Source organism: Equus asinus, chromosome 2 (genome assembly GCF_041296235.1).
Source record: "Equus asinus isolate D_3611 breed Donkey chromosome 2, EquAss-T2T_v2, whole genome shotgun sequence".
Taxonomy (NCBI): domain Eukaryota; kingdom Metazoa; phylum Chordata; class Mammalia; order Perissodactyla; family Equidae; genus Equus; species Equus asinus.
This window is the reverse complement of record NC_091791.1, coordinates 129,746,355-129,818,123: the sequence shown is the minus strand read 5'-3', so window position 1 is coordinate 129,818,123 and position 71,769 is coordinate 129,746,355. Positions and strand designations below refer to the sequence as shown.

General features: G+C 48.5%; 2 long non-coding RNA genes across 2 annotated transcripts; both read right to left on the bottom strand.

The window, feature by feature from the left end:
- Positions 1-4,801: 4,801 nt before the first annotated feature.
- Positions 4,802-14,358, bottom strand: LOC139042178 (uncharacterized). The gene is made up of 3 exons (XR_011498559.1): positions 14,284-14,358; positions 6,373-6,556; positions 4,802-5,067 (listed from the first exon to the last, which is right to left on the bottom strand). It is a non-coding gene; the product is annotated as an uncharacterized lncRNA (long non-coding RNA).
- A 14,812-nt stretch (positions 14,359-29,170) lies between these two features.
- Positions 29,171-47,612, bottom strand: LOC139042177 (uncharacterized). Its single transcript, XR_011498557.1, has 3 exons — positions 46,479-47,612; positions 42,143-42,397; positions 29,171-36,661 (listed from the first exon to the last, which is right to left on the bottom strand). It is a non-coding gene; the product is annotated as an uncharacterized lncRNA (long non-coding RNA).
- Positions 47,613-71,769: the final 24,157 nt, after the last annotated feature.

Genomic DNA, 71,769 nt, shown 5'->3' with positions numbered 1-71,769 from the left:
TAACCTACAAACTGCTCCACAGATGGGACCAACGTCACATTCGGCCCATTCATTCATTCAGGGAATATTTATTGAGCATCTACTAGGGGTCAGACACCATACCTGGAACCAGGGAGAGAGCCACAAGCGAGTTAGACCTGATTCTTGCTCTCTTCCTCATTTCCGTGATTATATATCAAGGCACAAGATACAGAGTCTGTGAAAGCCCAAGTAGCTTTAAATCTGACTGGTGACACAAGGGATAAGCATACCAGAGTTTAATAAAACAACTTCCAAGCAAAGTATGCTGAAATAACATTTTTTACTGATCAGATTGGAAAAGATTAAAATATGCACTGAACGTGGTGGTGCACAAAAGTGAGCACACTTCTACTTACTGGTGGGAGTGTGAATTGATACAAACTTTAAGTGGAGCTGTTTGAAAAGATCCTTAAAATGACATACGCACACCTCCTGGGAAGCCGCACTTCCATGTGTAGGCACTATTCGCTGTAGTCCTCCCGGTTTCCAGACGATTGGAAACAGGCTGAAGGTCCATCAATAGGAGGATAGTTAACTAGATTACAACACGTCCACTAAATGGACGCCTCGCCAGTCGTGAACTACCATGAGGAACCTCTTTATGTGTTCCTGTGTGAAGACGGCTGGAATGTACTGTTGAGTGAAACAAGTAAGGGACACAACTGTAAACCACCAACTGTGTTCAAAAATGATGGTGGTGGGTGGACCCGGCCCAGTGGCATAGTGGTTAAGTTTGCATGCTCCACTTTGGTGGCCTGGGGATTGTCAGTTTAGATCCCAGGCACAGACCTGCATACCACCCATCAAGCCATGCTGTGGCAGCATCCCACATACAAAGTAGAGGAAGATTCTCACAGATGTTAGCTCAGTGACAATCTTGCTCAAGCAAAAAAAGATGAAGATTAGCAACAGACATTAGCTCAGGGCCAATCTTCCCCACCCAAAAAAAAAAAAAAAGTGGTGATGGGAAGTTACATACACACACACACTTATATTTGCTTATATAGGCATAAATGTCTCTAGAAGAATTCACAAGAAACTAAACACAGTGGTTTTCTGCTGGAAAGGAAATTAGTGGTAGAAGAGAGGCTGTTTACTGCACATCTTTTTATACCTTTTTTTAATATTTTTATTTTTTGAACTATTTTAATGCTTTATTTATTCAAAAAATTGAATTTTAAAAAGTGACAAAAATAAAATTTAATATCCTACTAGATCTTCTAAGTTGCACATAGTTAAAGCAAAGTGACTTTCTGAGATCAAGAGAGGGCTCTGCAGCACATCTAGGCTGTGGTTTGAGCTGGCTGTCACTGGGTCCATCTGACCCAAAGGTCCCACGGTGCTAGAGGTCTCCACGGCAGACAAGGTTGCCAGGTGGAGTCTCTGGCAAGCCCTTGTAGAACTGCAGGCAGACACCCCCCGGTTCCAGAGCAAGGCCATTATTCTCATGGCGGAGAACCCCTGCTCTGGGTACCACTTGAAATTGGCATGGGACACCAAGTGACTATGGGACTAGACCTGCCCACCAGGAGCTGGGTGTTATCAGATGCACCAAGTCATAAGGTTGGGTAGTTTATTTATGGTGGAAAGGGGATCAAGTCCAATCATGCCCAGAAGGCATGAGGTGACCCAGACCGTCGCACTGATTCCTCTTGATGAACAACTAAGACTTCATGGTTAGGGATTGTCTACGATCACCTGACAGAGAAGAAGAAAGTTTGCGCCTCGTTCATACATGGGTCAACATGACATATCATCAGTGGTTGAAAACAGACTGTGCTGTGTTACAGTCCCAATCTGGACGGCCCGAAGGGACAGCAGTGAAAGGACATCCCCTGGGTGGGCAGAGCTCAAGGAAAAGTGATCTGAGGAAAGTATATACAAAGATGCAGTGGGAAATGGCTTGGCTGGTTGGTCAAGGGCCTGGAAGGAAGAAAAGTGAGAGATCAGGGCAAAAGCATCTGAGAGGACCTATGAGAACAGGCACACAACATCAGGTGTTGGGTGTCATATTAGTGCCTGCTGCCGGAGAGGCATTTGACAATAGGAGGGCAGGACCCATCCTGTGTGTGTCAGCCAGCCTCTCTCCCTGCCTCATCGACCATAGTGGCAAGGGTGTGAGCCATGAATAGCCCCAACAGCAGGGGGGTCCCTCTCATCAAGGCTCATCTCATTCCCTCCACTGTGCCCAATACGTCAACGGTAAATGTTGTCCCTGAGCCCTCCGTGTGAGACCATCCCTACAGAAGACTAGCCCACCAGTCGCTGATGGCTTGATCACGCTGGAGCCTTCCTCTCCCTGGGAGAATGGTGACTGGTCCTTACCGAGTAGAGGTTTCTTCTCCCTCCGCTCAGCGCCTCCAGGAGCACCAGCATGTGAAGGCTGCGGATGCCTTATCTACCTGCATAGTTCCCCATGTCACTGACTCCCATCAAGCGACCATTGTATGGCAAAAGAGCTATGATGATGGACACATGGCCCTGGGATCAGGTACCCAGCACCCAGAAGCAGGGGTCTGTTACAGTGGTGAAATGGCCCATCAAGGGCTGAGCTAAGTTGCCAGCTTGGGGACAGCCCTCTGCAGGGTTAAAGTACTGTCCTTTAGGATGTGTCTCAGCACCTAACCAACAAGCAGTAAATGGTGCTGTCCCCACTACTGGAATACATGGATCTGCGAGTCGAGGGCTGAAAGCTCATCTGCTGTTGCCATCACTCCCGGTGACCCTCTGCTTCCTGTCCCAACAAAACTTAGGCTCTGCAAGGTTAGGGGGACCTGCTCCCCAGGCAGCTGTCACTTCTATTGTGAGGCTGATGCTTCTTGCAGGTGACACTGTAAGGATCCCACTGGACTTAAAGCTGTGATTACCACCCGTGACTTTAGGTCCTCACGTCAGTGGACTAGTGAGCAGAGAAAGGAGTCACCACACGGGCGGGGTAATTTACCATGGTTACTGTGAGGGGCAAGGGATTTTACTGCCGGTGGGGACAGGGATTCTCTGGGGTGTCTTGTGCCCCTTTGCCTGATACAAAGGATTTGTGACTGAGCAATTGCAGCAATAACAGCTCCATGAGGACTGGGCAAACTAAGAGCTCAGACCCCTTTCCGATGATGCTCTGGCTCACCTCGCCTGGTAAGCAACGCAGATCAGCGAAATTGCTGGTTGAGGATGAGGGACATGAAGATTGAGCGGTGGAGTGGAGATGTGATAGACGTCCATTAGGGCCTCAGGAGCAGCTGAGGCAGCACGGACAGTGGCTTGTTTCACCAACCCTTTTGCCTTAAGTCTTCCTGGAGATTGGACGGAGACTCCATGACTAATTGGACTTGAGCCCTCCTCTTGGAGCAAAAGAGAGAACATCCTGTTTTCACAGAAAACTGAGGCCCTGGATTACAGCGTGGGAGCAGGACACAGTGGGAGGGCAGAGCAGATCTGGGTGGACAAGGGGTAGACGGATGGGCACTTCTTATGCACGAGTTCAGATCCTCTTGACCTCAGCTGTTTATAGGGGCTTAAACATTTGTTCCCACCACATTCCACTGCAGTGGCCAACTCTGTGTGACTCTGATCAATTAATGTAGGCACATCTCCTGTCTGTGCCACACAATTATCACCCTTGCTCTGGGGCTCTCCTATTGATATTGAGTCCTGAAATCAACAAGATCCATGCAGTACCCATACCTGTGCCACCAGGAAGCATAGAGGAATAAAGACCCCATGGGGCAGTCCTTTCAGCAATGGGATGTAGGAACCTATGGATACGTTCTTCTCCCTTACTCCGCCTGGATGGACCATCCTAAGTTACAGTTCCCATGTAGTCTTCTGAAAGACATTTTCATGAGATCAATCAGTCCATCATGCTTGATGCCATTGGGTAGCCAACATTCTCTTGTCTTCTTTTATTCTCTTAGTTTTTCCTGTCTCCAGCTCTGCTTAAACCTCTCCCTCACTCCTGCGTCCCAGGAGTTGCACTCCTTAAAAAGGCAGGAGCACACTAGCCTTTGCCTCAGGCTTTGTTTTCCAGGGAACTTAAGCCAAGCAAAATGTCAGGCCCTTTTCATCTTTACCCTAAGTCTAGTCAGTGAGGACCACGATCATTGCTCAGTCTGTATTAGGAAAGTTCAGCCGCTGGCTGAGAACCACATAACAAGGAAGTCGCAAAGACAGAATTTGAATCTGGCTCTGATTCCAAGACTGGGCTCCTTCCAGGGCACTGAGACTGCTGCCTCTGAGCAAGGCTTTGTGGGGGTAAGCCTGGGAATAATGCACTGGGAAGGATAAAGAAATGGGCTCACCTGGGAGGAGCCTGTTGGGCTGAAGGGAGCAAGGGCTGGCCGGGGCAGCGAGGCAGGGCGTGGTGAGTTTTGGTGTGGTCGGCGCAAGCTTCCTGGCCGAGTGGCAAAATCAGACCCCAAGATGGACACTGGGTCCGGTCTGAGGGAGCCCCTGAACATGAGCATGGGGACATTTTGGGGAAGTGAGTGGTCTAAGTCTTATGGCTAAGAGGATGTCTCAAGAGCTGTCTCCTTTATTCCTTGTGTCTTAGAGTCCCAGAAGTCCCAGAGAGTGAGGGCAGAAGAGACCTGGGACCCATCCTCCTCGGTTTCCCATTCCAAGCTCCTGGGAAGCCCTGTGCTCCAAAAGACATTGACAAATGTGCCATGAAAAGCTAGCCTCCTCTTTGAGGGCCACAGGGCACTGTGTTGTAATAGTGATGACACATAGCACATGTTGGCAAACAAACAACACTTAACTTGAATCCAGCATTGCCCAAACTTATTAGGCCATGTAACCTTTCAAAAGAAATTTTTTTTTCTGAATAATAATTATTTACATCTTGTGGCATGCTCTGTTTTACAGACTAGTGTTTGGAAAAACACTGAGATAACTCAAACCCCTCATTTGACTGTGGAGGGAAACCACAGACCAGAGAGGTGACTCAGCTTGTCCAGAGACACACGGCAGGAGCTAGCAGACACCCTAATTTCCTGGCTGAGGCTCCTTCTTCGACCTGGGAGAAATTTCCACTGCATGATTGTTGCCAAGCTGTTAATGAAAATGAGACCTAAATTAGCTTCAGAAAATGAGGTTTTAGCATTGGAAAGTTTTTAACTATTGAAATTAGGAATGCAAATGAGTATATGAAATCAATTAGCAAGTAAGAAAGAAGCCCCACAAATTCTAGTCATTGCAACTCATGGCACATTTAGGGACCTCAGTTTCCCATTTTGTGAGGTGAGGGGGGAAGGGGCTAGGCTAGCCAATTGCTGAGGTTTCTCCAAGATGTGATACGATTCTGTGATTTCAGAAACAAGTGTCAATGGCAGAGAGGACTGGGGACTGGACATGGGGGAATCTCTCAAAGGCGGGAGACCAGCTGGCCCAGCGCAGCCCCTGGCAGGCTTCTCAGCTGCCCACAGAGAAGGGCCCTTGTCCCCAGATGCAAAGTGTGCATCTCACATTAGCTTGCAAGGCAGCACTGATTAGTAATTAAATGGCTTTAAAGAAAAAAAAGCCGTTAAAGCTAATGCCATCAAAATCAGAACCTCAGATGCTGGGTTATAATTATGAGTGTACCTCAAGACCCACAAGAGAGGACATTTGCATCTTAACTCGCACGCTGCACAAGCCTTACTATCTCCCCCACCTGTCCCTGCTCCCACCATTTGGGGACCTGCTGCTGAATTCATTTGTCTTCCAGTTTTACTCTAATCCTGGAAAAAGCAGTTCACCCTGCAAGAAGGCAACGGAAAGGGGTGAAAAGAGGTTTTGCGTTAGGCTGGTGTTAGCCCCGCCATGCCTGACACTGTCACTTTGAGCAACTTAATCACCTCGGCAAACCTCCTTTTACTCCTCTTTAAGATGAGGATAACAGTGTGGTGTTGTGCTAAGGACTAAAGGAGTCAACGCATTTCTGAATGCAACACCATCAATGCTCAATAACTGATAGTCATTACTAGACCTGGTACCTGGCACTAACGTGCTTATTTACTGTGTCCCGAATTGAAACCTACAGTGTGACCGGCCTTACGCTGGACACTGCTGGGGACCAGGGAGGAGAATGTAGGGTTCTGGAGAAGATTTATCCTCCCTGAGAGATGAGATGAATCAACACGAAATCACTGGACTACGCCAATCCAGGGCTCTCGGGCTGGTCTGCAGTGAGAGATGGTCACAGCTCCAGGGCTGTGGCCTAGGGAAGAAGAGCTTGCAGCCCTGGAAGGATGGATGGGATTCATAGCACCTGGGTCCTGCCTGACCTCATCCTAGGCACTTTTCACACATTATTTCATTTAGTTCTGATAAACATCCCCATACCCATTTGACAGATGAGGAGATCAAGTTACCAACCAGCATGTTCGGCATCACAAAGCCAGGAAGTGGAGAGGCCAGTGGTCTGCTGGGATCTGTGGGGCCTCACAGCCCACTGTCTTTTCATGACTCCAGGCTGCACGCCAGGCAGGAGTGACACGTAACCACACTGATCCTTGGGTATTGGGGCCGCAGAAGCAGAAAGGACGGGCGTCAGAGGCTCCTGAACACCAGGATGAGATGCAGATTTGACCAGAAGATCTAAGTGAGAAAAGTCAGCCCCCAGTGCTCACTGGACCTCTCAGTCTTGCCTCTGAGCCCAGACAACTCCCCTCATCCAGAGCTTGGGCCGCCGCTAGAGGCGAACTTCCTTGTCAAGCATCCTGGTGAGGTTTTGTGGACTCCAGAATCAGGGAGCCCCAGGCTCTCCAGCTTTTTAGAAGAGAGAGCCAGCCAACAGCCTCGTGAATCTGACAGGCTTGCATCCTAGACTTCTGGAATGTACTTCATTGCTGTGTGACTTTGGACCCATCTTTGCCTACCTGGGCCTCCACTTCCTGTTCTGTGAAATGAGGGGGTGGGACCAGCCAAGCTATGCCGCCGCCCCCAGCCTTCACTCTAGGATTCTGCCTGAGCCTTTGCATTCTCTGGAATTTCAGGAAAAAGTACTTCCCCTTGGCGTATGGATTCACTGTGACTTTCAACTCTTATTATTTTCCCCAGAGACTTAACTCTCCAAGGGCTAAGAAACAAAAGTTTGAAGGCCTTTTTTGAAAAACATAAAATATCAGGACCAGACAGGCCATTTTCAGACAGTCCCTGGGGCCTAGTCAGCTATTAAAGGTGGAAATTATATATTCATAACACAGGATATTGCTGCTTGCTTATTTATAACTCGCTCCATTTCAAGAATATTTATTCTAGATGAGGAGGCTTGATAAGTTTCATCCAATCGCTCAGGGCAAAAGAGGGGACCGGCTCAGCTGAAGGAGCAACTTTCTGTTATCAGCAGGTAGGGAAGGAACACTGCTCCCGCTCCTGCAGGCCAGGAACACGCCCAGATGTGTGCTGGCAGCCAGCCCCTCATCTGCACCAGCCTCCCAGGGCACCCACGCCAGGACCTCAGCGCCATAGGTGGAACCATCTCAAACAAGACAGAATGTAACAGGGAAGGCGCAAAGCGGCTGTGGCTCAGCCTCCTCTTTCATCCCGGGAAAAGGCTGAGGCTCAGAAAGAGGGAGTGTGCCTGCTCAAGTCACACACACACACACACACACACACACACCCCACTGGGCTGTGATCCGAGTCCCTAAGTCTCAGGCCAGCACTGTCTCAAGGAGTGAACGGGAACTACTGAGTACCTACTATGTGCCAGTCTCCAAACAAGGTGCTAAATCAAGCTAACAAGATTTTATTAAGTACCAACTGTATGTCTTGCTCTGTGCCGGGCACTGGTGGAGGATCAAGAGGAGGAGACAGGTGTTTGGAGAAAGATTCCCTTTGAGAAGGTGAGAACAATGCTCACTGCATCACCAGCCAGTCCCACCGATCAGAACATTCCCAGCTGGGTGGGCCATTGGCATTATTCCCACTGGGCCCAGGAGCACAATGAGGAAGCAGCCCAAGGTCACAAAGCTGGCGAGGAAAGGGCAAGGCCTGGATTTGAAACCACCCCGGTCAGACTCCAGAGCCATGCTCTTTCGACTACCCTAAAGTGGTCAAACCACAGACAACTGGGGAACCCTCTCTCCCCTTTCCTGTGGGCACTGAGGCTCTGTGTGCGGCTGCGCACTGCAGACACCTGGAGGACGGCCCTATTCCAGGGAGAAAAACCAGACTCCCAGGAGCCATTGTGTGATTGTTAGAAAAAGGCCCTGGGCCAAGCTGCCTGAGTTCAACCCAAATGCAGCCTCTAACTACCAGGCACCACAGGCACACGCATACACATGCATGCACACACATAGGCCCGTGCCTGCCCACACACATGCACACACATGCAAGGTGTGGTGGCATTCTGCACTTTCTGAACATCCTCAATTTCACATTCCCCTGCCTGCTCACTCAGTGAGGTTGGGAAGCCTCTTCAGAGTGAGCAACAAAGAGACTCAAGAAGTGTGCGTTTGTATTGTGTCATTTATTCATTCTGCAAATATTTATTGAGCACCCATTACATGGGAGGCCCTAGGCAGACATGTGGGTTACCAGGAATAGTGGTGAGCAAAACTGACTCAGGTCCTGCCCTCCTGAAGGGTATGGTTTGGTGGAGGCCCCAGGATTCATCCTGGGGCTCTGGGAGCCGTAGGACAGAGAAACTGGTGACCTGGGCCCACCTGGGGTCAGGGGACCCCTGAGAGACGAGCAGGAGTTTTAGCCCAGCCAAGTGGGGAGATGGGCAGGAGCAAGCCGGGCAGCGAGCTGTACACACAGAGGCCCTCCGGCCATCGGAGATGGCTCAAGAGGGTCCCAGGCAGGGCCAGACCCCACAGGTCTTCATAGGCTGCCTTAGAGATTAGGGTCTGGTCATCAGAGCCCTGAAAAAGGAAGGAACAGGAGCAGACTGGTTTTTAAAGGATGTATGAGAGTTGAGGAGGGGGTCAGTTAGGGGAAGTTAGGGTTTCCTGTCACTGATGATGTTTATTCTAAAGCAGCCTGTGGCATGCGCACCACACTGTAGGTGGCTGAGCCACTGAAGCCTCCTGCCACTGGGTCCCAGAAGGACCTGCGCGTCCCAGAGGCCTAGGAGCTGATGTAAATGCAGATTTCCAGGTCCAGGCCAGAGCACTGGAGTGAGAAACTGTGGAGTGGTCCTGAAATCTGTATTTTATGAGCTCGGCAGGAAACCCGGAAGCAGAGTGCTGGCTGCAGACCTGTGATTCGGTCTCCATGAGACAGAGTCTGTGGACAGTGCCTGGAGATGCCGTGGTCACCCCGACAGCGGTTCTCCATTCTCCCCATGTGTTAGAGTGATCTGGGGAATAATGAGAATGCAGATGGCTGGACCTCAAACCCAGAAATGCTGACTCACTTGGTCTGGGGGGCCTGGGCACCACTACTTGTAAACACTCCCCAGGTGATCCTGGTGCAGTCGAGGTGAAAGAGAGTGAGTGAGAGCTCTGAGGGCTGCATCTGGGGCTGGGGCGCCGGGGAGGAGGCTCCAGGAGCACTGGCTCCACTGAGTCAGCCTGCCCTCCTCCTGTACGTGCTTCCACAGCCCCGCTCAGTGCCAGGCCCTCTGCTGGTGCTGGGACACTGAAGTGCTCGTCCCTGCCCTGAAGGAGTGTCTAGTCTGGAAGGGAGTGTGGTGTGTGTGATGGTTCCTGGACGAGGTCCCAGATCCCACCCGCTCACCAGGGGCAGGAAGCTTCCATGTGGACAACGTCAAAGCCAGAGGAGCCTGTCACCACCTCGCTTTCCTGCCTGAGGTCCAGGGAGGAGAAGAGGCTGTCCAAGGTCACGGGGTGTAAGGGCAAGAGATGGCTGAGCTTGTAACAGGCAAAGGGCTAGGCCTCCTGCCAGTGCCTGGAGCAGCACTTGGGCAGCAGGAAGGCCTGCACAAACATGTGAGGGGCAGGGAGGGTGAAAGGTCAGCGGGCAAACTTCCAGGGGAAGGGGAGGAAGACTGAACCCATCAGAGGCCCAATGGGATAGCTGAGCACGCCAGTGCCCCCCGGATACCAGTTTATTCAGTCCCCAGTGCTCGTTGTGTAATCGTGGAACAGGTACAGTGGGTCACTTCCAAGTCATACACACACACACTCACTCAGATACACACACTCACTCACAAACACAGACACGTGAGCAGACACACGCATGCTAAACACACAGACACACAGAGACACGTATACAACATATGCACTCACATACACAAGACACACAAACACACACTGTCATACACACTGACACAATACAACATGCACAAGGACACACAAACATCTAACATACACATGTAGACACACACTCACACACACACACACACACCTCCATAGACGTCTCTGACTTCCAGAGCTCCTTCCACATACTGCTTTATGTCTCAACTTGAGTGTAGTTTATTGATTCTTTGGTACTGAAAAATTTATTTCTGCATTTTTGAAGCCCCAGCTCTTGTTCGGGATATCCTAAACCTTTACATCAGATAAATCATAGTGACGTGAGGTTTGGTGGTGATTTTCTTTTCTATTCCTTTTAATCAATAAATAATTTGTAAATGCCTTTAATAGAGAAAAATGAAAACCAGCCTCTACCTTATTAAGAAATTCGTGTTTTCAACCTATAAATGTGGGATTTGTCAGCCCAGGAGTCTATAGATTCTATACAAACGGGAAGCTCCCCTTCCAGGAATTTACGATGGCTGTAGCCTCCTCATTCCCCCGCCGGGCGATGGGCACCCCTTTGCTGCATCAAGCAGTGTCAGCTCCGCTTTGCCCCTCACCTGGCAGGTCGCTCCACCCCAGAGCCACTAGGGAGCCACGCTTGTTCTCCTTTACGTCTGGAAGAAAACATACTCATCTCTGTCACCCTCCTGGTGCAGAACCCCAAAGAATATCTGAGCCAACAGCAGCCCCTCTCCTGGCATGGCCAGCAGCCGTGGTGTTGAGATAGGCCCTGGACCAGCGCATCTGAGTCACTGTGCATCCTTGGCTGCACTTAGTGATCTGGGCCTCAGCGCCTTCCTTTATGACGGGGCCAGGGTGGGGGTGGCTAAGACATAGGCACACGTGAGGCTCTGGGGTTCCCAAGTGGTGCTTGCTGGACAAGTCTAAAGCACATGACAAATGAGCTTTCAAAGGTTATTTTTATCTGAGACTTGCTGGTCACTAAAAAGAGAAGCCCATTTCCTCAAACGTGGGTGAATAGATTTACTGCTTGATATTCGCCTAAGACATTGGAGTTCGCAAAGCTCTTTAAGAGAAGAATTTCCTTTCATGTTCTCAACACCCCTGCAAAGAGCACACAAGACATTTTTATCCCAGTTCTACAGATGAGAAAACCAAGGCCCTGGAGAGAGAGTGCCTTGCTCAAGGTCACACCGAGCTTGTAAGTACACAAGGCCAAGACAAGCCCAACGCAGGGACTGTGATCTCCTGGCTCAGAACATTCCAAAGGGGATCAGCAATGAGAAAGTATCTCCGCAAATCCTGCCTGGGTGATGTGAGAAGACTGGCCCATAGCCTGAGTGTGGTCATCAGCCCTTAGTCAAGGGTGCCACTGCCCACTCAGGGCGCTGAGAAGGCAGGGTCTGTGGCTGTCATCACTCTATTCCTGGCACCTGGCACAGTGCCTGGCACGTGATCAGATAATATTTGTAGAACGAACAGAAGAATGGATGATGGCTGGGTGTCTGGGTGTCTGGATGGATGGACACATAAGTTGACAAAGGGTGGTTAAGGGCTTGGAGTTGTACGATCTTAAATTTTAATCTGCCTCCAATTTCCTCAGTGTGTGCCTTTGGACAAGCCACTTAACCGCTCTAGGCCTCAGTTCCCTTGTCTGAAAATAGGGCTACAGCACGTATCTTCCAGGTGTGGGGAAGATGATACTGGCAACACATGCAAACCCATAGCGCACGCCTGGCATGAAGACACGATTCCATCATGGGTGTTAGTTCTACTAGTTCCTGCAGGAGCTGGCACTGCCCACCAAACTGCTCACCTGCGCCTACTCCTGCCCACTCTTGGACTCTGCCAGCCTGTGGATCCCCGGCCAGGCCTGACAGCTGGCCAGTCATATTCTGGCCCTGTCCAACCTAAGTAGCTCATCGAGGCCAGGCCCTGGCTTCCTCTCCCTGCTCCCCCCAGCACAGTCACCTCCGTGGCTGACCTCTAGGGCCAGAACAAGTACACTTACGGGATTCAACCTTCTAGGATCCAAGCAACTGGCACATGTGTGCTCTGGGGGAGACCTTACCCTGTGACTGCCATCAGGCATTGGAAGAGAAAAAGGAGGAAGATTCTTCCCTGTCTGTTTGCTTCCTCACCTCCACTCCCCCAGGAAGCTGGTGGGTGATGAGAAGGACCCATTTTGTCAGCCACGATGCTTCCTGCTGCTTGAAACAGGGAACCCCAACCCAACTGGCTTCAACAATAAGAAAGCTGTGACATAGCAAAAGGCTCAGAGGTAGGACAGAGCCAGTAACGTCCCCACATGGTCACAAGATGGCTGCGGAAGCTCCAAGAATCATATGCAGATGTGACAAAGTCAAGCAGACGGGGAGGCCTCATCTGTGAGAGAAAACTTCCCTGGAAGAAACATCCTTTTCCATCCACAAACTCAAGCTCACACAACTCCAGGCTGGCTGGACTTGGAATCTCCTTGCTTTGAAGTGTCCATGGCCCCAGCCTGGCCTGGGTGGTGGACCTTGGGTAAGGACCCCAGAGTCCTACTCTCTTCTATAAAGGTGATGCAGCCACTTTCTGTTCAGTATGTCCTTTGATGGGGACGAACCCGCTGGGCTGGCCTGGAATATTAACTGGGTTAATTGTCCCTTCAAATGAACAGCCAGTTTAATCAAGGACTTAATGCCCTCAGCCAGTCAATTATGACTGCCTCTGGACAGGCAGCTCCGTTGCTGCCCCAGCGCCTTGCATGTAGGGAGATCGAGATTGCCTGGGGGGGGTGTGTGTGTGTGTGTGTGTGTGTGTGTGTGTATGGCGCATGCGTGTGTGTGTATGTGAGAGAGAGAGAGAGAGAAAAGGCTTGATAAGATTTCTGTGGGATTAGTATTCTTTAAATTAAATTATTTAAATCAGTCAACCCATGAAGACTCATATTTACACACACACTCTCACACATTCACACACTCAAATTCAGCCACTTTTTACTCTATAAAGACAGAACAACCAAAAAAACTTTACTCTAGAGTTTTCGGTAGGGCTATATTAAAATATTCATTTTCCGACACATTTAAAATAAGATGTGGTTAGAAACAAGTCACGTGTCCACCACCAGGAGAATAGCTAAATATTTTATGGCATAGCTACACAATAATATGCAGGCATTCCGAGACTGATAGGTATCTCTATTCGTTGACATGCACATGACATCATATTGAATTAAAAAAAGAAGGTTGCAAAACTGCATGCTTACAGCATGACCCCGATGGAAAACTACGTTTATTCAGATCTGTATGAGTATTTGTGGATAGAGACTTGTCTGAAAGAATAGGTCCTCAAATTTTACCACCGTTTACATCTGGGTGGTGAGATGTCAAGTTATTTTGCTTTATTTTCATTTTTCCGTATTTCCCAGCTATTCTACAAGAGCATCTATAATCAAATTAAAACAAGCTTTTAATCTGGGACATTTTCTTGCACCTTCCCAGAGCCCCATCCTACAGGTAAAGACCACACTTGTCTTACCTCCTGAGACGTCTGCAACACTGTGTGGGCCAGGGAGACAAGTGTGGCCCCGATTCAGTCACTCAGTCCCTTCAGATGCCCTTGGACTCAATTTGCTCCTCCAGACAATGGCAATGCTATTTACTTCAGCAACTTGAAGGGACTTTTATTAGCTTGTGATGATACGCCTAATACATGCTCACTGATCAAAACTCAAAAAATGCAGAAAAGCACATGGAAGAAAAAATTCCCCATAATGACACCAGCAGAAGATATCCACCATTAGCCTTTTGGTGGATTTCCTTCTAGTCTTTTTTGCTGGGCACAATGGTGGGCAGGACTTGGAGGCAGGTGTGAGCATGAGTGCCGAGTCTGCAGAGATGCCCTTCTCTCTGGACCCAGCATTGCCACTGCCCAGCTGCGTGGCCCTGGGGCAGTCCCCCGACCCAGCCCCTTTCCTCAGTGGTACCTGGGAATGACAGCTGTAATGCCTTTCTCATACAGTCTCAAATGAAATGAGGGCTATAAAAGCTCTAGCACTGTTCCTGGCACAGGGGAAGCAAGTGGTTATACTGCAGATACTACGTAAAAATCCCTCCCGCACCCAGCACCTTACCAGTTTCTCCCACGTCAGGGGATGATGTTCGGGGTTATCACTGGCTCCCAGCCTTGGCCTCACACTAGAATTGTCTGGCGAGCTTATAAAATACTGATGCTTAGGCTCCACCCAAGAATAATTAAGAATCATGGGGGTGGGGCCCTGACATTGGTATTTCTGGAAAGTTCCCCAGAGAACCCTAATGCAAGCTGGGCTGAGAACCACTGGTGCACGTCAGAGTGCTTTAGAAAGGCCAGAGCGACGTGACGGAAGGGGTTATTATTACTAATTAACGAGGCTTCTCTGGGGATGGAGGTGGTTTTCCCTGCTCCTCCTCACTCTCGCCTGATCCTTCTGGTGAGGCAGGATGGCAAAATCATAATCACTTGCTCCAAGTGGGGCTTCAGGGCTCCCAAAGCATTTTCTTATGACCTCTGGAGCAGGGGCACGTGGTTTTAATGTGTCAGTCTACACTAGGAGCTGTGCTAAGCTGAGCGCTTCCACGCAGAAGAAGGAACAGGCCGTCCCTCACGTTGCACCAGCCTCTGTGGATGGCAAACCGACAATACCCACCAAATTAAAAATGTGCAGACGAATCCCATGCGTTGGCATATAACCAAAGGATATGAGTTCTATAATGTCCCCTGAAAGAATGTATATAACAGCATTGTTAATAATAGCCTAATGCTGGAAGCAAGCCCTGTGCCCGTCAACAGTTGAATGGATAAATAAATTGTGGTATATTCAGACAATGGAATATAGCCAGCAATGAGACAGAGCTACAGATGAACACAACAACATGGATGAGTCTCAGACACAATGTTGAGCAAAAGAAACCAGGCACGAGAGTACCTTCTTTACGATTCCATTTATACAAAACTCAGAAACAGGCCAAACCAATGCATGAGGATAGAGGTCAGATTAGGCAATTATCTTGGTGGGTGTGTGTTGACCAGGCCAAGGCATGAGGGGGATGCTGGAAACGTCCTACAGTAAGCTACACCTTGATCTGGGCGGTGGTTACACAGATGTGTGCACATGCAAAACTTACTGAGCTGTACACTTGACTGTTTGAAAGTTAAACTTTAATAAAAAAAATTTTAATGCAAATAAAATTTATGTATACTTTGCCTCAGTGATTCCACTTCTGCAAAGTTTTTTTCTGTAGGTGTATTCGTACACAGAGGATATAACATATGTACAAGATTATTTATTGCAACCTTTACTATAAGAGCTCAAGATTAGAAAAAACCACAATGTCCATCAATAGGGGCTGACTAAATAAAGCACAGCGTCCCCTAGCCATGCACCCTGGCACAGCCATGCAAAAATAGAAGACGTCATGACGCATTCTTAAAGTGAAAAAAATTAAGGTGCAGAGATGCATAAAGAGTGTGCTATCTTTGGGGTTAAAAATGTAAAGATAAATAAAAAGAGAGAAAAAGAGGCTGGGGGAGAGATTAGTTTATATAAGCGAAATAAAATCTCTCCGGAAGGACATGTAAGAAATGAATGAGACTGGTTGACCGTGAGGAGGGGCCCTGGGTGGCTGGACGGGGTTGAAAGGAATTTTCACTGGATACCTTTCACGCTTTTCGAATCTGAACCTATTAAACATTTTGAACAAAAACATTTAAGACAGCCAGCCCCTCCTCCCCTCCTTCAAGGCCTGTTGCCTCAGGATAGAATCTGAATGTTCCCCTTGGCTTGTAGTATAATCCCAAACCCAGCCCCCTTGCCCTTCCTCTGCCACCCCTGCCGCACTCTGCCTCCTGGTGCCCCTCAAGTGTGACATGTCTCTCACACCTGCCCTGGGCCCTTGCACCCACCATTCTCACTTTGAGCAATTCCCCTTCTCTGCCTGGTGTCACCTGCTCCAGGAAGCCTTCCCAGACTTCCCCACACTTCTGGACCCCCGCAGTGCACATCATCAGGTCTCATTTGTCATATTGTTCATAATAATTGGTTTCCAGGTCTATGTGCCCCACCATAATGATGGCGCTCAGCCTGGCGCCTGGAAACAGGGTTTGTGGAATGAATAGATGGATGATTTGGACTGAGCTGGGAACTAATGAACAGCTTTTGTCTTTTATACAACCTGCTCAGTTTCCAAATTCTGCATTCGCATGAACTGTGCCTCAGTTTCCTCATTTACAAAATGGAAATAATAACGGTCCCTACCTCCTAGGATTACGGGGATTAAACGAGGATTAAACGTTGTGAGGATTAAACGAGTTAATACGTAAAACGTGCAGAAGTGTGTTTGGTGTCACTGCTTATTATAACTTGCATGTCACTGTATTATGTGAAGAAACTGTAGTCCAGGGAGTTCAGAAGGCCATGGGTGGCAGGTCTGACTCCAGACCTCCAAGGCCGTGTCTCCACGAGGAAGTGCCCTTGCCTGTGAGTGGGTGTGGGGCAGGTACGGAGCCGAGGGATACGGGGCTGTCACAGCATCTGGCCCTCCAGGCCTCAGAGTCTTCTTCCGGCTTCTCTTTCCCATCAGGGGCCCTGTTCCTCTGGCCCTCCGTGTCCCCCCTTTGGCCCCCACCATCGGCCCCCTGGATCCTCCCTCATGATGGGGCGAACAGCAGGATGCGCTGTCACAGGTGGGACAGAATTAGTCTACGGGGGAGGAGGAGGGGCACGTTTTGAATGGAAATCCTGAGTTAGAACAGATCACGTCCCTAACGGTTGACTCGGATAGTTGTATTTCAACCTCCAAACGTGATGAGCCGTGAGAAAGTCGGGGCAGAGAACTCTCTTTGCATATCTTCAAGCCACTGCCCACAAATCACTGCCTTAAATGAGTCCAGGAGAATGTCTTAGCCTTGTTAAGATCCAGTTTCCTCATCTGCCAAGTGGGGGTAATTACTGCAAGAAAGAAAGGAGATGATAATTCAATGAAACCATGTGGAAAAGAGCTGTGGACCCTGTAATGCATTAACAGAGGTTGGCAGTCAGTCAGGGAGCCAGAACATATTTTCTTTTGAATTACATTAGGCACATCAGGACTCTCCAGTTGCCCCAGTCCCCACTCCTCCCTATTGCTTACTCCAGTCTGCTCCACACTCTCACTGTGTTTGCCTCGCCCCTGAAACCATGTGAGTTTGTCACTCCTGCCACCAATATTAGTTACCAAGGTGCCAGCTTTCTGCCAACTGCCAGCCTGGAGAGCCAGCTGGCCAAGGGGAGAAGGTGTGGCTCTTCGAATGCCTGGGACAACTCTGCTAAGCCCAAGTCATTGGACTCCACTGAGGTCCAGGCCAGAGCCCACCAATCAGTCCCAGTAGTTTTCCATGAGCCGAGAGCCAGACCTGCATGCTGCCAAGAAGACATGCCTTCCGTTAGCCTCAGGTAGAGAGAACAAATCTGCAGCATCCTAGACGTGCCAAATTCCTGGTCTGCTGAGCCTGGAAGGCCAGATGCAGCTTACAAGTCCAATTGCTGAATGCCTGAAATTCCACCGTTATCACCACATTCCCCCGTCTTAAGCACTGCCCTGTAAGGTTGAAAGCTCCACTGGAGGGGTAGGAGAGTGAATCCAAACCAGGCTCAAGCAGGTCTCTAAGGATAACCTTGGTGGAAGGGAGATTCTGTAAGCAGAGCAGGTGCAGGGCTGAGGGGTGGGGAGAAAGAGAGGGAGAGAGGGGCAGAGAGATGCCTGAAGATGAAGTTCCCAAGCTTTTAGAGGGCAGGAGTGACCGAGGAAGGGAAGGAGGGGGGAAGAGCCGGGAAGCAGGGTGCACACTCAGGCCAGTGGCGGCCCTGGGAGGAAGGTGGGGACAGCCAGCTCCACGGTGGGAGGCAGCAGCATCCACTCCGAACAAACCTGCAGGAGCAGAGATGACTGAAACCGCCCCCCAACCACTTGCCCCAACTCCCCTCTCCTTCAGCTGTCTTCCCTCCCGACTCCTGTGAGCTCAAAGACTCCTGTGAGCCCAAAGGAATGTCAGCTTGTCCCCTGCTGGGAGGCTTCTGCTCCCACTGGCCAGGAGCAAGGATGAGTCAGATCCCTGAATCAGAAAATGTAATCTGGTACATCTCATCAAAGGCAGGGGACAGGTGCACAGGGCCCAGGGCCCAGGAGACTACCTCGGGGCTTAAGACCTCTGGTCTAATCTCCAGCCCCTAACCCCAAAAAGACTCACCTCCTTTAGGATCAGTTCTGGGGGGCTTAGGGAGAAGTGAGGTGGAGGGACTCAACTGCTGCCAGATCCCCCAACTTCACTGCACGACTCCAGGCAAGACATTAATATCCATCCTCAGTTTCCTCATCTGTAAAATGGGGACAGTTACAGTATCTGCCGTGAGGCTGAAATGAAGGGACTGTGGGGTTGGGTTCTAAGCTGAACCTTACAGGGTGGATCAGACTTTGACAGACATGCGGGCTGGAGCAAAGGCCGAGGGTGGGGGTGGAGAATGCAGGGCATGTCTGGGTGCCATATAAGAAGCTGGAGTGTGGCCTGTGCTGGGGAGATAATTCTGGAAAGCCTGGCTGTAGCTTGATGGCGGAGGTCCTCTCTGTGCGGCAGGAGACCTTGGGCTTTATCCCATAAGCATTGGAGGTGCGGAGGGATCTCTGCATCTCAGAAAGGCCCTCAACGCCCAAGCAAGTGATTTGCCCCAGGGCCCAGGGGCCAACGGGGCTGTGGTTTCATCTGGGCAGGCCACACCCAGAAGGAGCCACCTCCCTGAGGTCAGCTCCTCACCGCTGGCCCCGGCCTCTTCCCTCTGCCCTGAGACCCTTTCTGTTTCTACCTTGTGTGAGGACCCTACCTTGAAGTGAGACAGGCCTGGTCTCAGACACTGGTTCTGTCGCTTCCAGCTAGGACACCAGGCAAGACCCTTAACTACACGAACCTCAGTTTCCTCCTCTGAAATATGGGGATAACATGCCCTTATGAGGATGCAATGAACTGGCACGTGTGGGGTCCCCGGTCCAGCAGGCCCCTGGCAGGTGTTGGCTGGGACGAGACATGTCCCCCGCTGCCATGTGGGCAGGACGCCCTGCGGGTGGGGTATTGACTCGGTGGCCAAGGCAGCTTCCAGCTCTAATTGCTCACGCTTGCTCTGTGGCTCTGAGAGCAGCGAGGGAGACAACGACCCGTGACTGGGAACCTTGGGGCCAGGCCTAGGCTGACGGGAAAAATATAAGGCAATTAGGAGTGGCGAGTAGACTGATTGCTCTGTTTGCTTTGGCAGAGAGCAGAAAGCCCACTGAGGCTGGATTTAAGGTGGAATAAGACAGCGAGGAAGCTGCTGTGTGTGCCGAGTGTCCTAGGGAAAGCACTCCTGTTTTCTGTGGACCTACTAAGTGCTGGGCACAGGGCTGGACACCTTCACCCGAGCAACCGCAGTTCCTCAAGTGCTTTCTGTGTGCAAGCACTGAGGTGGGAGTAGGGACACAGCCAGGAACAGACAGACGAGCCGCCTGTTCTGGGGGTGGGGGCACATGGAGCAGATAGCAGGAAATGAAAACAAACCCACAAACACGAATCTCAGGGATAAAGGCTGGCAAAGGTGTGAGGGAAGGGGCGTGTCCACAGAGGCCTCTGAATGTGGAGAAACGACCTGTCATCTGTCATGCAGAAGAAAGAGCATCTCAGGCTGCAGGAACTCTGCCAGAATGCTCACCTACATCCTGTCTGCTCTGCCTCACCACAGGTCTTGGCTCTGAATCATGTCCCCATAGCACGAGAGAAGAAACTGAGGCCTGGAGAGAGAAAGATCCGGGGCAGTGGGAGTTCCGGAACCAGCCCATCGAAGCGCACCCTCCTCCCTGCACTCTGGTCCTCCTGCCCTGGATACAGGCTGTGGGACCCAGAGTGTCATATCACCCTTTCCCAGGCTCAGGGAGGTGAAAAACTGAGCATGCCTTTCTCCTGCTCCACTGCAGGAATGGCTCAGCAGCCCACAGTGACCCAGAGGCCGGCAAACCGCAGTGGTGGGGTCCAAAGTTGCTGCCCCAGGAGCCGAGGCCGCTGATGCACAGCAGCTCAGGATGTTGCCTTGAAAGGTGTTTCACCAGGATTTCCCCTGTGAGCCCTTGTGGCCGGAAGTCAGCAGGGGAAGGGCAGGTGCCTGTCCGCCTGAGCAGCAGAGCCCAGGAAACCTCTCAGCATGCACAGCCCCATCTGTGGAAGGGCTCCTGGGTTGAGGAGGGGCACCCAGGGACCCTCCAGTGCACAGCCTCTGGGGTCTGTGAGGGGCAGGAATGCCACGGGAGTAGAGAGTCCGCATCCCCGTTGCAGGGGTAGGCCAAACCAAGCCTGAATGGGAACCCTGTTTGGGCTAATAACTGCCTCCCCCCACACCCCTCTGGCTCCCTTCAAGGGGTTAGGCCAGAGCTGGGAGCCCACAGAACTTGCAAGTGTGCAGAGGGCCCTGGAAAGCTGTGGGGTTCACACTGAGGATGAGGTGGTGGAACCTGGTGAAGTGGAGGATCCAGGGCCCGGGGTTGGCCAGTTTCTGAAACCTTATTCATGCAAGCACAGAGGGTCCTTTTACACCATAATTTCACCAAAAAGTGAAAAACAATTTCTAACACTCCTTATGCTAATTAGCCAAACCTAAGGTAAAGATAATAATGAACTTATTCACATGATCTCACTTGGGTATTTTAAGATGAATCATCAGAAGAGTAGCTTAACATCTAAGTGGCATCTGTGGGACCAGCAGCGTGGGCGTCCCCTGGAAGCATGAGAGAAATGCAGACCTCAGGCCCCTCCCCAGACCTTGAATCAGAATCTCCGCTTTAGCAAGATCCCCAGGCGATTTATAAGCACGTGAAATTTTTAAAAGAAGGTACAATCATGACTCTCGTACAGATATAAAGTGAATCTGGGTCAAAGATTTTATTCAACTCATTAATTAACGAGGAAACCACTAAGATGTTATAATCATTTCAAAGGAGACTGCAAAGAGCAGACACATATATAGGTCATCAGGAATCTGAGTTGAATTTACAAATAGATGCAAAACTGGCAAAAAGTCCATAGGGCAATAATCAATTGCTTTGCATTGGACATAGTTTGCATTTCTATGGACAAGAATCATTTACGTCAATATCAATTTTCTATAACTTCCAGAGCTGTAAAATAGCTCAGATAATGAAAAGCTGAGGAAAAAAAAAAAAAAACCAGAAGGATATACTGGACAGGAGATCCAGGAATCTCTCTTTCTTCCCTCTCTTTCTCTCCCTTCCACCCCATTTTAGTCCTTCACAATTTTTCCTGACACAAAATACAGTTTGATAAGCACTATCTTAGACCTGTTCTGGCCTCTGGCATGCCTGGACCCAGAGAGCCTCTCCAGACCAAGACTAGTGCCAACTTTTGAGCAAATCCCAGCGCTTTCTGAGCTTGAGCGGGCGGGTCAGACCAGGCCTCAGGGCAGCACTGGCCCAAATGGCAGAGCAGACGTTCAGAGGCCTAGAGGATCCGAGTTGCCTCCCACTGCTGGTTGGGTTACTATATGACTTCTAAAATACTTCATTTGGTGCAGGAAGATGAAAATGTGTGCATGTGTTAGTTTCGATCTGTACCCTAGGTATGATCAATTGCACCAAGTGGAAATTCATCTTGAGAGGCAGCGACTACAAGTTGCAACTTCCTTTACTTTTATCTCTGATCAATATGAAGGTTTTGTTAATTAGTAGAATGGATGTTAAAAACATGTTTTCACTGGCACGTTGGTATTGGAGCTATGCGAGTTAGCTAGAATACGACGGAAACGTGCCCCGTCTGAGGGAGGTATGAGTGCAGCGAGCCCAGGAAAGGCTCCCCAGACTCAGTTCCTAAATGGTCCCGTGTGCAGCCACTGGACTGGCCGATTCTTGACCGGCTGCTCTGACTGGAAGCATAGCACACTGTCACTATTGCCAGCTTTGACGCAGGGGGAACTTCCATTGGTGATGCTACCCGAACCCCTAAAAGGACGGAGACCCAGGACTTCACTGAGCTCCCAGGAGTTGTCTGCCTGTCTGCGCTGCTGGCAGCAACTCCCAGTGGGCCTGGGACTTCAGTTCTGCCTGTGCCTCATGAGCACCGTGCCTGGTGCAGAGGCCTTGGGAGAAGATCCTAGCTCTCGCCTGCCCCTTAATTGTTAGCTATCAGTACTTATCAAAAAGAATTACTAATTGTGCAAAAGCAGAGTGGCTTAGGGGTCTGGGAAATAGAGCAAATGTTAGGATTCCCACATCTGGTCTGGTCGTTGCTCTCTGGGGCAGTTCATCACGGAGGTTGAGAAGCAGATGCGGCGTCAGGCAGGTCTGGGGTTGAATCCTGGCTCCACTTGTTTCTGGCCCTGTAACTGAGCTGCTTATTTAACCCCTGCTGGGTGCCAAGTGTGGGGCTAGGGGCTGTGAACAATGCCGTGGACACGATAGTAGCAGGGAGGGGGCATTAGACAAAACATCAGGCACATTGTTTTGTAAGTTGTCACTGTGACAAGCACCATGGAGGAACAGCCTATGTGAGAAGGAGTGTGTTGGGGAAGAGCTTTCCTTGACTAAAGAATCAAAAAGACTTCCCAGAGGAAGCTGCGACTCAAGAGTGAGTTGGAGGTGGGGGCTGTTAACTCTGCAAAAGCAATAGAGGGGCAAAGCCCTGAGGTGGGAGGCGTTTGGCCCACTCAAGAAAGGCAAAGAAGGCCTGTGTGAGTAGTGGCTCTCAATTGCTTGTGGACTTAAGAACTACCTGGGACACTGGGTAGAAAGCACCTCCCTGAATTCCCCCCTCCAAATATTCTTATTCCACAGGTCTGGGGTAGGGGCCCAGGGATCTGCATTTTAAACAAGCATCTCAGGAAATTGAGAGCAAAATATTGCTGAGGGCCACACCTTGAGAAATATTGGGTTAGAGCCTAGTGAGACTGGCACAGGGTAATGCTAAGTCTGACCTGGGGCTCACAGGAGGGCAGGAAGATTGAAGGGGAGAAGCCACGTGCAATGCCCAGCGTAGAGCCTGGTGTGCAGCGGGTGCTCAGTGAACCACCGGACGTCTGTGATTGTCCTTCTCATGTTAAAGCCATGGAGCCCTGATGCTGGGGAGGAGTAAGCACAGGCTAGGAGTTGAATGATCCATGTTCCAGCCTCAGCCAGGCCACTGACTCGCCACTCCACCTTGGGCTAGACCCTCTCTCTCTCTGGGCCAGTTGACCACAGTTTCTACACCTACAGAAGGAGAGAATGTGATCCGGTGACTCTTACCTCTTAGCCAACCAGCAGCTCAGTCACCACCTGCCATCTTGAATTTCTCACATCTTGGAGCCCAGGGATCCCTCAAAAACTCAGTGGTTCTCAGCCTGGCTGCCCATCAGAACCACCAAGGAGGCCTTTAAAAATGTCTATAAATCAGAATCTCTTGGGTAAACCCTAGGCATTGGTAACTTTTTCAGCTGCCCAGGCAAATCTAACAAGAACCAGTCATCTAATTCCTCAGATCCCCCTTTTGTCCAGAAGAGGAAAAAGGGGCCTCAGAGGAAACTCCCTGCTCCCCAATTCTGGTCTAAAACCTCAGGGAGCATCTGAGCCTTAGGCATTATCCAGCACCCCCACCCCAAACTCTGTTTTTAAAAATAGGTTTTAATACAAGTTTTTAAGACTCTTCTTAGAGTAAAAATGTACATGGTTGAAACAAAATCAAATAATACAGAATGGCTCCTCACCCACCCTGCCATCCCCAAATGCCACCATATTTGGTTTAACCAACTTAACTGAGGTATAATTTACATACCATAAAATGCACACCTTTCAACTGCACAGTTGGGTGAGCTTTGACACATTTTGCTCCACCCCCCACCTCCCATGAGACATGACTTTAAACAGTTTTCATTTTATTTTCTCTGGTGGTTTTTCCATGTCATGTGTTTATACTGATACTTTTTCATTTATCAACTTCAGATAAGATGGCATATCATTAATCCTCCAACCAGGTGACTGTTGAAAGTAAAACGGAAGAGAACTAATTATTACACAGGACAACATGTGTAAAATGGGACTGTCCTCGGCAAATGAGGGTATGTGGTCAAGCTAACGTTCTCTATTTATGCCCAGCCTTCACGGATGAGGATTCGACTTATATACCCCATCCCTAGCTCTCTTCCTCTTCCCAAGTGTTGCTAATTCTTTTCCTATTTTAGTTTCTCCATTGCTTAACTTTGTAAATTTAAGTAATATTTGTAACCCCTATTCCCGAGGTCACTTGGTAAGATGAGGATATTAGTATCCCTATTTTTCCCTCCATTTCTGTCCTCTTCTAGCTCCCAATTTCTTATCTCTTTTATCTTTGTTCATTTCATCAAGGTTGATAGCATTTGCTTCTATTTTGTAGTCATTCTTAAGCCTTTCCTATTTTGCCCATAAAAACCCAGGGCTCAGTGTTTACATTGTGTTGATGGTGTAACTTTGTTCCTTGTGAGCCAAGCAGCGGATCTGAGTGACCACAGCCCCTTCTCTATGTTCACAGTATTATTGGCCCCACACCACTCTCAGGAAAATGCTTCTAACATCAGCATTAAATGGATTTTATTTTCTTACTCTCTACCAATTCTTACAAATCATGTCAAAATTTAGTTTGTTTCATATTTGAGCCATTAATTTCTTGCGGAAATTTTTTTCTTTCTCCCTACCTCTTGGCATTTCTTACGGTTTTGTTTGTTTTCGTAAGAGAAACACACCACTCTTCACCATATTCCTAAAGTCTTCCAGCCTTCTTTTATGTATTGTTTAGAATCTATTCCTCTCTTCTTTCTGATTTCATTCTATTTAGGTTCCTGGTCCTCTGCTATTATTTGTTCTCAAGCTTTCATGGGCCGGCTGAACACCAGTCATTCTCGAATTCGTTTACACTAGATCCCTGGATTAATTCTACCAGTTTTCATCCCATAACTTTATCCTTCATGGTTTCCAAGTCAGTTTGCTTGAATACATATTCAAATAATTTCTCAGAAAGGCAGCATGGGAAGTAAATTTCTGGGTCCTTGACTGAATATGAGCTATTTTTTGTCTTCACTCTTGACTGATAGTTTGGCTGGGTATAGAATTCCAGGTTCAAAGCCATTTACACTTAGCGCTTAGAGAGGGAGTATAGCCAGGAGATTCAAAGGCCAGTCATTGGCACGAGATGCCAGGGTTAAATATTAAACTTCACCATTTACTGGACCCAGTAAGTCACTTAATCTCTCTTTGCTTCAGTTTTCTCATCTATAAACAGAGGTAAAAATAGTACCTAACTCATGGTGTTGTGATGAAGATTGAATTTGTTTATGTATGTAAGTTGCTTAAAACAGCACCTGCATGTAGTGAGCATCATGTAAGTGGAAGCAGTTATTAGTCTGGCCTCCATTGTGCTGATGAGAAAGATGATCTCAGTCTGATCCTGCTTCTTTGTCAATCAAAGGAGTAGATGTTCTGGTTCTTTGTAAGTCAACGTTCTGGTTTCTCTGGAAATGTTCAGGATCTTTTCTAATCTTTGATATTTTTAAATTGCTCAATTCTATGTCTGCCTTGCATTCTCTCAGCCCTTTCAATGTAGAGACTCAGTGTCCCTTTTTTTTTTCCTGTGGATTTTTTTTTAATGTTGTTATTTCTATGATAATTCTGTCTCCTCCATCTTCTTTCTTTTCTCGTTCTGGAACTACTACTAGCAGCTGGATGTTGAACCTTCTGAACTGATCCTGTTTGAATATTTTTTTCTCTCATGTTTCATGCCATTTGCTCAACGTTCTAGGACATTTTCTTGACTTTGTATTCTAACCTTTCTGTTAATTTTTACAACTTTTGGCAGTAAGAACTGTAATTTCCAGGAGCTCCTTCTCATTTACTGATTGCTGCTTTTTCATGGCACCTTGTTTTGACTTTTGGAACTGCACCCATTCAGCTTTCTCATCAGCCTTATGGTGACCCCAGAGATATCTCTGTGGAATTCTTGAGCATTTGGAAACATAGTTTGAAAATCTCTGTTGTATGCATTTGATCAATAAACTTTCTTGAGCACTTGACCAGTGCTAGGCACTGAGCTGGGTGCTGTGGACATTACAAAGATGAATGAGCTATGATTTCAATCCTCAAGAGCCCAATTGATGCAGAGACAAACGTCAAATAAATGACAATATGACAGGTGCACAAGAGGTCCTTACAGAAGAGGGAGTGACGAACAGCCTGTTGGAGATCAAGGAAGACCTCACAGAGAAGGTGGCGCCTGAGTGCTTCTTAAGGGATGAGTAGAAGTTTTCTAGGCAGAGAAGAAGAGCATCCCAGGCAGAGGACACAGCTGGGCAAGTTCAGGGAGGATGAGAGAACGTGGGAGGGAGAGGCCACGAATCTAGGGCTGAGGTTTCAAGGTTGGCAGGAACCAGACCATGAAGAACCTTGTGTGCCTTCAAGGGGGTCTGTGTGTGCCTTCAAGGGGGTCTGGAATTGGTCCTTCAGGCTTTGGAAAGTCATCAGAAGGTCATTTGGAAAAGAGTGACATGGATGGGGTAGTGTGTTAGAAAGGTCCCCTCTGGAAGTCCTGGGACAGGCTGATCGGAGGGCCGGCTCCTCATCCAAGAGCTCCCTTAGACACTCCAGCCCAACGACAACCTCCTCAGCACTGAGGGGCGTTCTTTATTCGCCCTGAATGAAGATCTTCTGGGTGTCCCCCGGCAAGGTCTTACCCTCTGCACGCAGAGACTGCGCTTTATTATTATTGCTGTTAATAATAAGTTTAGTCTCTGATGACCACAGGTCATTTTTAGCTGACAGAGTGCTCTCACATCCATTACCTCACTTGACTTTTCCAGTGGTTCTGTGAGGAAGGCAAGACAGATTCTTTCCCCTGCTTTACAGAGATGAAACCCTGCGAGGTAGGTACTATAATTATCCCTATTTTACAAATGAGGAAACAGAGGCACAGAGGGGTAAAGAAACTTGCCCCAGATCACAGGACTCATAGGAGGGAAAGCCAGGATGTGAGGGCAGGCAGCCAGGCTGGAGCCTGTGAGCTTGCCCACTGCACACACCACCTCTCGCTTAGTTCTTTGGCTTCCTCTCTGCACCTAGAAAAGATCTGGGCACACAGTAGGTCCTTAGGGAAAACTCACTGAATAGGGGCTAGAGGACATGGAAAAATGTGGGCTACAATTAAATGGGCACCTCCTCCTGCTAAGCACTTAACAGGCATTTTACCTCATTCAGTCCTCCCACCCATCAGGTTAGACTTATTTTGTCTCCATATATAAGAAAGATCCTATAGCAAGGAAGTGGCTAGAACTGCACTTGGACATAGGCTGTCTGATGTCTTGACTCCCAGGCCCTAATTCTGTCCGATCTCTCGGAATGCCGCTAAGGGGTATGTCTAGATGGGACACCCAGACCCTTGCCCATGGCCTGACAGCATCCTGGACCATTTTCTTCCGTTGTCTTGGTCTTGGCTGACCATCTGGGCTTCAGGCTCCTCAGGGATCACTCTCTCCTCCTCCTTCCTTCTAGCCCACTGTCTATGACCGAGAGTGGTGACTGCACACAGTGAATGCACAGAAGGACTTTGCTGACTTGACTTGAGCAAACCTTCCTTCCCAGTTTACCCAATGGGCTTCCAAGCAGACACGGGGCTCAGCAGCCTGGCATGGAGGTGAAGGGCTATCCTGGGAGGGCTCCTGAACTCCACGTGGTCCTGCAGGAAGCCGAGGCAGGCCCTGGTGTACGGGGACAGAAACTTGTTCTATGCTTAATGCTATGGATGTGAGCTAAAGGACACCTGGGTGACAGAGGCCAAAGCATCTTTGGAGAAGTCAGTACATGCCGACTTTCCTGAAGCTCAGAGGGGCTGGGCCAAGAGCTCATCTTCTAGAGGGGGCGACCCCCAACCCCCCAGAGCCCTGGGTAGAAATAAGTCCAGGGGAACAAGCAGAAGGCAGGGAGTCTGAGCCTCAACCATCAGTCCCTTTCTCAGTCCCTCTCTCGTCCTTTCTTTTAAATAAAAATTTGGGAGATTTCCTTCATTTCTAATAAACTTCTAAAAGTGTAGGCTCTGGAACCCTCTGAGTTCAAATCCTGGCTCCACCACAATACAACTCTTTTTTTTTTGTTTTTTTAAAGGAGTCTGGCCTCACCCTGGGCTTCTAAGACTCTTGAAGATTTTTATTTTTTTCCTTTTTCTCCCCGAAGCCCCCCAGTACATAGTTGTATATTCTTCGTTGTGAGTCCTTCTAGTTGTGGCATGTGGGATGCTGCCTCAGTGTGGTTTGATGAGCAGTGTCATGTCCAGGATTCGAACCAACGAAACACTGGGCCGCCTGCAGCGGAGTGCGCGAACTTAACCACTCGGCCACGGGGCCAGCCCCCACAATACGACTTTTGACCTTGGGTAAACCTCATGGTGTCTCAGTTTTCTCATCTGTAAAATGGGGACAATTATAGCACCCATTTCCACAAAACATTGTAAGGATTATACATAATAACTTACGGAAAGCGTTGACACTACTGGTGTTAGTTCTCATTGGACTTCTCTATAATCTATTCAAATCTCACTCATTCTTTAGAGTTAAGTGAAAATCATTCCAAAATGTCTTTTTAGATTACCCCAGCCCACAATTTGCTCCATATTGTCATTTGCCTATAAATCATTGGCAGAAGGTCTGAGGATAAATGATTTCAAGAATAGCACAGACTTAGGTGTGCTGGAGACAGCTCATATGGGTTCATAAGCTGATTGTTAAATTTTCAGGAATTTTGTCAGTTGATTGTCAAACAGTTATTATTAAAAAATTAACTTAGATAAATTTATAATTAAATGAATTATATTATTTATATCATTATCAATTACATCATTCATGACAGAGCTAATGATTACTAAAGCATTTTCTGCTTCATTGTAATTTATGACTCCCTATGATGTTGAGGTTGTTCACAGCTGTTGTGTCTGTGTGTGGAAACGCTGTGTCACGGTGTGCTAGTTGTATCTGTGTGTGGAAACGCTGTGTCATGGTGTGCTAGTTGTGTCTGTGTGTGGAAACGCTGTGTCACGGTGTGCTAGTTGTATCTGTGTGTAGAAACGCTGTGTCACGGTGTGCTAGTTGTGTCTGTGTGTGGAAACGCTGTGTCACGGTGTGCTAGTTGTGTCTGTGTGTGGAAACGCTGTGTCACGGTGTGCTAGTTGTGTCTGTGTGTGGAAACGCTGTGTCACGGTGTGCTAGTTGTATCTGTGTGTGGAAACGCTGTGTCATGGTGTGCTAGTGCACGGCTCTGTCCAACTCCTCCTCCAGTCACTCACGCTGGTGGCTGGAAATCAGCCATGGAAGTATTTACACCATGGAAACTGGCAAACGTTACTCATCAGGGCTTGACTATTGCTTTGGTGACCGTCTAGACTCAAGAAAATGAGGGTGGAAATGATAATGATGTAGGTTAAACTTAAAGATGGGTTTTGTCTGTAGCCATTCCATTACGAATAGCACAGAAAAACTGAGGACGTGTTCTTCCAGTATTCAAAAACTATTACCTGATTCAGCAAAAAACTCATTCATGACATTGTTGAACAAATGAAATTCAACAAACGTCTTCATTGTTTCACTTCCATCTAGCTCATTAATGTAAATGAGAAGATCAACTAACATTCATGTAGGAAGTACACTCATTTGTCAATTGCAGCAACAAGTTGGTTACAGATACAGGAGTTTAGGAAATATCGATGAAAGCATTCTGTGAGGATCAATTGACTAGATGGGATTTATAATAAAAAGTATTGTATATTTTATTACTATTTATAAATCATGTGCTACAATCCTTTATAGAAGTAAAATTCATAATAAATGTATTTATGTAGAGATGTGCGCATATATTTATTTCTGACTGTTAACCATTCACCAGCACACCGCTGAACAGAGCAGAAAGCGCTCAGGCCCTGGAGTCAGACAGACGTTTATAAGCTGTGTGACTGTGGACAAGTTATTTAACCTTTCTGAGTCTCATCAATAAAACAGAACTAAGAATGCAATGTGTTAACATGGGTAAAACAGGGGACTAGAGGTTAAGAACCCATGTTCAGAAATTGGGCTGCCTACACCTGAACCCCAGCCCCCCTGCTTACTAACTGTGTGACACAGGCTCATTTGCTGTTACATGGTGTATTAGTTCAGGTTCTTCTAGAGAAATAGAACCAGTAGAGTTTACACATAAAGGAGGTGGCTTACATGATGTGGGGGTTGGTGTCTGAATCCATAGGGCCGGCCTCAGGAAGGCAGGCTGGAACTCTCCGGCAGAAGCTGAAGCTGCTGCCCACTGGTGGAATTTCTTCTTCTCCAGGCAAACCTCAATTTTTTCCTTAAGGTCTTTCAACTGATTGCATCAGGCCCACCCAGATTATGGAGGATAATCTCCTTTATTTAAAGACAACTGATTGCAGATGTTAACCACATCTATAACATGCCTTCAGAGCAACACCTAGAATTAGTGTTTAACTGAGTAACTGGGTGCTGCAGGCTGGCCAAGCTGATGCATAACGCTACCCACAGATGGGAATGATGAGCACAGGGTTGAAGAGAACAGGCCATGGGAAAGACTCAGACACTGCCTGGCCAGACTAAGTGCTCACTAAGTGTCAGTAACCACTATTCTTCCGGTGACTGAAGCTTGCGTCCCAGGAACGGGGTGGCCACCGCACAAGGAAGGCTCAGGGCTCCACGTGGGAAGATCTGGCCAGAGCCCCAGCACGTCGCTGGCCGGCTGCGTGGAGGACTGCCTGAAGCCTTGCCTGGAGAAAGCTGGGAGAGAGAAGAGATGGAAGGAAGCCCGCAGCTCTGGGCCCCACAGGAAGCCCAGGGCACACTCAGATGGAAACCAGCTATGACTGAGGGTACATCTTGGGGCCCCTTGTGGGGTGGCTGGCTTAGTGGTGAGAGGCCCGTGGCTGGAAGATGAAGTGGTTCCCAGGTGACAGACGGGAGGCCTCGCCATGGTGGATCTTTCGTTAGCTACTGACTAAAGATGTGCGTAACTTTCATTTGGGGCCTTAGCCGCTAGCTAGGTTTAAAATAAATTCCAGGAGATCAAGCTCAGATCTCCAAACCAGCGTCCCCAGGCCCCAGGCGGGCCTCTGGCACAGCTGTCTGATCAGCAATGTCTATCTCTGGCAGCCTCACCCTAAATCCCCTCCTCCCCTCCTCAGAGCGCTCACCTCTAAAAACTCAGGCACTTCCTTGTATCCCGCCAGGACCTCTGTCCCAGCAAACCCCAGTCCCTCTGGGCCCAGATCTCAGCTGCCAGCTTTAGGTCTACTCAACTCCTCATACCAAAGCTGCCAGGATTAGGGGAGAAGACGCCAAGGAAGGGCCACGTATAGAACAGAACTCATGGGTGTTACCATTCTCAAGGAGATCTGGGGCCAGGCCAGAAGAAACGAGTCAGATCACCCCAATGGTAGGACGTCCAGCACCTGGGCCATCCGTGCAGGAAAAGATTCGGAGCCCAGAGTGTGCCTGCCCTTGAGTGTGGGTCCCAGAGAGAGGATTTCAGAGCCGGGAGGAGCCCACAGGCTGTTTCATCTCACTCCTTTCATTTTCACAGAGTGGGGAACCAAGGCTCGGGGAAATGAAATGACTTGCCCTCCCTCACACAGCTAGGAAGCCACTGAGAAACTGAGCCAACACCTGATTTCCTGGGGCGTGGGCCCTGCCTCGCCGCAGCCAGCAAACTGAACAGGGCGGCTTCCCAAGGCAGGGAACCACCAAGGATTCCAAGCAGGCCACCCAGATTCCTGGGTGCCGCCCTCCCTGCCCACCTGCACCTCAGCCCTGACCTGGTGGGTTCCTTGTCAACCCCACTTTCCCACTTGGAGCTCAGCAGTCTGGATCTCCAGTCACTCCAGACACAAAGGCTGAGCGGTCTTACTCTGGCTTGCCGTGGAGGGTCTGGAGCCAAGCGGCGCTCCTCCAGGGCAGACGGCTGACCTGGAATGGCACTGCTGGGGATGGGCAGACACATCCTATATTTAGTGGTTCCCCAAGGCCCTGCCTACTCCACACCTGGCTGCATCACCAGCTGAACCACCCCCTTCATAGTCGCCTCTCCCGCCGGATCTACCTCACTCTCCAGGCCACCCTGTTGCTTTAAACATGCAGCCATTGCTATCTTGCTCTATAGTATATTCTTTTGCTGTCCCCTCCAACTTTCCTTTTTGGGTCACCAAATTTAGTGGTGCTGCCCTCTCCATGTCAACCCTCGCCTTCAAGTTCCAAAAGCAGCTGGTTCATTCTTCATAGCAGCTCTTAGTGCATTGTTTTAGTTTATACACTCTTTTCTTTTAGACTGTGAGCTGTCACTGTGATTTGGCTTCAGTCATCATTTAATCTCCAGAATCCAGCCTAGTGTCTGGCACCAACATACTGTTTGGTGAATGAGAAAAAAGGTAGACAGAGGGATGGATGGATCAATGTTAGATGGATGGATGGATGGATGTTAGCTTGCTGGCTGGCTGGATACAAGGATAACAGGATGAAAGGATAAATGAATGGATGCTGAATATCTGGATGGATAGTTACTAGCTGGACGGATAGGTGGATGTTAGCTGGTTGGCTGGCTGACTGGATAGATAGATGTAGGGACAGAAGGAAGGAAGGATGGATGGAAGGATGGATGGATGCATGGATGTCAGAATGGAAGGATGGATGGATGACTGGGTGAATGGATGGTTCATCTACTTGATAGAACAGCCAAAGTCCTCTGCCTCTTACATCTGTAGAACTTTTATTTTCCCTGTGCAGAGCCCTGCCCATTGAAGGTCCAGAGTACAACTTTACATATTACATTTCCAGAAAACCTCTCTATTCCTCAGGTCCTGCTAAGCCCGTTCTGAGAGAAGCAAAGCAAGAGTTACCGGCCCCACTTGATGGATAGGAAAGTGAGAACTTGACTGTTGAGGATTTTGTTTATGGACACCCAGCTAGTTTAAAGAAGAGTGGAAATCAGACCTCTGGCTTCTCCACTCCTAGTTCTAAGCTGTGTGATATGTACAGAGCACAGGCCTGGGAGGCAGGAGAGGCCCCAGGCCATCTCAGGCCTCAGTCAGCTGCTTCTAAGGAGTAGAGCTGAAGCTGGTCCCACAGACCTGGCCCACGCGCCGCCTTGGCCCTCCAGAGAGCGGGGGAATCTGCCTGTCTGCATGGGCCATGTCTGATCGGGCCCTTCAGTTTCTCCAGGAAGGGAATAGTTTTGAGAGAAAGATTAGGAGAGATTAGGTCCCACAGAAAGATTCCCTTCTCCCATTCCTGCTGACCCAGGACTGGCCTTGTAAGTCCACGGCTGCACTGAGGAGGCAGGTGGGGGACACCACTGCACTTCCCTCCTCCACTCCCTAAACCCGCCTTGGCAACGTCCAGGCTGCGCCGCGACCCTGGGGAGGGCAGCCTGAGCGTGATGTTCCTGAGGAAATGAATGCAAAGTTGTTTCGAATTACCAGTTAGATGAGTAACAGCAATTTCTTATATGTGAAAAGTCCTACTAACTTTTTTTCCCTATTAGTTTTTTATTTTTTAAACTTTATAAAAATATTTTCAGATTTTTAAAAATACTGCAAAAATAATACAAAGTAATTCCCAAATGTTAACATTTTACCACAGTCTTGTTTTACAATTTTCTTTAGAATTCCCTCTCTACAAATATATGTATTCACATGTGTATCTATACATACATGTGCACATCTACGTAATTTTTCTGAAGCATTTGAGAGTAAGTTTAGAGACCTTGCCTCTAAATATTTAGCATGTTTTTACTGCAAAAAGTTCTCTTATACAACCACAGTACAGTTGTCAAAATCAGGAAATTGACATTTCTACAACAGTATCTAATCTAAAGACCTTATTTAGATTTCACCAATTGTCCCACTAATATCCTTTTTCTTTCTTTTTTTTTTTTGAGGAAGATCAGTCCTGAGCTAACTACTGCCAATCTTCCTCTTTTTGCTGAGGAAGACTGGCCCTGAGCTAACATCCATGCCCATCTTCCTCTACTTTATATGTGGGATGCTTACCACAGCATGGCTTTTGCCAAGTGGTTCCATGTCCGCACCCGGGATCCGAACCGGCAAACCCCAGGCCGCCGAGAAGTGGAATGTGCGAACTTAACTGCAGCGCCACCTGACTGGCCCCTAATATCCTTTTTCTAATCCAGGGTCCAATCCGGAATTCCAATTGCATTTGGTAGCTGTGTCTCTTTAGTCTCTTCTAGCTGGTAATAGTTTCTTGACCTGTCTTTGCTTTCACTGCCTCAACATTGTTGAAGAGGATCAGGGTTGGGTTGTGCCATGTTGGCAGGCTGACACAGAAATGCTGCTGTCCTTGGTGCATCATCTCAGGAAGCACGTGATGTTGACTTGTCCCCTCCCAGTGACGTCAACCATGATCACTTGGTTAAGTTGTCTGCCACTTTCCTCCACTGCAAAGTTACTCTGTTTCCCTTCGTAAAATGAGAAGTACTATGGGGGAAGATATCTCGAGACTGCAGAAATATTTTGTTTGTCATGACACTTTGCCCGCCAATTTTAGCATCCATTGATGACTCCTGCCTGAAACAGTTATTGCAATGGTGGTTGCTGAAGGGTGATTTTCTAATTCCAGCACTCCTTCTACATTTATTGGTTGGAATCTTTCTATAAGTAAGAGCTTTCCCTTCTCCTCATTTATTTGTTCATTTATTTCTATCAGTATAGACTCAGGGATTCTTCCTTTACTGTGAGTCGTAATCTATTACTATAATTAATTGACTAATTAATTATAACATTTTATTTTGAAATAATTATAGATTCCCAGGAAGTTTCAAAGACAGTTCAGAGAGGTCCTGTGTATCCTTCACCCAGTTCTCTCAATGGTTTTGTCTCACATAACTATAGTGCAATGGCAAAACCAGGAAAATGGCATTGGTGCAATGTGTGTGTATAGTTCTGTCACATTATCGTTTGCGTAAATGCATGTAACCACAGCAGTCCAGACACAGAACCATCCCATCACCACAAAGACCTCCTTTGTGCTTTGTAGTCACACCTCTCCTCCCCTCTCCATCCCCAGTCTCTGGCAACCACCAATTTGTTCTCCATCTCTGTACTTTCGTCATTTTAAGAATGTCGTATGAATGGAATCATACAGTACGTGACCTTTTGAGATTGGATCTTTTTGCTCAGCATGATGTCCTTGAGATTCATCCACATTGTTACGTGTATCAGTGCTCCATTCATTTTTATTGCTGAGTATTTCTACTATTGCTGTTCCACGGTATGGATATACCCAGTTGGTTGAACCATTCACCTGTTGAAGACACTTTGTTTCCAGTGTTTGACGATTACAAATAAAGCTGCTATGAACAGTCACATACAGGTTTTTGTGTGGACACGTTTTCATTTCTCTGGGCTAAGTGCCCAGGAGTGCCATTGCTCAGTCATCTTGTAAGTATACATTCAGACTTTTAAGAAACCCCCAAACTTTTCCAGAGTGGCTGTCCCATTTTCTGTTCCCGTCAGCGCTGTGTGAGTGATCCAGTTTCTCTGCATCCTCGCCAGCATTTGTTTGTCACTATTTTATTTTATTTTATCATTCTGATAAGTATGTAGTGAAAATTCGTTGTGGCTTTAATTCATATTTCCTTAATGGCTAATGATATTGAACATCTCTTCGTGTGCTTATTTGTCGCTCATACATTCTCTTTGCTGAAATATCTCTTCATGTCTTTTGCCCACTTTCTAATTGGATTGTTTCCTTTCCTACTATGGAGTTTTGAGAGGTCGTTACATATTCTAGATACGAGTCCTTTGTCAGATAGGTGGTTTGCAAATGTTTCTCCCTCATTATTTGTTTCAATGTTCAAATTGTCCTTGTTGACTTTTAAAGGAAGTTTTCATTTTCTCATCTGACAAATTGTTTTCTAGACCCTACTACATGCTGGGCACTTGTCTAGGAGTTGGGAGTAGATAAGACAGACAAGGCAGGGTCCTTGCCCACAAGGTCTTCTCAGGCCAGCCTCGGGGTGTGGAGTAGAGAAAAATGCAGATCATTTGAACACAGTGGAGTCAATGGCATGGAGACGCATGGATGGGGCGTGGGAGCACAGGTGAGGAAGACCAGCTGGGAAGATGGGAAAGTCTGAAGGGCAAGTCTGCTCCTGTGGGGCAGGCCGAGGACCATGGGCATTCCGAGCAGAAGCAAGAGCTCATACAGACTTAGCTGAGTAATTCAAAGTTCACGGCAGCATGGCTGGGAGGCCAGAGGGCACTGTAGTGGCAAGTGATTTGGGTAATTCCTCAGAGTTGGGTTGGCATCTTGGAAGGCACCTCCTGGGCGTGTGACCATGGACTAGATACTTAGCTTCTCTCAGCCTCGGTTTTCTCATGGGCAAAGCGAGCTTAGCAGTACCTACTTCCCAGAGACTCTGGGAGGAGTAGAAATAATATGCGTAAAGCATCCAGAATAGTACTGGGGAGGTGGGATCGGGTGCCTGATACACAGTAGCCTTGGAAAATTCATTTGGAAGAATAGAGCAAGGTGAAAGATTGGCTGGCACGAGGGCAGCCCACCGAGCTCCTGCCCCTTCCCACGGGTCTTTCCCCTGGGCCCTTCCTCCATGATCAGCCTGCCCAAGGGAAGGGCTGCAGCTCCTCCTGTCTATGTCCGATTGTCTCTCAGTGCCTGGGACCACACCCTTGCACTTCCCTGGGACCAGGGGCCGTCCCCACCAACTCAAACACCCGTCTTTTTGCTCTTTCCCAGCAGTGTTTCAACCTTCCTGAGCCGCCAGACTAGCTCCCCTTTCTTTCTCAGCTGCCTTTCTTAGAAGTGTTGTGTATTTCCACCTTCTCCACTTCCTCACCTCCACCTCCCTATCACTCTGTCACTCAGTGTGGTCCGGCTGCCCGCCCCCACCCCAGGGACTTCCCTTGTCAAGGCCCTTGTGGCCTCCTTGACACTGACATGATTCACTCTCTATCTCACCTCATCTCCCTGCAGCATTCAAAAAGGTTGACCACTTCCTCCTTCTAGAGACGTTCGCTTGGCTGGCTCTCAAGATGGTGTCCTTGCAGGACTTCTCCTGCCGTCACTGTGGGAGCTGCTCCTGAGCTCCTCAGCCGGTTCCTCTTTCTGCCCCCACCTCTAAGGTGAGGTGTCCCAGGGCTCATCCCTCAGCTCTCTGTCCCCACTCAACATGCTTCCGCCCTTCCTTGATGTACTATCTGATCCTGATCTGTTAGTTTCTTCAGTCTGAAGCCTCCTGGGTCTCTATCCTGACTCACTCAGGCCTCTCTCTTGAACTCCAGACCACTGGATCCAACTGTCTATTGAATATCTATCTACAGCTCAAACTCAACGTCAGTAAAATCCAGTTCACCTCCCTCCCCAGACCAGCTCCTCCTCCCCAGTATTCCGTCTTTCTCTGAACAGCACCACAGTCTTCCAAGCGTCAAGAACAGGATGAGAAAACATAGGGAAAGGAGTGGTTGGAAAAGCGAGGGATAAGTTCAGAGTCCACTTATGCACAGGGGAAACCGAGGTAGAGATGCCAGGGAACAGCTGTCGATGTGTGTCTGGAGTTTGGGGGAGGGATGAGGGCAGAAAATGTGTTCTGACAATGTCCCAGCTGAGCCAGGGGCAAACCTAGAGGCCCAGCTGGAAAGCACAGCCCATTCCCAGGAGCCCCTGAGCCAGGCTGCACCTCCAGGCTCAGGCCTCACACCTCTAGGCTTGTAGGTTGAGAGTGTAATGATCTACAATGGCAGAGAAGGAAGGAAGGAAGGAAGGGCTCTGCTTGGTTAAGAAGGGGAAAGGAGGGAGCCAAGGGAGAGGAAACTGGGAGGCTGGAAGCAAAAGGGGCTCTAGGTGCATGGAGTTGGGGAGGCACAGGAGTAGACGCCAAAACCAGAAGCCGATTTGATGTGTTTGTTGGGTTTAGAGAGGAAAGGCTGAGTTACCCTCCACCCGACTCCTCATGGTGAATCTGTGAATTTGCACTTCCTGCAAAAAGTGGGGGACACTGATGACAACAGTAAGATAAACAACAAAAAAAATATAAATGAAAACAACCTCTGACAGATACAGAGTGGACAGAATGGTCATCAGTCACGCAAAAAAGAAAAAGCAGGCAATTGTCCTGCCTTGACTGGTGCTTAACAAGCATTGTCGAGGGCACGTAGCGCTTAGCGCTGTGCATCCTCATCACATTTTATCTTCACAGCCATCATGTGCCGCGTTTGCTTTTATCGCTGTTTACAGATGAGGAAACTGAGGCTTGGCGAGATTACTCAACTCGTCTGTGGCCACAACACAGTTAAGAGGTGATGGCGTCGGATTCTGATATCCATGTTCTTTTGATTGTTGTTTTAAGTATTTATTTTACCTTTAAAACAAAAATTAAAGTGATACAATTGTGTAGTTTAAAAAGTCAACTAGTTCCACAAAGTTTAAGGAAAGCGGCATTCAACAGCCTCTCTCCCTCACAGACAAGCACTCGCAACTTTTTTAATGGGTCTAACACTTACCTCCATATCTCTAAATAACATGTTTGTATTGCTATTTCTTGCTATTCCTATTTTAAGCATTGTTTACTGACTTTTCCTTATGGACAGTGGGTTTTAGCTCTGTCCCTCGCATACGTACACCCAGTACACACAAGCACATGTCCTGGTCTCCATCCTCCCAATACAGCCTGTAGCTAATTTCCTTAGCTCAATAGTCAGTGGTGATATTATGACTAAGTAACTACTACTACTTAGAGCTGATTCATGTAGTAAACTAGGGTGCTTTTCCCTTTCCTGACAGCTTTTGGGTTTTTTTGTTCAGAGTTGATCATTGCTTTTGTTTTTCCTGTTGTTTGCCTTGTTTCCTATTAATTTAATTCAACATTTAAAATGGCCACCAGTTGGATAAGGAGAGTTAGACACACTGATGCACATGCATTTTTCTATCGGTTTCATTTCCATGAACGAGAGTTTCATGGAGCTTTCTGATCTTCTCCAGTTGGGACTGGCCACCATCTCTGCCTGCGTCATGGCTGTCATCCTGGGGCCTCCCATAATCCTCATTTTGGGTATTCCCTTTGCATCTCTCTGTTTCATGTCATCCTCTTTCTTAGTTCACCCCCCTCATTTTGGTGGGTGTCAACCTCCTTCAGGAGTTTTCTGACCAAGGTGTGCAGAAGTACAATTTTGAACCCTGTGGCTCTTTCTTCCTGCTACTCATTTTCCCCAGAGAAGAGGCTTCCGGTGTCTTTCCTGGAGGGTGTAATTCAGACGCCGCTTACTGGGAACAGCTGGGAGAAGATACCTAGGGGACCTCAGCATTAAGCATATTCTCTAACTCCCTGTTTTCAGAACAGATCTCCAGCCTCAGCTGTGCCTCATACTCCTCGGCTCAGCACAGAGACTCCATCTTATCTCTAGGCTTTGGTCAGAGGAAGAAATGGACAGTTGCGGAGCTGTAAGGAGCAGAGGCAAGGATCTAGAGTTCTAACTGCCTCTGAGGGAAGTGCTTTCCCTCAGTAATCCTTATCTTTGCTGCATCCCTTCACTTGCTTCCAGAAGTACCTGATGCTGCCAATTCCTGAGGCTCTTGAGAGTTCTGCTCTGTAAATCAAGTTGGCTCTCAGTTCTCCCCAATGCCAGCTTAAGAGTCCTTGATTTTCCTCCTGCTTAGTTGGTTAGCACTTGTCCACCTGCTATCCAGCTTCCAAAATTTTGTGACTCTTGTCTCTTCTCTCTTTCTTCTTGTCTTTATGGGTTTGTGCCTTCTAGATGCTTGTGTTCAGTCTCTGTTTTTACCTGGGAATCCAAGGCCACTGCTCCCTCCCCAGACACAGGCATCTCGTGCTGAGCATGGGCAGGGCCTGTGTACATGAGTCACTTCTCAGCCACAAGAGTCTCTCAGAAAGAAAGGAAACAAGCTTCTTGGTGTGAAATCAACACATTTCCCACACGGAGTCAAGACACCTGAGACCTAGACTGACTTGGTCACTATCTCCCTGGGCAACCTTGAGCAAGTCATTTTACCTTTTTTTGCTGAATTTTAGTGTTACCATCAGTAAAACAATGCAAATTTCACCTGCAACCCTGCATGAAAATAATGAGAATCAAATGATATGACAGGAGATACAGCTGTCTGCATAGTGTCAGGAGCCACACAGATATCTTAGATTAACATTCCTGGTTCTAACCCAGGAAGCACCCAGCATGTACCTGTGCTGGGCCTTCAGGATTCAGAGATGGGAAAAGCAGGTCCCTTTCCCTAGAGAAGCTCATGGAACAGCAGAGGAGGCAGATGGGTAAGCAAAGCATTGCAGTACGGTGGCATAAGCAAGACTGCAGGCTGTAGATGACTGCACAGCAGCATGGTGGGGGTGGGGCGGGGGTGGGGTGCAGGGCCACAGGAGCACTTCATAGGAGCCGGGAAGGACTGCACCAGTCAGAAGAGGAAGGCATTCAAGACAGAGAGATCAGTAAGAGCAAAGGAAAAGAGGCACGAATCTGCAAGGCGGGAGCAGAGAGCTGCAGCATCACGGGGCTGGAGCTATGCCTCTGGGTAGGGGCTGGCTTGTGCCTGCTACCCATGCTGTGCTCTTTCTCTGTCAGCCAGGGGTGGGGTTTAACTTGGAGAGTGGCATGGCTGAATCTGCCCAAGAGAAGCTTGTCTCTGGCAGTGAGATGAAGGCTGGCCCAGAGAAATGCCAGTCGGAGCTCAGAGGTTTGTCAGGATGCTGCTCCCATAGTCCAGGGGAGAGGGAGGTGACCTCAGGTAGGGCAGGAGCAGCGGAGATGGAGAGGAAACGATGGGCTTCAGGGGATATTTTAGAGGCCAAACCATCAGGACTTGGTCATCAACTGGATGGAGGGATGAGAAAGGCTGAGGAGTCTAGACCGACCCTTGGGCATCCGGCTCTGCTGGCTGGCTGCCTAGTGGGGCTGTTCCCCAAGCCAGGGGGTATAGGAAGAGGAACACACTGGGCAGAGGAAAATGAGAGAAGGTAAAGGGTTTCACTGTGGGCATTTGGAATGGGACAGGCCTGAAAGACACGAGAAGGGACGACAATGACGGAGCTGAAAGTGTGAGTCAGGAGAAAGGCTAGAGACAGCAGCCATCTGCGCACCAGTCATTCAAACATAATCACCACCATTATCACCACCACCATCACCATCATTATCACCACCACCACCACCATCACTACCGTCACCATCAGCATCATTATCACTACTACCATCACCCTCATCATGACCATCATCTCCACCACAATCATCACCATCACGACTACATCATCACCAGCATTGCCACCTCCACCTCCACCACCACCACCTCCACCACCATCACCATCCTGGTCTTTGAAGATTAATTCTGTTCCCTCAACTTCCCAGAAATTCTCTCTTCCAGGACAGAGATAAATCACCTGGGCCCATGCCTGCCCATGGCAGATGTTCAGAAACTATAAATATTACAGCCAACTAGTGATAGTGGACATCAGTGTCAGGAAAACAGAGTCCTTGGCTCCTGGCCCACCTCATCCAGCCTGCCCAGGGTGTCATTTGAGTGCTCTGTGCATCTACCCTTGGCCAGGCCCTGTGTCTGCAGAGACTGCTGTCTGCCATCACCTCAGCCAAATATACTGGGCCAGGGCCACCTTCTCAAAGTGGCCAGATTATTATGCTTCCCATGCCTAGTTGAATCAGTTGGTACCCAGCGCAGATGTCTTCCACTCTGCCATCTGTCCCCTACCACACCTCTACCCCCTCAGCGGTCTGAACTTCTGTTCCCCGGAGAAGCCCTCCTTCCTCAACTTCCCCACCAGCCCTGCCTTGGTCTTCCAGATCTCCTGGTTTATAATCCACCACTCCCCTCCAGGTTCACTGGGAACATGGCTGTCCCCGGAGCCTACCTCATCTGCAAGGCAGCTCAGTGGCGGTGCGTTTGTGTAGTGAGCTCCCGGTTTTCCTTACGGTTCTCTGAGATCCTCCTAGCCAGAATCATGCCTCATCTTCTCAGAGAAGTGTGTTCTCACTCTCCTTTTGGAGTCAGGCCTCAACATGCACTAGCTGTGTGACCATGGGCAAGCCACTGACTTCTCTGAGTCTCAGCTTCTTCATCTGTAAAATGAGGGTAATACCTTCTCCTTTTTAGGGCCGTCATCAACCTGGAAAGACATAGCTTAGATAAGTCGACCAGGACATTGTCTGACACATCCTAAGTGTTGGATACATTTTCACTTCCTCTTTATTTCTGTACCCCACAGCCCATCATCGCTAGGTTTTGTTTTTGTTTTTGTTATTTATGGTCTTGTCTAATCTATCCTATTAGACATTAGTTAGATGTGAGCAGAGTCTGCGTCATATATGCCTTAGAATCTCCCACAGCTCTGTGCCCATAATAAGTGCTCCATAAATGTTGGTTAAATGACTGAGTGAATTGATTTAGTGGCTGTTCGGCAGCTGCAAATTCTTGCTCATTTGGGACTTAAGCTTAAAGAAATGAGAAGGTACGTCTCACATCCTTTTGTGCATTCTGCAACCAAACGACATTGGCTTGGGGGATATTTGCACCCTGCTCCCATCCAATGGTGCCGATATAGCAGGGCTGGCCAAATTTTAAACAGTGTCAGTTCCTGAGACAACATAAGCTGTTTCCATTGGGCCCCTGAATGGGCCTGCCCTAATCAGAGGAGGCTTCCTGGAGAAGCTAAGATTAGGCCAGCAGTTCTCCAGCTGGCTGCGCATCAGAATCACTTGGGGGCTTTAGCAGCCCAATGTCCACAGGCCACACCCCAGGCCGATTAAATAAAGGTCTCTGGTGGTGGGAACCAGACATCAGCAATTTTTATGGCTCTCAGGTGACTCTTGTGCAGCTGAGTTTGAAAACCTCGGGGTTAGAGGCTGCTTTGAAAGACTGAGGGACGGGAAAGCCAGGACGCCACTGGCCCTGCAGGTGTGATGGAGACGCCTGGAGTGTGGCCGCCCTTCTCTCCCTGCAGCCTCTGTTCTCCTTTTCTCCTTTTTTCACTCACCTCCAGCTCACTTTCCCCACTGACGAGACGGAACATTTCCTTCCAGCGGCTGCGCTAATAACACCGTGTTTCCCCGGGGAGATTATGAGCCGCTCTCTGTTCAGAGCCCCCTCGCCCATCAAAGGCAGAGGGCGCGGGGAGGGGACAGCGGGATTTACACGGGTAACTCCAATTAAGACAAATGTCAGCTCCCTCTGCGCAGGCTGCCGGCGCTCTCGCCCAGCCGTGCAGCGTGGGCTCGGTGTGGGAGAGCAAGACTGTTTTGCTGTAACTGTCAGGCTTTGACAGAAGCAGCCAGAAGGAAGCAAAAGGAGAGCATGAGCAGGAGGGCAGTCTTGGCCCAGATACCCTGCTAGGAGGCGGCTCACAAATCCCATACCCCCTTAGCATCGTCCCCCAAGGAGCCGCTTTGGAAACACAGTGGGGCCCCCAGACCCTTCCTATGGGAGCGATAGTTGGAAGCTGGCTTCAAGGGCTCCAGCAGCCCCCAGTACCAGGGGCCCTGGACTGGCTGTTTGTTTCTCTGAGGCTGCTCCAGGGTCTCCAATCAGCTCAACAGAATCGCTCCTCCTCTGCAAACTGAGGGCCCTGGACCAGCACCGCAGGCATCACCTGGAGGGTTGCTAGGAATGCAGAGTCTTGAGCCCACCCAGCACTGCTGACTCAGGACCTGCAGGTTACTGAGATGCGCAGTGACTGAGACACACGTTAAGTTTGAGAAGTGCTGGAAATGTGGACCTGGACTCTGAGGGAAGACAAAGAGCCACAGCATGGTGAGGACAGGAAGGCCGTGTGGTGTCAGGGGCCCAAGACCTGGCTCGCCTGTGACCTCCTGGATGGCCTCTGCCAGGTCATCTTGGAGCCCGGTTTCCCAGTCTGTACAATGCGGATAAGGATGCCTCCATGTGGGATGAGCCCCTCATGGAACCACTGACAAATGTAGGTCATTATAGTGATGGAGGTATGGAAAGCAACAGTGACAACAGCAAGCATGCGTCAGGCACTTAAGATGTTCCTGGACTGTGCTCTCGGCTGTATGTAAATTATCTTACTCAACTCTCCTAGAGCACTGAAGCACCTTTATCATCTCTATTTACAAATGCGGAAATGGCGGCTCCAGAAGGTAACATAAATAATCTCCCCAAGTTTACACACGAGGTAAAAGCTGGAGACACGCTGGAACCTATAGGCTTAACCATTATGCAGTCACTGGAGTTGTCCCCCCGGGGTCACCCTCTACCCCTGCTTTCCCAAAAGCAAAGAAGGTATCCCTCTCCTCGGCATCGCTCGGCTGCCTCCAGAAGTGGGGATACCACCGTGGGGATAACTGAGTTCACCCTCCTACAAGACAGAGAGCGGGGGCCCGAGCTCTGCCAGGCCCCCAGTAGCCTGTGATCCCGGACACAGCCTCGGTGATGGGCCGCGTTCTGTAACTGTGGCTTCCTACCTTCCTCACAAGACTTCCTGGATCCAAAGAGAACAACAGTGTGTGTTCTTTGAAAGCTACAGAAATGGAGCCACAGATACAGTGGACTTTGGAATCTGAGAGACCAGATTCAAACTCCAGTTCTTCTATTTCTTGTGGCCACAGGGAATTTACTTTATCTCAGTGGGCCTCAGTTTACTCCCCTGTAAAATGGGCATAACAAAAATCTGCTTCCTGACTTGTTGAAAAGATCAGTGATGGTTTGTTTAGAGGCTCTCACACAATGCCTGGCACATAGTAGGCACGCAATAAGGGGTAACTGCTCTTCTTTATCATTTTCCTCCTTCTCTTCCTCCTCAAACTCTTCCCTATAAAGGACTCTGGGTGTAAAACAGGAGGTTCTGGTGCCAAGGACATCAAAGAGGAATTGGCTTGAGCTCCTCGAGCCGGCAGCTTGTCCCAGGGCTGGGGTGTCCTCCAGGTGCCCACAGCTGTGTCTGGGGTGGGGTAGGCATGAGGTTTTCGAATGCCCTGCAACCAGCGGTGCTTGGTTAGCACAATACCAAGGAACGGCCAAATTAACTGGAGAGGCAGAAATTGTTGGGATTTTTTTGTTAAACAACTTTGCATGGAAATTGCTTGTGGAATTTTTTTTCTCTTTTCTCTGCCATCTTGAACAGGGTGTCCTGAGCCTTTTCACGGTGACTTGCAGTCACGCCTGCGAGCAGCACTGGCTGCCGTGGGCAGTGACACAAGACGCCCTGGGGGCCCTGGACTGAGCACAGAGCACCCCATGGCCACAGGTGGCTAATAACGGATCCCCCACAGCTCCGACCTTGTGGTTCAGACGCCGAAGGCCCCTGTTAAAACGGAAACATCTGAGTGGGAAGCACATGAAGACATTGCGGTCCGTGACCTCCGAGCAAGCGAGAATTGATTTCTTGGATTAACAGCAGGTATTTGGCAAGCCCCCGAGGTGGGGGTGGTCTCAGTCTGAGAAACAACTAGAGGGGACAAGGACAGGACTTGGCCTTGTGGCTGTGCCTGGTGCAGAAAGGAAGGGATTCACACCATCCCTGTGGATTTGGTTGGGAAGAGACCACAGTCAGGGTGGCTGAGGGGTGAACTCTCCTTGTCATCACCGAGAACACTCTGGGATCCAGGGGCAAGATTCGAGCGCACAAAAGTGGGTACATACAGCAAAGGATTCGATGCTGATTAAGGGCGATGAGCCTGTTCGTTCCCACAAGATAACATCCCCATTGCTCAGCCTCGTACACAAGGTCCCCTCTTGATCTGCAGAGCAGCCTATAACTCTATCTCTATTTTTATCTATATAAATAGCTTTTTAAAGCCAACAATTTGGATGAAGACATGGAAAGCATGTGCATCAAATCTGCAGATGACTCAAAGCTGGAGGGATGAGAGAATTAGGGTCAAGATGATCTCGACAGTCGAGAATGCTGGGGCAAAAGCAACCAGATGAGAGTTAACATCAATAAATCTAATGTCTTGAACGCAGGTTCCAAAAATCAATTGCACAAGAACAGGATGAGGGAGACCTGGCTTGACTGCAATTCACATAAAAAAGATCAGGAGGTTTTAGTCCGCCTCAAGTTCAACATGAGCCAGCTAAGTGACGAGCAGCTTGGGGAGGGAGAGGAAACATCACAATAACATCCTAATGCTGGTGCTGCCTTAACCCTTGCCGGTGGGGGCAGGGGGACACTGAGTGACTTTACCAGAGAGTGTCAGACGCAGAAGGGATAGTCACAGAGCTGTACTTACCGAGTACTCGGGACACGGAGGGGCGGGTTAGCTCGCCCCAGGTCACACGGCCAGTGGGTGGTGGAGCTGTGCTGTTGACCGCTCCACTCGGCTGCCTGCCTCTCCCTTAGACAGCACCTTGTCTGCTTTCTCTTCCCCATTTTACAGATGATGAGACAGGACCGGAACTGTCAGCACAGTGTGTCCACAGTACCCCCGTGAGGGAGCTGCAGACTCAGGCTCTCCAGGGACCTTCTCTGCATGCTCTTTTCCGCTGCCCTGCTGGGTGTCGGCCTGCCCATCAGGTAGCTGAATGCTCCCCCTTAAGGAGCCAAAGCCTGGGTCAAGTTTTGGGCGGCACTTATCCAACAGCGGACTCCCCACTACCCTGCCTTATCAGACAGTATAATGCACAAGATTTCACTTTTTCCTTGTCACCTGGAGTCCCATTTAAGGTTAACAGTTACCATACCTAACGGAAGCACAGTGGGGTATTTACGCTGCAGAGAACCTGAGCCTCTATATCTTGTCCCTATTTATAGGAACTATGTTTGTAAAATTTTCTTCTAGTTAAACCACTCATGGCCACATCTCAGGCTTCCACTTCTTTCTAATTTGCCATGATTAACCGGGCTTTCACATTAAACGAGATGTAAATTGAATGTGTGCTGTGTGCCAGGCACTGCGCTGGGTCTGTCACATATATGATCTCAGTTAAACTTCACGACAACACTGCAAGGTAGAGTATTATCATCCTCATCTCACAAGGAGGAAAGTGGCTTCATGGGGTGACCAGCTCCCAGGACATTCAAGTGGGCATTTTAAAACCAGAACAGTCTTAGATAAACTGGGATGAGTTGAGAAGTTCAACAACTTGCCCAAGGTCACATGGCTAGAAAGTGTCTGAGCCAGGATTTAAAATCAGTTCCCTAACACCAAATAAATCTTGGTAGAAATGAATGCACAGGAAGAGTGAACAGACCCTGGCCAGCTCTGAAATCTGCTCAGACTCCCGGAAGCCTTGTTTTGCTTGTTTCTTTATTTTCAGTTCTATCTCAGAAAATCATGTTCTGACATGTGAAACAGGAGAAGAGTACCTGCGTTCTAGGATGGTTCTGAGCATTGAATGTTTAGAAAGAACCAGAACAGGGTCCAGTGTGGCAGGAATTCAAGAAAACCACGTTCCTTCCCTCTTACCTGGCCTCCACCGCCTGGTGAGCAAAGCTGAGTTTTAGTGATGAGGGATGAGGGGCACAGGGCTCAGATCACAGAAGGTAACTCAGCTGTGTGCTGCGATGGATTCAGGGGCCACACTGGAAATGGACATTGATCAGCTAGGATGTATGGCCATGATGAGGGGAGGTGACCTCAGTGGGGAGGGGCCCACAAATAAGGTCCTCTAAGAAGTGAATGAAGGAATCGAGGAAGAAGAGATAGTGGAAGGCAGACAGAGAAGCTGACTTCTAGCCTTCAAGAGGCTGTCATGGGGGGCCAGCTCAGTGGCACAGTAGTTAAGTTCGCATATTCCACTTTGGCGGCCCGGAGCTTGCTGGTTCAGATCACCGGTGCAGACCTACACACCACTTGTCAAGTTATGCTGTGGCAGGCATCCCACGCATAAAGTAGAGGAAGATGGGCTCGGATGTTAGCTCAGGGCCAGTCTTCCTCAGAAAAAAAAAAGAGGAGGATTGGCAGCAGATGTTAGCTCAGGGCTCATCTTCCTAAAAAAACAAAAAAGGCTGTCACGGGAAAGAAGATACTCCAACCATGAGGCTCTGGAGGCCCATCCAAAAACAGGGGGCAAAGTCACCGGGAGGCAATTCTGGCTCATTGTTAGAACATCTTTCCAATGATCAGATCAATGGAAGGAGCTTTCTCAAAGGATGATGACCTTCTTTCCCATCGCGAGCAAGGAGTGGCTGGGTGACCATCTGCCAGAGAATCTGCAAAGGGCATTCCTAGGGCGAATGTAAGGCTGGACTAGATGAACTCTCAGCTCCCTTCCACTGGGACCCTCCGGCAGACGCTGGCTGTCTTCCCTACAACTGTAAATATTTGTGCATTCCCAAGTTATAAAGTGGAGCTCTGGGCTTACGGAGGTCAGGACAACAGGCTCATTTGGGGGAACGGTTTGCTTCGTGTTTCTTTAGGCTACATTTCCAAGACTTCTTGTCATCTGTGTTTGGAGTGGACACAAGCTGCGGCATTTCCTTTTTCTTTTTTTTTTTGAGGGGAGGATTGTTCAAGAGGAAAGGATGCAAATAGAGATCATCCAAGAATGCGGAAGCAAACCCAAAAGGCAAAGGTGCTCGCTCTCTGCACCCACAGTCTGGCAGAGCAGCAGACGCGCTCCCACCCAGCCTCTCCTGCCGCAGGGGCAGCCTGGGGGTCACTGTCCCACTGCTTGGGCTTCTGGGTGAGAGCTAGAAGAGTCACCCCTCTCCCTGCAGTGAGAAAACCCCTTTCAGGTTTGGTCCACCACCTGTTCATGGAGATGGAGGCGGTGCGGAGGGGTGCACTGTGAGTCTGGTTTTGATGCTCACAGCTGGGTGCCACTGAGTTTCAGCTCCTTCTCCAGGATCTGGTACCGGGTGGGGAGGGGAGATGATAAGATCACGTTGCAGTTGAAAGTTGGAGGAGAGACTTATTTTCTGGGAGGATCACAGCATACTCCTCAACACTGGTCTCTTGTTCACACTCTGGCTCCTCTGCCGTGTCATCATCCTCCTAAAAACACAGATCTGAGCTGATCGTTTTTCCACCCCTCTCAAAGGAGCTCCTCTCCGCTGCCATAAACTTGCCCCACTTTCTCACAGGTGCGTCCTTTCCCACATGCTCTTCCCTGAGACTGGAATATTCTTCTCTCTACGCCTTACCTTCCGTCTGAAAATGGGGGTAAGAATAGTATCTGTCTCATCAGGTTGTTGTGGGGGTTCAACGAGTTAACATGTGTAGGGCCCTTAGAATAGTGCCTTGCATTTCGGGGTAGGTGTTTCTGTCACTGTTTTATTATGTTGGCTGACTCCTACTCATCCTGCAAGACCCCAGGTCACCTGCTCTGTGAAACCTTCCTTGTCCTCTCCAGACAAAGCTTTGTTTTCCTTTGGTTTTTGGTTGTTGCTGTATACTTTGAGGTTCCATGACGTTTACACATTGGCTTTTCAGGACATTTTGTTGTACTCATCAGCCCACATGCTGGTCTCTCCCACTAGACTGGGAGCTCCTTGGAGCAGGCAGGGACAGGTCATATTCAACTCCATACCTGGCGGCCAGCACAGAGTCTGGCACCTGGCAAGGGCTTCAGAAATTGTTGTTGCCCAAATGAATGGAAGGCTGAATAAACGAGAAAAACTGTCCAGTGGTCCTGCAAGCTACCCCTGTTGGTTCTTATTAGGATGATGTTGTCTCAAACTCAGGAGACCCCACTCCTCTCTGCACCCCCACCCCTGTCCCCTCTCTCCTCCCCACACTGTTGGACAGACATTTCATCTTCCCACTTCCCTAAAACATCTTAGATTTGGAAAATAGCGATCGTTTACCAAAGTGGGTAATTACCGAGGACTCAATCACGGAAAACACGCAACTCCTGGAGTATTAGTGAAATGTTAAGCACTTGATCAGAGCCAGCCCGGTCCCTGGTGAGCTGAAGAAAGTATGATCTGTTTGTCCTAGAAGGGGAGGAAGGATCCCTCTTTATTTACAAACCAGCCCGGCTAATCCCTTCTGACAATACGGGAAGTCACTCTGCTCGGCTGAAGCATTATTTCAGGGCTCCCTTAAGGAAGAACTATCTTCTACTCAATTAAAGCAAAGCCTGAACTTGCTCTGACCCCGTCATTCCATGGCCAGGAAAGCAGGCTCGGCTCCTTCCAGCGGGGATGCTGCCCGGGCTCCAGGCCGAGTTCTTTTTCATCAGGACGTCTCAAGCATTTATTGGGGTGAGAAAGAGGGGAATGGAAAGCATCCCTGGCTGGTTCCCTTCAGCCCAGCAGGGCTTGGGTGCTGGGAAAAGAAGAGGGCGCTGAAGGGGAAAATGGACAAGGACTCCCAGCACCGCGGTCCCTCTGCCCCCCCGAGCTGCAGGTGGGGGCCCAGCTGTCAGAATTGATGGGCAGCACCCCAGTGGAGGTGGGGGCTCCTAAAAGGCCTTTAAGCGCCCACCTGCCTTGCAGGGGAACTCAGCATCCTCTATCCTGTTCTATGTAGGTCAGCGCCTCCAGCTCGGGACCTGCCTGCCAAGCCCCGCCTCTGTCTGTAGCAATGAGTGGTATCGTTACTTGGTGGAGACCAAACCAAGATGCATGATCTCACTGGAAAAGCACACACTCGGAGAGTCTCATCTCCCCCTCCCCAGGCCCCACCATCCCCCGGGGAATCTGCAGGGAGCGGCTTAGCCAGGCTGACTGCTGTAGAAGGGGTACGTTAGCTGAGAGGATCATCCATATAGAAAAGCGTAATTTTCTTTTTGCTCTTCTCAATTACAGAATAATAAGATTGTTAAAAATCTAATAGCATGAATGTCAATATTGGCAGGGACAGCCGCAGGAAATTTAATTGCACAATGGGTGCCAGTTAAAGATGGTATGTGCTCTTCTTGGCTTTCCTTAATTCTAATCAGGATAAAATTGACTGATCTTACAGACTCACAAGCAGAGGCTTGTCCCCAAGCCAGGAATGAGTCCTAACGATAGTGGCCTCCTTCTCTGACTCCCTGGCCTCTTCTTCCCCTCCAGACATCATCTCTGACTGGGGCTTTTAGCTGGTTGTGAACGTTAGTTCTCCAGTTTCTTTGCCATGTCAGAGGACCAGATGTTTTTTATTTGAGAGCAAATTGACACATTAAATTACACTGTGCAAACATTAAAGCCAGCCGCGGGTAAACAGCCCAAGATTCATTGAATTTTACGGGTCACAACAATGTTTATGTAATTTAACAAATTCCCACCCCACTGCTGAGTCTCTCCAAGAAGTATTAATTTAAGAAAGATGGGACCTGCCCAGAGGCTCCCCATGCCATCCACCCCATCTCCGCCTCAGAACCCTTGCTGAGGCCCAGCAGATCTAGATCTGGGCATCAGGATTTCCCCTATGGACTACGGAGTCACTGCTAGGTCTCACTTTGTCTTGAAGACCTTTCTGATTTCTGTCCATATGGAGACTAATGAAACAGTCTTGGCACTGGACAAGTTCACCTGACCAGGACCCATCCACTCCTTCTCTTGGCAACAGCACTATGATTTTTCTCTAGGTACCATCATTTCTGTCTTATTACCAGATTCCAAGTTTCCTCTGGGGCAGAACCTGCTCCTTAGCCCTAGAGATGGGCATGTGATCCAGACCTGGCCAATCAGAGAATTTCATCCAGCCCCTGGCTGGTGATTGGTTCAGCAACAGGAACGTGATCAATCCAGGCCAATGAGCATCAGGCCCAGCACTTTTGCAGAAGCCATCAGAACAAGGAGCTCTTTCCACTGGTCTTGTTACGTGGCAAAATGTAAGCTGGGAGCTGCTGGGAGCCATTTGCCACCAGTTGGGGAAAGGCTGCCTGGGAATGAGGCCAACACAGAAGAAAGTAAAAATGGAGAAGGCAAATTCCCCTGAGAATTTTTGAGCCCCTGGATCCAGTTGCCATTGAAATCTACACCTGGGCTTTTTGGTTGAGTTAATAAATCCACTGTTTCAGTTAAACCAGGTTGAGTTGAATTTGTCACTTGCACAAAAGGGTCTTAGTCAATGAAACAAGAGATTACCCCGGACCTCTCTGTAGGGATGAGGACCCACCCCTACATTTCCCACAACACTAGCATCAGCGCCCGCGGGGTCCACTCTCATCTCTGCTTCTCTGGTGCTTTCCCAGGACTCCATCTACCCTCCACACCAGCCAGGCTGGCCTGTCCTAAGCGTGCCCTGCTCTGCTCTCCTCCCTGCCTTCTCTGATTTTCTTCTTATTGCCTGCGGTGCCATGCCTCCACCCTACCTGTCCATGGTTCAAGGCCAGGTTTAATTCTCTTCTCCACAAGGAAGCCATCCCACCTCCTCAGAACTCCCTCCTCTGAACTCCCAGAGGGCCCTATTAAGTTCCATACCTCTTGGCCCTTAATTATATGAATAAAAGACCATTTTGAATTTTTGTATTGCTTCTTGTATTTTATGGTTATTTCTTCGCTTGCATTTCTTTATAGCCTAACAAATTCCTGGTACAGTGCAGGGCACGTGAAATCATAGAGTATTAGCGTTTGAAGGTATCTTAGAGATTATAAAGATCACCCTGTTCTCACAATTTGCAGTTGGGGAAACCGAGGCCTGGAGAGGAGATCTGACTTGTCCAAGGTCACACAGCTAGTTTATGGCCAGGCCGGAGGTGAAATTCCAGCTGAATGTTCTTTCCACAACACCAAGCTCCATCAATTTTGATTCATTTTCCAGTTACGTATGTCTAGCTTGAATTGGGTTGGCATTCTACCATCTATCAATGGTACTGAGTCAGCACATGCAGAAGCAAGAAGGGTGGACTTGACTGAATCAAAAGATCTGGTTTCAACTTCCAGCTGGGCTGTGTGACCTTGGACAAGTCCTTTCACCTCTTATTCCATTTCACAACTGCAAAAATGAGGGTTTTGGCCTAATTCTGAGGGCAAATAAGTTTTGTTTGTGGCCTTATCCCATCGATTGGTGGCACTATTGCAATGCTGTGTGGGGAAGATCTGAGGGGTGTCTGGACTCAGTAGCAGAGAGGGCCATAAGCTCTCAGCACTGGCTCTCTTGAGGTTGAGAACATGTGGGGCACGTCAGCAGGCACACCAGATATTTGCCCTGCCTGGACCAGAGGATTCCCAGGGCCCTTCCTATTCTGTCATTCTAGGTAATTTAAGTCATGGTGAACATGCAAACACAGAGCTCACATGCGTCTTCAGGACCCCACTGTCATGTTCTGTCAGCTGTGGGCTGCCCTCCTTGCGTAGCCTTCTCAGGCGTATGGGATGGTGGAACTTCTGGACTCCAGGACCCACACCTCCACCAAACGGAAGTTCCCCTGGCCCCTGCCCTTGAGCCAGTGAGCAGCTGAAGTCTGGGCTGTGACCTTGGTGGATCCAGGGTGGACAGGGTCTAGTGACTGAGAAGGGGCACAAGGTCGTGGGGAAAATCTGGTGGTCGGGGAGCTCTGGGGGTCTGAGAAATCTATGTCTATTTTTGCAGTGTTCAATAGACATCCTCCCAAGACCCGAGGGAAATAGGGACCTGGAGCAAAGAACCCTACAGCTCTGGTGTGGGTTCCCCTGGTGGGCCAGGGGCAGGACACAGGGTCACCTGGGGGACCTCGTCTGACAGTCTACTCTAGCTGGAGCAGATGGTGCAGATGGCCCAGCTTCTGAGGTGACAGAGAAGTGCCCTGCTTGAAGGTTCCTGCTCGGTACTATGCCTGAATGTCTGGGTTTTCACTAGGAGCCCTTCCTTCCTCACTTTACCCATCTTTCAAGAGGAGATAAAGGTCCTAATACTGTAAGGTTGTGATGAATAATCCACTAAAATAATTTATGTAAAGTTCCTGGCACACAGGGCCCAGGTGCTTGGTAAGGTACTTTCCTCCCTGATCCCAACTCCATTCCCCTCTGGTCTAAGGAAGTTCAAACATTTATTTAACAAACCTGCCTCTGTATGCTGGGTGCTAGAGATGCAAAGATGAGCAAGACACTTTTTACTTGGCTTTCTTTCAGTTGTAGGTAACAGGAATAAAATCCAAAGTAGTTATAGCAAAAACAGGGGTGAGGGGGAATCTATTGGCTCATAGAATGAATCTGCCTTCAGGAATGGCTGCATCCAGAAACTGAAATGGTAGCATTGGGGCTTAATTCTCTCTCTCTTTCTCTCTCTGTCTCTCTCTCTCTCTCTCTTTCTTCATCTCTCAGACTGGCTGTCTCCATGTCACAGGCAAGATGAATACTGGAGGCCCCTGTTAGTTTAGCAAACCAAGAGCAGATGGAAGAGAGTCTCTTGATTGGCCTGGCTTGGGTCATGTAGCCAGGATGGATTCAATCACTGTGGTTAGGTAAGATGGGGTATTCTGATTGGTCAAGCCTGGGTCACATGTCCAGGGAAAAGGCAGGATAAGCCCCATCCAAGCCTCAAAAAGAGTTCCCTCTAGGGAGGAAAGGGTCTACTCTCAGGAGAAGCAGGTAAGGGCAGCTAGATGGCACAAATAAAGCCACACGTCTTTATAGCATGGCTTCTGGACAGGGGCCTCTCCTCTTTGGGGAAGATGATTAGGATGCACGCTGGAGTGGCTCTGGCCTTCCCATGGGCTTTCATACACAGCAGCCCTCCTGTCCCGCTGGCTGAGCAGGGATGATCCAATCTGCTTGTCGGCACCTAGTCCCCGCCTGCTGCCCCGTCTGGGGGCAGGGAGCCAGCGGCAGTGGAACCAGAGGCCTCTGGGGCTCTAGTTTTCTCCAGAGAACATAATGACACAATGCCCGAACAGGCCGGGGCCCAGGGCCGGCGCACAGGCTTCTAAGGTTTGTGGTTTAGTTCCTGCCCATGTCAACTCCTTTCTGTCTAACTTTAGAAACCTGTGGTTGGTTCCCCTGCATCAAAGAAGTCGGAGTATTCAGCTCCAGAGGGTGTGTATTTTTAAAACAACAACAACGACAACAAAATCAAAACAAAACCAGAAAGAGAGAAAAAAAATCCAATGATCTTTCAGAGTCAGTCTCCGCACACAGGTCCCTGGGCTTCGCGGAAATGCCCAGTGACTGCGGTCAGCCTGAATTAAACATCTCTACTCTGTTTTTAAAGCTAAAAAAAAATTCTAAATGACCTTTAATTAGTAGACCCACTTCTTTCCTTCCCATCAAAGCCAAGTGTTTCATGCGGCTACATTTCCTAAAAAGGCCCTGGGGCTGGAAGCCGGTTCCCTCACCTTGCTCCGTATCATGCCCTGTGAACTTCGTCCCCTGCTGGCCTCAGCACCGCGCTGAGCGGGCACTGGTGTGAGAGCAGAGGGGTGAGACAGTGCCCTGGAGCTGGGACTGCGCGGGCTGCAGGCCCCCAACCCTGCCAAATCCCCGCTGTACTCTTTTACTAGCTCTGCGAACTCCAGCAAGTGCCCTAAACTCTCTGCTCTCAGTTTCCACATCTATAAAATGGGCATCCTGACACCTGGCTAGCCCACCTCCTGCTGAAAGATGTAGGTATTTTCAGGAGCACCAGCCCCTCTCCAAAAGGATGAAACTGTTACTAATGGATCAAATGCCTCCTCCCCCTCCTCCTCTTTTTATTGAAGCGTCCTTCCCCTTTCCTCTGTCTTGGCTCATCTCCTAGGCTCTTCTCGTCCTTCTTGGGCGCCTCTTCATTGTCCTGTGGGCACATCATCCTCCTGCTTTCGAGCAAAGTGAGGCGGTGCGAAGGTGATGCCGGTCCTAGGGAGGAGAGTGGGTTTCCCGAAAGGGCTGAACTGGATCTGTGTAGGCGTCATCACTGGGAACTCTATTTGTGTATCTTTTCCAGGTCATCTGACCTGCTCCCGCTGCTTGGACACGAGAGCTGTAAGAAAGCATTAGTCCTTTTAGGTCCAACTGGTGGTGCAACCCTCCAGGAAATTTCTCTCTGCTAGCTGCCCAAGTTGGCCAGACAACTTATCCTCTGACTGAGGGTCACACATCATCCCAGGGGAATCATTATTTTTTCTGAAAGCCATGGCAGCTGAAGGAGAGCGAGCAGGCTTAAAATAAAACACATACACACACACACACAGACCAGCGTGTAACACTGATGGGCTCGCACAGACTTCAGGATTAATTTATAGATGCTTCTTAAGCTGAAGTGACTCGTTCAGGCAGCTGGGGTCAGGCCAGGCCCACTCGCTCCCTGGGCTCCCAATCTGCCGGGCCTTTCCTTCCTCAGTCCAGCTCACGCAGAGAAAGAAAAGCCTGACACTGGTGCAGGCTCCAGTGGGAGCAAGTCCTAGGTCTGCGTGCTCAGGGCTCCCGGAACGTCAGAGACCTGGCGATTTCTTTTAACTTCTTTTGTTGTCTTGTTTGTTTTTTAATTGAGGCAAAATTTATATACAGTGGAATGTATTTATTTTTAACGTGCAACTCAATGACCTTTAATAAACATATAGAACATGTTAACCAAAATATAGAACATTTCCATTGCCCCAGAAAGTTCTTTTGTGTCCCTGCCAGTCATTCCCACTCCAAAGGTACCACTATTCTGATTTCCATCACCAATGTGAGTGTTGCCTGTTCTAGAATTTCATATAAAAGGAATTCTACTGTATTTGTTGTGTTGTGTATTGTTTCTTTCATTCAACATAACGCCTGTGAAATTCGTCCTGTCGTTGTGAGCATCAGTAGTTGATTCCATTTCTGCCGACTCGAATTCAGCATGTGAACCTATCACCATTTGCTTATCCAGCGCCCTGTTCGTGGACATTTCTGTTTCCAGTGTTTGGCTATGTAAGTAAAGCTGCAATGAGCATTCATGTACAGGTTGTCGTGTGGACCCATGTTTTCATTTCTCTTGGATAAACACCTACGAATGGAACTGCTGGATCATAACAAGGCAAATAATTAAAGGTATAAGAAATTTATATTCGAAGTGGTTGCACTATTTTTCATCTCATCAGCAACGTATGACAGTTCCAGTTGTCCCTCAATGTATGACGGGGCCAGTTGCTCGTCATCCTCACCAACATCTCACGTTGCCAGTCTTTCTAATTTTAGCCGCTCTGGTGTGTGTGTAATAGTAGCTCTTCGGTGGTCTTAATTTGCATTTCCCTGATGACTAATGACGTTAAGCACAGCTGCCTGTGCTTGTTGGCTATCGTATACTTCAAGGTCACAAATATTTTCTCCTAGATTTTCTTCTGGAAACTGTATAGTCTTAACTTTAACCTTTGTGACTACAACATATGTCAAATTAATGTTTGTGTGTGCTGAGAGGAGGGTTTGAGTTTATCGTTACCATCTCTTTATCCAGTTGTTTAATATTTGTTGCAAAGACTTTCTTTGCCCTGTGAAATTGCTTTGGCACCTTGGTTGAATATCAGTTCACTATATATGTGGGTCTATTTGTAGTCTTTCTAGCCTGTTCCGTTTGTCCGTCTTTCCTTATGCTAACACCACACTGTTGATTACGTAGCTTTACAGTAAATCTTAAATCAGTGTATCTTCTCTAAATTTGTCTTTCTTTTTCAATACTGTGTTTACTACACTATATCTTTGCTTTTCTATATAAATTCTTCATAACATGTTTCTTGTCATTTTCTACAAAACACTTGGTTGAGATTCTGATTGGGGTTGCTTTGATGTGTAAATAAATTTGGGGATAATTGACATCTTAACAATATCAAGTTCCATTAACGCAGAATATTCCGTCATTTATAAAGTCTTTTTAAATGTCTTTCAGCAATCTTTTGTCATTTTATGCAAATAGTTTTCATATTTTGTTAAATTCATTCCTAAGTATTTTGTGTTTGGGGATATTAATGTAAAAGAACTTTTTAAAATTTCATTTTCCAATTTATGCTGCTAGTATATAGAAATACCATAGATTTTTATATATAGACCTTGTATCCTATGATCTTGCTAAATTCACTTATTATTTCTAGGAGTTGTTTTGTAGATTCCTTAGGATTTTCTGCCTAAAAAATCCTGCTGTCTATAAAGACAGTTTTGCCTCTTTTGCTCACATTTTAATGCCTTCTGTTTCTTCTTTTATTCTGCTTTATTGTGCTGTCTGGGATCTCCAATACAATGCTGAATAGAAGTGGCAAGAGCTGACATCCTTGCCTTATTTCCCTCCTAGGGGAAAGCGTTATTTACATTTATGTCAGGGGTGAGTTTTTTGTAGATACCCTTTATGAAATTGAGGAAGTTATCTTCTATTCCTCGTTTGCTGAGATTTTTAGCTGTCAACGGATGTTGAATTTTGTCAAATGCTCTTTTAGATCTATGAATATGATTGTACAGTTTTTCTCCTTTATACTATTAATGTGGTAAATTATATTGTTTGGTTTTTCAGACGTTAAACCAAACTTGCCTTCTTCAGACAAACCCCATTTGGCCCTGGTGTATTACCTTTTTTAATGTTGCTAGATTCACTAATAAAATGAATATTTTCTGAAGGAACTTTGTGTTCACGAAGGATATTGGTCTGTGTCTTAGTCTATTCAGGCTGCTATAACAAAAACACCATAGACTGAGGGGCTGAAACAACAAACAGTTATTTCTCGTAGTTCTGGAGGCTGGAAGGTCAAGATCCAGGCATTGGCAGATTTGGTGTCTGGTGAGAGCCCACTTCCTGGTTCACAGACGGTGGTTGTCTTCTTGCTGCGTCCTCACGTGGTGGAAGAGAGCTCTCTCTTTCCATTCACACGGGCTCCACTCTCGTGACCTAATCACCTCCCAAAGGCCCCAGCTCCTAGTGCCCTCACGTTGGGGGTTAGGATCTCAACACAGGAATTTTGAGGGGACACAAACGTTCAGTCTATAACAGTCTGTAATTTTCTTTTCTGAAGTCTGTCAGTTTTGGTGTCAGGATTATGCTGGCCACATAAAATGAGCTTGGTCATATTCCCTCATGCTGTATTTCCTGAAAGAATTTGTGTAAGATTGAACTATTTGTCCCTAAAATGTTTAATGAAATTAATGAGTGACATCATCAATCTCATAATGAGATGGGAGTTTTCTCTGCTGGAAGATTTTTATAATGAAGTCACTCTCTTTAACAGATAGAGAGTTGTTCAAGTTTCTGTCTGTTTTTGTGTTGGTTTTGGTAAGTTGTTATTTTCAAAAAACTTGTCCATTTCACCCAGGTTGTAAAATTTGATAGTATAATGTTCTTCACAACATCCTCTTATTATCCCTTTAATTTATACCAAACATTGTGGGTAAGGCGTGCAGAGACTCTGGATTCTGTTATCTTCTTCTGAAGAATGTTGATTATTGTTCTGGCTGGCAGTTAAGTTACCAGATGATCATTTTGAACTTGTAGAGACTTGACTTTGCACTTTCCAAGGGCACATAATATTTGATTTACCGTAGTTTTACGGTGAATCCCTTGGTTCTGGGGCATAGATTTTATTCTGCTAACTTGGTGTGGGTCCAAGTCCAAATCCTATGTCTAGAGCTGCAGCTGGGCCACAACTGAAATCTGTGCTCAGCTTGTGCAGCCTTCTAGGTGAATCTTCCACTGGGCTTCTTGATGCCCCCCCACCCCGGCACAGCTCAGGAGTCAGTCAAGGATTTGAGAGTAGTTTATATGCGATTTGGGGGCTCTCCCCTAGGGCAGTCTCTCCTTTCCAGGATTTCTCTCCTTGGCTCCATCTCCTCTGGCAGACTTGTGCTCCAACCTCTGACACCTAAGATCAGAAATACTATGTTTTTCTACTTGAGTTCTGACTACCCCATGCAATGCAGATGTGGGTACCACGCTCTCGGGGGAAAAGTCATATAAACATGAATCACCCTGCGAGGTTATCTACTTTCAAGGGTCAATCCGATTCCAGTTTCTGACTGGTTTTGGCAGCTTTACAATGCTGTCAAACACATGTTTTTAATATTTTGTTCAGACATTAAAACTGCTTTATATGAGAGAGTTAGTCCAACACAAGCTACTCTGACATTACCAGCTCAGGAACTTAACGGCTTTACTATTAAAGTTTGGGAAAGAAATGCCCGGAGAGGAATAGTGATCTGCCCAATAGCACATAGTAGTTATTGGCTGAGCTAAGTCTTCAAACCATGTTTGTTGGCTCCTCTTGCTGTCTTGGTGCTAGGTGACCTTTGATGCTTCACAAGGGGCTACTGAATGAGATTCACATAGCCTCAGGGATCCTCACTGCAGGTAGGAGGTGGAAGGCAAAAAAGAACATGAGAAATGATGAGGTCAAGTGGTTCAGATCATTCAGGGCCATCAGGGAGCCAGGCAGTAGGTCATAGAGGCAGAGGTACCCATGCGCAGGCTGAGAGGACCAGACATTCTACAATGGCTTCAAGTACCAGCAAGAGGCTGCTACCTGCCCCATTTTACATCTGTGGTCCAGACCCATAGGCACCTTAGACTCAATCCGTCCAAAACTAAACCATCATGGTTTTCTCCATCCATGATGCATTTTCTTCTGTGTTCCCAAGCTCTGATCAAGGTCCTACCATGCATCTTCCTAGTTGTCTACCCCAGAATCTGAGAGCTAGTCCCTGACTCTTCTCTCATTCATTGTAGAAATTGACACTGATCCTACATCCTGAAAAGCCCAGGGGTCCGCCTCCTCCTTTGCCCTCTCTGGTCCCTGTTTTCGCTCAAGCTGCCTTCCCTTCTCCCTGGTTTAGTGCTGTAAAGTCCTGACAGTTCTCCGTTCTGGTGAGCTCCTACACTCACCCTCCCCTCAGTTCCACGACGGCCAGAGTCCTGGTTTTTCTGTTGTTCATTTTTTCCCCCTTAAACCCAAAATATGATCCTTTCTCTCCCTTATCAACTCAGGGCTCTCACAGTCTCCTGGAGAAAACAGACAGATTAACATCTGGTTGTGATCCAAAATGATAGATGTGAATAGCAATTATGAACTAGGAGGGCATCAAAGCCCCACTCGGGCCACCCTCCCCTCTGCCTGAAGAGGACTTCTGAGGAGATGCTAAGGAAGAAAGAAAAGCTTTCTCACCTGCTCCTGGGCTCTACCCCATCCCACCCATACCCCACCAATGCAAAGTCAGGAGGTCTAAAATGCAACATTTTACTTTCAAAGGGGAAAAGAAAAAACCCTAAGCTTGCATTTTCAGAAACAGAGAAGAAAAACAAAAAGAAGCAAAACAAAATATTTAAATAAGGTGTTCAAACATTTGTAATAATTGCTACTTTATAGTAAAATCGGTTTCTTAAAAATAGAGGTGAAAATTCCTCCCAGCCATCTTCTCCAAGATTCTCACTTTAAAACTAAGAGTAAAGATTGACGTACTGTTTTTCAAACTTCAGGACGTGAAAAGGGCAGAAGGCAAAACGTGGGACAAGACACAGAACAGCTCTGCATCTTCCTCTCCTCCTCTTTAAGGCAGAAGGTCATCGTTATCATCCCAGTCAGCTCGCAGGGTCACCGCCTGTTGCAGATTAGACAACAAATGAGAAGGCCCTTTGAGAAATTCGAAGAGCTACGACAAAAGGAATTGCTTTGCCAGACGCATTTATGTTCATTTTGCCTCTCCTAAGAGAAATCTCTTGCTTCAGTCCTCCCAGGCTGATTAATATTCCAGAGACACAAAATAACTTGAAGAATTGAGGTACACACGGGCCCGAAAGGCAAAAGTCATTGATATTTCCCGGAGACAATGGGTGTCATCAATATCTCTAGGAGGCAACGGGACCAAACAGAGCTCTTCTTAACTTCATTTGAGAGTTCACGATGGCAAGTGCCAGGCAGGCCGTGAGAACCAGGGAGTTGAGACCTGTGCCCTCACCTGGTCCAAGTACAGAGTCCCTGGCAAGGACCACATGCCCAAATTAGAGGGAAGCATCTTGGCTCCACCCCCCCGCCCCCCCGCCCCCGCCCACCGCCCCCCACCGCACTGTGCCACGTTGCATCTATCACATCCCTCCTCTGAGTTCGGGTTCTGACGCTGCTCTCCATTTCTCCCTCCGTCCCAGAGTGGTTGGGAGGGTGAGATGAGATCAGGATGCAGAAGCTCTTTGTAAACTATAAAAGCTGCATAGACTTAAGTTCTTGTTGTCGTCGTCCATGTGGCTGGTGCTTTGGTGGAACAAGTCCATCTGTGCAAGAAAGGCCTTTGCAGGTCTCCTAAGTCTGGCAGGCCTCTTTCGGGCCTCAACCTAAGCCAGCGGCGGAGTGTGGTTTTCATCAGGAAAGCTGGCGAGAACCCAGACGCCACGCAGCCTGTAGAGACTCAGGACGCAGACCCAGCTCTGCCAGGGCGACCTGATCCCAAAACATCCCAGACTGCTGTCCTTGCCTCTTCAGGCCCCAGTTTCCATGTGGCACTTTGTCTTGGGGTGGCCTGGGGAAGGAGGCATTTTTTCTCTCTCTTCTGCTGCGGACTATAGGGAAAGGCAGCAGGATTCAGATACCCAACTGGAACTCCAGGCTGTCCCTTTAATTGATTTCTTTTGTTTCCTTTGAGTCCTCAAAAAAGTGTCGACATCCATTTGGAGCCGCCTTCCGCCAGGCGCACGCTGGCCAACTTTCCCCAGTTAATGAGCTGAGACTGAAATCGAGAGCCTTTCTGTTCACAGCCCCGGCAGGGGATTGACCCTGCTGCGGTGATAAGGGAAAAAATATGCTGTCAGTGCTGTGTCTGCGAAATATAAGTTATTAAAAAGTGGACACGCCAGCTCTCACAGGCCTTGCCTCGTCACCCACGGGTATGGTTCTGGCTGTGCCTGGACTCCCCCTTTGCTCACCTCCGAACTCAGCTGGCCCACTGCTGGTGCCTCTGCTTGAGCCGGGCCCCCCGCCTCACACGCCCTCTCTACGACCCCTTTACTCACCAAAACGCAGCCAGCCTCCAAGGCTCAGGTCTTTGGATTTTTCATTCACTCAACAAACATTTACTGAATGCCTACTGTGCACCAGACTCATTTTTCATTTCTTTATTCTGTAGAAATGTGTCAGGTGAACAAGATAGACACCACCCTTATCCTCATGGAGCTCACAGTCTCGAAGGGATGCAGGTAATTTTAAAGGTAACTGTAATGGGATGTGGGGGGCGCAGGGCAGGGACAGACGTGTATGCGAGATGTTTGAGGGGCACGGGGAAGCGGCACTGACTTCTGGAGAAAGTGCTGTATTTTTTAAACTTTTTCATAATGAAAAATTTCAAATATAGACAAAGTTATCTCATGAACCTCCACGTAGTCTGCTTTAACACCTGTCACCTCACAGCTAGTCTTTACATCTCTACTCTTAGCTACTTCCCCCACCGAACTCTTGAGCTATTTTGAAGCAAATCCCAGACAGCATAGTTTTTTACTCCCGAATCCACAGCCCTTCTCATCTGCACCCCTCCTTGGCTTTAGGGCAGCATTATGTTGACAAGGGAGCCACCGAGGCGTCGAAGGAGCACTGCTGGGCTTCACATTAGACAAATCTGAGTTAAGTCCTGCCTCCACACCCGTCCACAGTGTGGCATCGGTCAAGTGACTTTACCTCTCTGGGCTTCACATTCTTCACTTACAAAATAAGGATAATGTGACCCAGCTCCTAGCATTGTTGTGAAAATTAAATGAGATAAAGTATGTAAAGTGCCTAACACGATACCTGACACATAGTAGGTGTTCTGGAAATATTTCTTCCCTTGTCCTGGTTTGTCCTGGATGGATATGAGACAGCTACAACACGGCTGAATATGCTCGACTGTGACGCTTCACCTCTGACCTTGGAAAACACAATTGAAAGTTCCCGAGGGCCCACACCTGACCACGCACAGTGTCAGCCCAGTCCAGACAGCTGCCATGGTAAGAAGTCTTTGATGTCAGTCGTCCTCGCCTGCTCTTTCTATAGTGTGGACCATTCACTAGCCTCATTTCCGCCATCATGTGATTTCACCAAAGACAGACGTCAATCAGGTTTTTGCAAAGTTCAAGTCTGACGTTGGCCGCTACTTTCACATCTCACAGGGCGTTGGGGAGGTGGGGGCACCTGGCAAAGGAGAACGTGTGCACCCAAACCAAGCCCCCTCACGCTTGCTTTTAAAAGGCTTGGCCTGCTTCTGGCGACTGTTCAAGCACCAGACGCCTCTCTACTCTGGGTGGCAGCCGTGATAAAGCCCCAGGAACTCAGACAAATGTGGCTGACGCCAGAGAGGAGTTAAGGGCCTGGCTGCGACGTCTGGGGCCAGCGTGGTCTTGGACCTCGCTGCGTGTTTACAAGTTTCCCTTTCACAATTCAGTTTTGAAGATGGGCTTCATTAAAGGGCAATTATAGGTTAAGTAACTTGTTGGCTCGCTGCCTAATGTGGAAAACTCGACTGTGACAATCAGATAATTCTGAGATTAAGCAAGACAGCAATTGCTACTGAAAGAAGCAGCTTAGTGAGAGGATGAAAGACTCCCCAGCCATGACCTCATCCCAGCTGCCCAGTCTGGGCAGGAAGTCTGAATCCAGGGGGCCGGCAGGCTCTGGGAACCTCTGGCATCGGGGTGACCTCTTCTGGGAAAGGGACCGCGGAAGGCAAAGTGCTTTCCCATCAAGTGGCAAGAGGCCCCCCTTCCTCTCAGGCTTCACTTCGGAGGGCTTCTGCCTGGGGGCTGAGAGCTAGCCTGCTGGGCTCTCTGTGCTCTCTGTCTCTACCTGGCTCCTTCCCACCAGCACACCTTTGCTTACACCCTCCACTTTCCCACCTGCCTGCCTAGAATCCCCTCTCCTTTCACTCCTCTGACTATTCATGAAGCTTCCCCGACCCGGAAAAAAAATGACCCACCTCAAAACTCTTGGAGCACTTTGTATCAAATGGGAAGCTTTCCATCAGGTCAGAAAATCCCATCCCAAAATATGACTTATGCAGAAAGGGGGATTTGTTGTCTCATATAACTGACAAGCCAGGGACTGTTGGCTTTAAACATGGCTGAATCCAGGAGCATTAACCAATGCCCTCTCCTCTGCTTTTTTCTCATAGGCTCCATTTTCAGAGGTTCTTTCCTCACTGTGGCAAGATGGCCACAAGCCATTCCGGTCCAGCAGAAAAGAGAGGCTTGCTTCCTGGAGGTTCCAGCAAAGATCCTATGATTCAACCTGATTGGGCAATGGAAGTCATGTGAGTGGTGGATCCAGCTCCCTGATTGGGTGTTCTTGGGGCACATACATGCTCTGCCCCAGAGCCAGGTGGGAGCCTTAGCAGGTACATATGGCCTACGAGTGAAGGAGGCATGGATCTTCAAAAGGAAATCAGCGTATTGTTATTAAAAGGAGGGGAAATAGATGCTGAGGAGCCAAAAATCTCACTAAGATACTCTATTCTCTGCCACACATCCAAGTGTTAACTATGAAAATAAAACCCAGAGACGTTTTTAGTTCCTATAGGGCAGTGGTTCCGAAAGAGTGGTCCCAACCCCATCAGAGCATCAGCATCACCTGGGAACTCGTTAGGAAGTCACATTCCTGGGCCCCACCCCACATCTACTGATTCAGAGACCTGGGGGTGGGCCAAGCAGTCTGTGTTCTAACAAGCCCTCCAGGCACCTCTGATGCTCTGACGTTTGAGAACCACTGCTGTGGGGCAAGGACTGTATTTCATATTCCCCTTGTCATTAGCATTCAATATTCACGATATGAAATAAGCAAATACACGAATACACACAAGGAGGCCGTGAGCTGCTCCTCTGAAGGAAGGCATTTATTCCTGAAGATCGGTTTGGTTGCCAGCATCAGAAACCTCCTCTGGCTAATTTAAGTGGGTATTGAGTCTTTCTTCCCTCGTTCTACTGGCACATGGTAAGTGCTTTAAAAACAACACTTAGCTGTTATGATTCCTATGTGCCAGGCACTGTGCTAAGTTCTGGCCATGGGTCGTAACCAGAAACAGACCTGGTCTCTGCCTTCTGGAGCCACAGACTGGGATGATCAAAAAATCAGACGAATGAAAACGGGCAACTCTGGGAAGTGTCAAAAATCAGAGATACCGGGGTATTTCAGGGAGATTTGATCAATGCAGGGAGGTGGGAAAGGCAGAAACTGGATTTGTTGGAAGCTTCTAGAATAGCTAAAGATTCAAAGGAGACCTGAGCTCCTGATCTCCGGAAGGCCACACCCAGGGTGGCCCTGAAGACCTCAGTGGCCAGGGCTGGTGGACTCCTCGTCCTGGGCTCTGCCTTTAAAGGGACTTATCATCAATTTTATTTTTTCTCAAGGCCCTCCGATCAAGTGTCAAATTCTGGGGAGGAAGAAACTGCTTGGCCCAGCTTGAGCCAGGTGTTCTGTCCCCGTGACTCACTGGGCCACAGCTGGGCAGGCAGGAGAAGGCCTGGACAAGGTCCTGGGACGGCCTCTAGAGCCAACATGACAGAATGACCAATTCATCCATATTTTTGTGGGACTTCTCCAGTTTTAGCATTGGAGCTCCTTAGTCCCGGAAATCCCTGGTTCTCTGGCTCTACCTGGCTCCCCCCAAGCCCCTGGAGTCCCTCGGGCTGGAGGCCACATGGCCAAGGTCTCCAGGCCTCTGTTTCATCAGTCACTGCCATCCTGACTCCTCCTAGCTGGTCTTCCCGGGGGCAGCATGGAGTGATGGAGAGAGGCGTGCGCCAGGCGTGACCAGACCAGAGCTTGCTGAGCCCTGCCCGGCTCAGTGAACCTTCCTGCACCTCACTTTCCTCCTCTCCGAATGTGAGGCTAAGGAGTCTGGATTCTGGAATCCTCATTTGTGCGACACTTTGGGTCTGCGGAGGTCTCCGCTCCGCCCCAGGCTGGGGCTGGGGTCAGTGCAGAAAAAAGAAAGGGGAGTTCCTGCTCCCACCGACTTTATGTCCAGTTACACGGAGAACAGTGATTTCATCCAGGCGCCAAAAAACCAAGCCAACTGCTCGTATTTCCAAGTCCAGATGCAGGACACAAACACGAATGGCCCTGTGAGCCCCAGGATGCCACTGTGGGCTTCCTGGAGGAGGTGAGCCTTGAAAAGGGGTAGGATTGCAGAGTGGTGTGGTGAGACTGTTGACAAAGGTGTGGAGGCTGGATTTAGCCCGCGTGTTTGAGGAAGTGGCTTTCCCTTGCTTCCTCCCCACACCTTGCAAAATCTTGCCTCTTATGCTCCAGCCCTGCTTTGTGGGAGTGTGTGCTCAGGATTACCTCTGGGTGGGCACGGGGATGGGATGGAGGTGATGAGTGCGACCCTGTGGTTAAATCCGCCTTTGAGACCGGAGCAACCCCTCCGTGGCTTGGATCCTGGGCAGTAGCCAGCAACGTGGCATTTAAGAGGAGCTTGGAATGTGGATCTGGACTGTTGAGTGGGAGTGAGGGGTATCCTAGGCCAGTGCAGGGAGGGGGAAGGTGGGCGGTGTCTTTCATCGATTCATTCATTCAATCGATATCCAAACATTCATTGAGCTCTGGCTCTGGGTCAAGGCCACGTCTGTGTGCTGGGACTGCGGAGGCTCCATGTGTTCTGCAGTCAGTGCTAGGCATTTAGAGAGTTTGCCCAACACCTCATTTTACAGATGGGGAAACTGAGGCCCAGACCCAAGGCACACAGGGGGTCAGTAGCTGGCCAAGACATGTCAGGCCTGGGCATGTTCTCACCAACAAAATGGAAATGACTCTGAGAGGCTGGGGCCTGAATGGACCCAAGCCTCACCTGGCAGAGAAGGAGAGTAGAGACGTGTGCTGGGGGTTTGGTGCAGCTTCAAGGTTTGGGAGAGGCTGAAGGGTCAGAACCAGGTTCTCAAGAATGGGACAATTGGCCACAGGTGAAATTCAGACAGTTGGCCAAGCCACTACCACAGGGTGAGGCTCCTGAGAATCTGGCCCAAAGCAGAATGGGGGTAAGGAGGGCACTGCACCGTATTTCAGGCATTGTGATCAAATTCTGGAGGGCCCGGGCTGGTAGTCTTGGAGACGCTGAGGTGCTAGGCCTGGTCCCAAGTGGCAAAGGTGGGGCTGTGGCATAACAGTATCAATAATAATAACATGACAAGAGAAAGCTTCCCATGTACTGGCATTATGTTAAAACCTATGCGCAGTGTTTTGGTGAATCCTAGCAATAAGCATTTTCCCATGTTACAGATGGGGAAACTGAGGCACAAAAAGGTTAGATCCTTGCCCGAGGCCACACAGCTTGCAAGTGGTGGAGCTGGACTTGCACAGCGGCAGCTGGATTCTACAGCCCTTGTCTTCATAGCATTCCCACCCCCCTCCTTTCTATGTTCTAGCTTTTCTATCATGCACATTTTCAAACATACACCAAAGTCGAGAAGATAATTATATTGATCCCCAATGTACCCATCACCCAGCTTCAGTGTTGATCCACATTTTGCAGTCTCATTTGACCTACAAACCCACTGTTTTTAGGAGGAGGCTGGAGTATTTTAAAGCAGACACCATTTCAGCACCGACCACTTCAGGATGCGTATCTAACCGACAAGAATATTTTTCTTTCACATAACCACTATGCCATTATCACACAATGGCTTCTGGAGGTCGAAATCAACAATGGCTTCTGGAGGTCATGTACTACACAGTGCAGAGTTAGATGTCTCTCATTATCTCAAAGGCATGTTTTTACAATTGGTTTGTTCTAACCAGGACCTCAGTAAGATGGACACCAGCATTGAGTTGCTGGGCCACTTGAGTCTCTCTGATGCTGAGGTTTCCCCTCTCCTTCCCATGCCAGTGGCTTGTCCCTCCTTTTACAGATGGGACGCCGAGGCAGGGTTCCAGGTCTCTCTGTCGGGGAGGGGCAAAGCCAGGACTAGAACTCAGCCCGATTCTGGTTTGTCACGGCTCCCCGCTGACAAGTTAAACCCCCTCTCTCATTGACTTTCTTCTATTTTTGAACTAGCAGAGAAGTTAGCAAGAACGGGCATCCTCTAAGCGCTGTGAGTTCTCAGGATATAATTCACTTTAATCTTTTAAGCATTTGACAGTATTTGCTCGAAAGAAGAAGCAACAAGTACATAATTATTGCACTAATTAAGCTGCCAAAAACACAAGCGTGCGGCAAGAGCACCTTTGAAACGGAGAGCCCACGACGCATTAGCATCTGCTGTAAGCTTATTAATCACCTAACAGGCAATTAGCAAGCTGTTACTGTTTGAGGCTGCTATGTAAATAAATTCTTGGGTTAATTTCTTCCTCTGATAATAAAGAAAACATTATGAAAATTAGCTAAGCGACAATGTAAATGATCTTCACTGTTAATTATATGACGGTGTTACACATGCAAGGACCCCAGTGCTGATAAGGGCCAGGCTGCCTCCCTTCCCATCGCCCACCCCCAGCCCCCACCTTGGCTCTGCCGCTTTAAAAATAAAAGTGTTGACACAGGTAATGGGGGCGGGTAGCCTTGGGGACTGGAGTCACAGCTGTTTGCTTGCAGCTTGCCCAGAGCAACTGCCATCGCTGCAAACCAGGACGGGGCTGTTTCCAGGCCTGAACCTCCAGCGGCCAGAGCTGGGCCTGTGACCCCAGCTGGCAGCAGAGGAGGAGGGAAGGAGCAGAAGACCAGGCCTGGGGTCCTCCCCAACCCACGGCCACCTGTTCCCACAGTCCTCCCTGCAGTGCTGAATGAAAGCTTCCTGGGCTCGTGTCATTGTCACCATGCGGCAATTCCTGTGTGTGTGGCATTTGCTATACAGGGGCCTCCTGGCTCTCCATCTGGTCAGGTGTGTCGCTTGAGGCAGGTACATGCCCAGGCTCTCGAGTTCACATCCTGCCTCCAGCCCTCAGTGGCAGTGTGACCTTAGACCAGTGACCAAGCTTCCCTCGGCCTCAGTTTCTTCATCTGCAAAAACCCCTACATGGGGTTGCTGTGAACAATGATATTGGATGATGCTGGGAAAGTCCTTGGCACTGAGCCCGCCTGTGGTGGGCACCCAATACATGCTTACTATTATCACCATCATTGAGCCAGTCATTGATTGTGTGCCAAGTGCCAGGAGCCCAAAGGGAAAGGCATGAAACTGCCATCCCAGGTCATGAGAGAAAAGGCCTGGGCATGTGTGTTGAAACAACCAACTGGCAGGGCAGCACAGACCACAAACCAGAGGAGAGAGACAGACAAGGACCCAGGATTGTGGCCAGAGCGGCGAGGGATAAAGCCAGTGTCCAGCTCCCTGGTGAGCTGGATCTTGAGTGTTGGTTCTAAACAAGTCCGGCGGAACAGTGGTGATGAAGCAAGGACGGGCTTTGGAATCATATAGCAGCCTGTCTTCTTTTGAGAAAGCTCTCTGCACTGAGCCTTGTTTATGGGTAATGGGTCCCTGGAAAGAAGGGACAGGACATGCTCACACAAGGCCTGACATACGGTGGACACACCATAAAGTCAGGTCCCTTAAACTGTGGGACAGAGGGCAGACCCAAAAGGCTTCTTTTGAGGCTCTGCCCCTGAGAGCTTCCGGGTCCCCTGGGCAGGGGAGAGGGAGCCCTCGTCGTACTGTTGGAAGTTGCCCAGGTGTTAGCTGCTCATTTGGCCAGGTCCTGCTGCTAACTCCCCTACGCCAGCATTCCCCGAGTTAGTCCTCTGAGACAGTTGACGGAGATGAAGGGCTTATGGTCAATTTAGTTAGGGAAGCACTCCGTCACAAAGGTTTCTTTAAATAAACACGAATATGCCTGTATCACATTCATTAGACAAAGTGCTAATTTCTTCCACACTTAAGGAGCGCTTACAATCAACAATAAGCCTAGCAATCCATTTTTCAAATGGGCAAAGTTGTGCTTTCTTGTACCCTAAAAATACATATACCCTGCGACCCAGCAATTCTAACCCTAGATATACACTCTAGTCTGGAAATTTCTGCCCTCGTGCACCGGGAGATGTGCACTAGAATGTTCTAGCAACACTGCAACAACAAAAATTTGGAGGTGACCACAAAGCCATCAACAGGAGAAAGGGTAATAAGTATGGTAGATTCATACAATAACATGTTTTTTAGCAGTGAAAATGGATAAACTACAGCTATCAACAACAACACGGAGAGTTTTCAAAAACAATGACTTTAAAAATGTTAAATAAAATAATATCTGTTACAGAAGTATACATGTAGTTCAATATCGTTTGTATAAAAGCCCAAATACATACATAACAATGTATTGTTTAAGGAGATGAATAAACTCATTCTCTCTCTCTTTCTCTCTCTCTCTGCGTATATACACATATACACATGTTAATAACACACATTGTGAAAAACGAGACAACAGGCTCGACATGGAGTCGTTTATGCTAAGCCCCATGTCATCGAACTGAGACTTAATCACAGTTTCAACTCTCCCAGAAATGGACTCTTGAACCACTCAGCCAGGGATCGCCTGGTCAGCTCTGTGAGGTAAGCTGCCTGGTAGCCCTCCCGTCCCCTGATGGAGGGTAACTGTGCCGTAACCAACCTGCTTTTCTGCCTGGTATAACTTCCTTGTTCCTGCTCCCTTCTGCCTGTAAAATCTTCCCTTTCACATAGCTCCTTGGAGCTCCTCTCGATCTACTAGATTGGATGCTGCCTGATTCGAATTGCTTTTTGCTCAAATAAACTTACATTTTTCAATTTGCCTTAGTTTATCTTTTAACAGTTCATATGTATATATACACCAAATTCAGATTAGAGTTACTTTTGATGGGAAAAAGGAATGCAGGGGACTTCCAAGTATTGATAATGGTCGATT